Source organism: Camponotus vicinus, unplaced genomic scaffold (genome assembly GCF_025532165.1).
Source record: "Camponotus vicinus isolate PSW18456_S1 unplaced genomic scaffold, iyCamVici1.0 SCAF_14, whole genome shotgun sequence".
In the NCBI taxonomy this organism is placed as follows: domain Eukaryota; kingdom Metazoa; phylum Arthropoda; class Insecta; order Hymenoptera; family Formicidae; genus Camponotus; species Camponotus vicinus.
The window spans coordinates 11,524,464-11,596,552 of NW_028141950.1; the positions used below are offsets into that span (position 1 = coordinate 11,524,464).

The window sequence follows — 72,089 nt, forward strand, 5'->3', positions numbered from 1 at the left end:
AAATTTAACGATCGCCTTCGATATTATAGAATCGCGAATTAATTATTATGAATTTAATAATTTGTTTTTTCAGTTATATTGGTACATTTACGAATTTCGTGCCGCAAAATATTCATAAATAAATTAATAAATTACGGTTGCGAAAACACCGTGTTTTTCCCTCGTTCTTTTCGCGTTCTTAGACGAAATTGCCATTTTAATAAAGGATCTTATCGCTGTCCCTTTCGTGAAATAATATTCCTGAATATTGCGCTAATTAAATAGAAGAAATATGGAATAAGAGTGTGAAGATTCGATGTGTTAAGTCAACGATTAAATATTAACTTCATAAAATTAAATGATCACCTTCGATATTATAGAATCGCGAGTTAATTATTATGAATTTAATAATTTGTTTCTTCGGTTATATTTGTGTATTTACGAATTTCGTATCGGAAAATATTCATAAATAAATTAATAAATTACGGTTGCGAAAACACCGTGTTTTTCCCGCGTTCTTTTCGCGTTCTTAGACGAAATTGTTTTAATAAAAGAGTTATCGTTGTTTTTTCCGTTAAATAAACGTTAATAAAAGTTGCGTGACTCGTACCGCCGAGGAGTCGAAACGATTTTCATCATGGAGAATTATTTCTCACCGGTTCTTGTGAGATCCATTCGCGACGTCTAGTTCGGTGCCCTGTTGAAAATTGGGAATTTTTATTGTAAGATTGGAACTAATCCCAGGTTTTCCTGGCAATTTCCGAAAGCAATGATTTTGGTAGTAATTCAACGACGATACGCTTCTTTAACGTCGAATTAATTTAAATAATATATATTTAGATGAGAGAAATGTATCTTTTCTTTTCTTCGTTAAAAATGTTCTATCATTATTAGGATTGGTATTATTATTGTTTTTATATATATATATATATATATATATATATATATATATATATAATGCCAGAAAGATTTAATAGTAGATTAAATATGGATATAGCGTTGTGTATAAATTTTAATTTTTCAAGTAATTTCATATTGTAATTAATTTGTATAAATTTTTTGATAAAAATGATTACGAACGAATATATTTTTAATTAATATAATTTGTCTTGTTTGAAAAATTATTTCTAGGTGTTGGGGACATTAACATTAATTTTTAGTTTCTTTTAAGAAACCGTTTGCAGGTACTTAAAAATTTCGAGACGAATCGAATGGGTACCCCTATATCAGTAAGATATTGATTAAAAGAAAAGAAATTATTAATTTAAACGTTATAAGAATAAGAATCTAGAGAATTAATCCAGAATTAATTGTTTAAAATTATTTGATTTATTTTATTTTGCACACTGTTCGAATTGAAATTTTTTATATCTTGCTGATATCGGGTTCGATTCGTCTCGTGCGCGCGAACGGTACCCCAAATTATATGTGTTCGCACATTTAACACAAACTCCAATAATGCATGTATTTTATTATTTATAAATATAATCGTTCGTAATCACATTTCAATAAAAAAGGTCGTTATATCCATTTAATTTTCAATAAAGAAATATATTTCTTAATAATGGAAGAACATGTTTTCTGATGTGCATATCAATTTCGTGAATTGAAGATAATGACGAGGGATAATTGTCGTTGATTTATTACTGAAATCATTGCTATCGGGAATAGTCTAGGATTCGTTCCCTCCTACAGTGAAGTTCCCGATTTTCAATGGATCACATAACTTTTCTTCGCAGATTGATCTTGCGAAATCTGATGTAGAAACAAGATATTAATCGTTCTCCATTTTTAAGATTGCTTCTCTTTTCATCGGATATTACCGGTATGTCACTCGCGTATCTGCAATTGAATATTTTGAATATTATCGATTTATTTATTCGTCGCGTTTTTCGCGAATTTTAAACCGCGATTTATCTTATAAAAATTCGCAAGTAAATCGGTCGGTGAATTGTATATTCGCAAACATTACAGACCTCAAATGATTGTCGAAATATTTTTGATTTTCTACACTTACGTGATAATAATTATATTGCGCTCGTGTCTTGAGAGCTTCGATTATTATATTATAAAAATTATACGTATTGCGATCAAATATTCCGCATATTATCGACTTATCCTAGTAGCACACTTTATTGGAGCAATATTGGCTAACAATATATATCCAATATTCCCAATATTGGTCCAATATTGCATAGTAGACGCGATTTCATTATAAGCCAATATTGAATTGTAATATTGGACCAATATATTATTTTCATCTTTAACTAAGATTAACTAATTATACATACTCAAATATTTTTACATTGGATATAGATCAATTTCTAATATATGACGGAATTCGCCATCAAAAAAAAAAAATTAACCATCTGTGGTTAATTTATGGAGCTCTGTAGGTCCTCGCAAAAGCTAGAGGAGATGCGGCTATAATAGTCCGCACTCTTTGATTGATAAGTCGTGACTCGTGGGACCTGTGCCGTGGCCTTATATACTGCTTTAGATAGAGTCCCACTCTCGGGTTAGGTGTTTTCCTTTTCGCCACCTAGTGGCGACGCGCGAAGCTCACATATAATGTGTGAACGTGCAATATTGGCAGTACATTTACGTTTAATTGATAACCAATATTGGTGTCATCATGAATGTAAGATATTGGCACTATATTTACATTTATTTTATAACCAATATTAGTATTATCATGGGTGTAACAATATCGGCAGCACACTTATGTTTAATTGATAACCAATATTAGTGTCATCATGGATGTAAGATATTGGCACTATATTTATATTTATTTTATAACCAATATTAGTATTGTCATGGGTGTAACAATATTGGCAGCACATTTATGTTTAATTGATAACCAATATTGGTGTCATCATGGATGTAAGATATTGGCACTATATTTATATTTATTTTATAACCAATATTAGTATTGTCATGGGTGTAACAATATTGGCAGCACATTTACGTTTAATTGATAACCAATATTGGTGTCATCATGGGCAATATTGGCAGTACACTTGCATTTCGTTAGTAACCAATATTAGCTTCGCATTGGTTAATATTGGCCAAGATATTCCCAATAAAACCAATATTTAGCCAATGGATTGCCAATGTGCTGCGCTACTAGCGTATTTATTCGTCGCGTTTTCTCGGGAATTCGAGTCGTGATTTATCTTATAAAGATTCGCAATTGACTCGGACAGTGTGTACTGTATTCATAAATATTACAGACATCAAATTGTCTGTCAAAATATCTTCGCATTTATGTGATAATTATATCGCGCGCGATTATAATGTCTATTGAGGCGCTTCGATTATTATATTATAAAAGGTATACATATCACAATCGGATATTCCGAATATTATCGATTTATTTATTCGTCGTGTTTTCTCGGGAATTTTAAATCGCGATTTATCTTATAATTTAATCGTTGACTTATACATTGAAGCTTTGTTTATCTTTCCACGTCTTTGAATATTGTTTTTAATAGTTTGTGCAAAATGCTGGTAGTGCAAATATTTTCTTCTATAATTTAAAAGACGATCGATAACTTTATTAATAACTGGTTTAAACGTGATTCTTTACATTATTTAAATCTTATTAAATTCTATAATTACATCGATTATTAGAGGGACTGAAAATCATTCGTTCCGTTATTTTCTATTAAACGTGGCCACAACGCGATTTTTAATTATATTTTAAAGCTTATAGAGCTCACTTCATCTGATTCAGCTAATCATGCGCGAAATAGGATATATATTTTGTTCTTAATCGAGAAATTCGTATAAAGTCGCGTATTAATCGCAAATAAATCGGACAGTGAATTTTATGTTCATAAACAATACGGATCACAAATGTTTGCCAAAATATCTTCGTCTGTCATCATTTGTGTGAATAATTATATCGCACGCGTATCTATTGATGGTTTCGATTATTATATTATAAAAATTATGCGTATCTCGCAATCGAATATTCTGATTATTGTCGATTTATTTATTCGTCGTGTTTTCTCGCGAATTTTAAATCGCGATTTATTTAGTAATTTAATTTTTGATTTCGAAGTTTATTCTATTTTTTCATTTTGATTATTTCCTTTGATAATCTATACAAAATGCGCCAGTAATGCAAATACTTTCTTTTACAATCGAAGAAACGATCAATAATTTTATTAATGACTCTTTTGATCACGATTATTTACGTTGCATAAAACTTATTAAATTCTATTATTGCATATCTATTATTAATAATAAATGTCGCGTAATTAATCTTTGCTGATCAGTCTCGTCTGGACTATGTAAAAATTTTTAGTAATTTTTATATCATACGTATATTTTGGACATTTTCGTGTAATAAATTATTCCATGTAATAAATTATTTTGTATTAAATTTCAAATTTTATTTTATATTAAATTTGTATTATATTTTGTCATATATTTTGTAATATATATATTTGTAATGTAATTATTTTTATGTTAATTAATAATTTAATATGTTTATGTTAGTATGTTTATGTTAATATTTTTTATGTTAGTTAATAATTTAATTTGTAATTTATTTTGTAATGTGTTTTTTATGTAATTGCAAATTAATTGTAATTTACGTTGCATATATTATAATTATGTAATATATATTTCATATGTGTATTATATTTTCTGTTTGGAAACTCTGTATTAAAAGAAAATAAAAATAAAATAAAAAAGAAATAAAAAAAAATTTTTCCTCCTCGATGTTTCTCTAATCTTAACGAAGGCATTTGCCAGGTGGGGAGGTTTGAGTACTCTCGTGAACCTGAGACCTATGCCGGCGGTAATGTACGCCGATATTCATATAGATTATTCTTATATTTAAGATCATTTTAAGTATGATCTTAGATTGCTTTTTAAGATTCCGTTTAGTTAGTAAAATAGTTATATTCCAACTTACTTAAAACGATCTTAAATATAAGAGTGAATTATGAATATCGGCCGTAGTTAACGGTAAGGTCAGACATGCCGGACAAGTCGAAGGGGAAGAGTCAGACTAATAGAAATACCAAAATTATATAAATATATATTATATTATCTTAATATTTTTGAATAAAATGAAAGAAAAAGAGACAATAATCGAGAAAATAGAAAAAGGCAACTACAGTGATTTGAATATCTATACCTGAGAACAAAGAAAGTATTCCAATGGACTCCATAGGAAGGAAAAAGCACGACAAGTGATGGTAATCTTTATGATGTTAACACAAAGGAATACAATAAACCATAATAATCCAAGAACTCGAAGAAGAGAATATATTGGATAGAAATGTATAGTGATTGGAAATGATTAGAAACTAAAAGACAGTATGCATACAATCTATTTATTAATAGTAATACTATTTTGTAATTATATTAAATTTTATAATTTAGTACATTGTATTATATAAAGTATTAGCATAAAAATATTATGCTGGTATGAAAATTATAATAAAAATATATAAAAATAATGTTAGCTATATTAAAATGGAACATATGAATTCTTTATATTTTATATAAAGGAAGAGACTTAAAATATTTTGCAACATCTATATTTTTCGAGTCTTAATTATAAAAACTTCAGAAGAATCAGTGATTAATTTGACAAATTCTATACATGTATTAATAATTAAATTTTTAAATAATTAAAAAAATGATTGATAAATATCAAAGATCAGTTTACCGCTAATTAAGAAGATTTATAGAAATACGGTTAAAAATGTTTTTATCCCACAGCAGGCATTTTGTGTTTTGTAAATAAAAAGATATAAATATGACAATGAATATAGAAAAATATTTATTTCATCTTTAAATATTACAGTATCTTTCGCGATTGAATAATTTATTTACTATCAATTTACATACATAAGTATCTTGTTATACAGTACTGGTGCGCTACCGACATTTCGTGCACATAGCACGGAACAAAACCAGAAATTGTGCTCATTATATATTACCCTCTGAGAACATTCATGAACATTGGCTTTGTAGTTCATGTCCACGTTTTCAATGTCCATAGAGGGAATATCGCTTTCAGGGATCACCTAAAAGCAGGCCATGACATCTCTGTCTTCTCTCTGACGATATTTGTTATATAAAGGTTAGACTTAATATCATGAGGAGTAAACCGGAAATAAAGAAAAAAATTAAACACACTATTGGTATGATTGTAACGCATTCACCGAAACCATATATTTGCCTTTGACTGAGAAATGTAATCCTCATACTGGTGTGATAATTGGGTGGAATTACAAATGTAAAGCTATGTTCGTACAAAAAAAATTAAAATCTGTAGCTCCACATCTCAGCGAATGCTGTGAAACTCGGCACACGTGCTTCTGCAAATGTTATACTTACAAATCAGATTTATTACAATTTCAGATTTATCTATCAACCGCACTATATAATTCTTGCGGAAAATAATATAGTATGTTATGCCCCAGACAGCACGAAGACATCTTATAGTAGCTCTTTATGAATTACATAAATTTTTATGAGTTCCTCAATTTTTTTCAAAAAGTGATGCTAAAGTGCTCGGATTGTGATCTTATGCGCCACCTAAATGGACACTTTATGAGCTGGTCATAATGAGTTCTTTAAGAATAGTATTATGAACTTTTATTCTGAGGACGAGATCGTAGAAAAGTTAGTTGTGCACATTATTGCAAATTGTAAAAATTTCGGTAATTAAGAAAATTTGTGCAATTTATAATAGGTTTTTAATGATTTTCTAAATATTTCTATAATTATTTTAAATTATTTTAAATTATTTTAAATTATTTTATATTCAGTTTGTCAGAAATTAAACTGATAAATAGTTATATCAGGAAGAGGATGCGATTCACACACAATTATGCTGCGTAATATGTATGTGGCTCTCTCTGCTTGTATGCGTGTGAGCAGTGTGTCCTCTTTCTGGCATTACTGCTCATAAAAGGAAAAAATATACTTTAAACCTTATGTATTAATTACTAGTTCTTTATATACATTTCATGATAAATATTGAATACGAGTTAAATTAAGAGTGACTCGCCGCGTAGCGGCAAACAAAGAAATAGGTGCCACATTTCTGATATCAAAATGATATTTTTCTGACCACTATATGAATGTTATAACAGGTTCATATATGGGAATTCATAATCAGCTGCTTATGATTTAGTGTTCAAGAGCTTAAAAAAGTAATATTTTTAGATCACATCTTGAATTCATTTAATGCAAATCATAAAGAGGTAAAAAAAATGAGCTCTTTATGAACATATTATGAAAAGTCTGCTGTCTGGGGCACCACAATGTATGTATAAGATATTAGTAGCATTCTCTCTTATAAATCATATAAATTATATATATTTTATATCATTTTTCATCTCTTTATGCATGCGCATAAATATATAAAATATATTTTTTTTATTTTAGATACTAGATCAAGTTGTCCACCAAAATGGATAAATAATGTAGAGATAGGACGATTCTTTTCTCATTTCGAAGGCACTCATTATGCACCAACCGAAAACTTGTCAAAAAATTATCCAACTGATATAGCTATTATGCACGAAGTACTTTCTGATCGGTAGTGTGTACAATAAAATTTAGGATTTGTAATATACGTATTTTAAAATTATACATAAATAATTTTTTAACTTTTTTTCTATGAGGATATTGTGATATTGTACATATTGTAGATATTGTAGATATTATAAGATTAAAAGTGCAATGTGTTAATATTGTATTATGAAAAAATGAAATATATTAGAATATAGAAGAATATATGAAGAATTCTTTTTTCATATATGTGCCAATAAATTTTTGTGAATGCAGCTTAATCTTAACTAGACAAACTTTTTCATTGATAAACTAACTTGAATTTCCACAACAGTACTCACAACAGCGATTTTCAATTTCGACTCGATGATTTAGCGCTCGTCATGTGCAATGTGTTACATAATTCTATAATTAAAGATAATTAAAAGTTGACAAATACAGCCAATAAGGCGTGGAATCTGATGAGCGGTACTCCTATTTCATTTAATATGTAGTATTATTTAAAATATTAAAATATTTGTGATTTCCACGCAATAATTCTATCCATCTTTATTTTTACTTAAGATTTATAACTTGTGGATTTATGATTATTAGTATACTGTAGTATAAAGATTAGAATTATTCGAGAAAATGTGCTCGCCAGATTACTGCATCGTTGTATCTGTGCATCGATTATGAAATGGTTTATATAATCTCATATGTTATTTAATATTATTTATAATGCATATCATACATATCTATAAAACGTTTATCAGTATTTGGTGATCTTTCGAAATGATAGACCGTAATTGTGTAAATATTATACATTATCAGCTTTATTAAATATAGTGGAGATAGAGCAATAAGTATAGTTCATTTTTACAACTGCATACTTTTGTAATCATCAATATAATTTAAATATATAGTAAATCATTAAATATAAAGATAAAATATAAATATATACTTATTCCGAATGATGTAAAAATTCATACATGATAACTGTTATAAATTCAAAAATAATTATATTATTATATTTATATATTCACAATTAATTATAGAGGATATTACTCGCGTTTTCTCTTTCACTCATAAATTTTACAATCAGTTTGTAATTATCGGTTATATATAATGTCGAAAATTAATTATATTTCCATGTTGAAAAAAATATTGTTTATATGGTATATATATATATATATATATATATATATATATGCACAAAGCATGTTTTGGGACATCTCACTTGTACTTATTTAATTAGTGCTATAAAAACTCATAAGTAACATCCAATTGGAAATTTTGTTTATAGAGCAATAAATAAAAAAATATTAGCAATTATGTAGTCATTGCATACTTTGAGATTTTTTGAGTGAAGGCATTGATTGGGAATTGTCCTCAAATTATACAAACGACATACCTGACGGAAATGTCCTCATATTAAACATTTCACCTATAAAAATATATAAAAATCTATAAAAAGACATAAAGCTGGTTTATAAATTATTTAAGCACATATTTAGAAGACATTTTTTAATATTATGATGATACATAAAGAATTCCACAATTAGGATTTAACTACAATTGTCTTTTCCAAAAAAATGCTACATATATATGTAATATTTATTCTAAATGTATACTTCGAGACTGTACGTTTACGAGCAATGAATGCTTCACAGCTCTTATAAAAATTAATAATGAATAAGGATTAATAAATTAATAAATTTTTAGTAAAAAATAAATTTTTAAACATTTGTATAAAATAATATATTTAAGTATTAAAAATTGTGTTAAAGATTCATGAATCTTAATTTTTAATTCACAATATTTAATGTTTCTTAAGAAACGTGAAATCAAGAAATACGTATAACAAAAGAAGTAAATACTTAAACTGCTTGAAATATGTTTGAAAAACGTTGAGATAAAATGTTTATTTTTGAACATAAAATATGCCTTAAAAGTGTATTGAGATGAAATGTTTAATTCGAGGACATTTCCGTGTATCTATTGTATGATTTAAAGACAGTTATCAACAAATGTCTCAAAGTATACAAACACTTCAAAATTGACAATATTTTTTTTATTTATTACTCTATAAACAAAATATTCAATATGTTTTTTGTAAGATGCAAATATATATATAAAAGAGAGAATATTTTAAAACATGTTCATTTGTTTACGACATAAAGTGTTCCACCGAGAATATACAAGTAGGACTCGTTTCTGAAACTAAACTAAAAAATCTTATGCCATTTTGCAAACAACCATGTAAAATTTCGAGATGGTTATTAAAAAAGATTACCCAAGTACAAGCGCGCGGCGACGAAAGTCGTAATATTGTAACCTGATACTAGGCGTGCGGCGAAGTTGTGAGAGATCTCACCAAACTATCACGCTAAAGCGCCGCGAGCCGCGATCGTGTTTTATAGATCTTTAATCAATATCTCCAAATTTTATATTATTTGCAAAATGATATAGACTTTTTAGTTCAGTTTAATAAGGTCTACTTGTGTATATTTTCAGCGTACAACTTATGTCACCCTGTATATAGGATGTTCAAATAACTGAATCACCTCTTCTATGTAAATAAATGAAACCCAAATAAAAATACTGTGTTTTGCGATTTCCGTAATAATTGATAAGAAAGTAATTTTAAAAAACCGATCTATTTGCGCGAGAATAAACGCGTAGCGATATGAGAATGTCGGTTGTTACATGATCTTTAAGACGTGTCCAGCCGCTGAAACGTTGGAACTAAGATATTGCTAGAGAACTGTCTTCAAATTATACAATCGGTTATATGGAAATGTTCTCAAATTAAACATTTCATCTTATACTTCTATGGCATATTTTATGTCTCTAAATAAACATCTTATCTCGATGTTTTTCGGACATATTTCCTACGATTTTAGTATTAAGTTCTTTTGTTGAACGTATTTTTTGAGTACATTTAAAAGAAAAATTAAATATGAATTCTTAATTGAGGTCCATAGAACTTTAAGACAATTTTTTATAATTAAGTATATTATATTACAAATACTTAAGAAATTTATTTATCAATAATTTATAAAAGATTTTCTTTATTATTTTTTATAAAGAATTATCTTTAAAGAATTCATTATATGTCAGCGTATAATTTTAAAAATGTATGTTCTGAATATAAATATTATATACATACTCAAATTCTTTTAGAACAGACTATTGTAGTTATAATTCTCTCAATTGCGATCTTTTTCATGTATTATTTATGTAATATTTATAAAGCAATATATTTAATTATGAAAAAAAATTGTCTTAAAGTTTTATGGAACTCAATTAAGAATTCACAATATTTAATTTTTCTTTTAAATGTACTCAAAGAATACGTTCAACAAAAGAACTAAATACTAAAATCGTATGAAATATGTCTGAAAAACATCGAGATAAAATGTTTAATTTAGAGACATGAAATTGAGAAATTGAACGAACTTACCGTGAAGTTCGATTGCAATTATGCTGTCTCGTCCGGATGGATATAATGTAGTGTGCTCCGCCGCACTATCCTCAACAGGCTAATTTAAAGACTGAAAATTTAAATAGCGCGCGCCTCCGTCTGTGATGCCGCGACGCGTGCCGCTAAGCCTCATATTTTTAAAGCCGCAAATCTGACCTACCGGGAATGGGTGGGAGGGATCCTCCATCCGGACGAGACAGCATAATTGCAATCGAACTTCACGGTAAGTTCGTTCAATTTCTCAATTATGCCTCGTCTCGTCCGGATGGATATAAGACATTCAAACCTCAGATTTGTGAAATGCCGAGACTGTATTGAATTACATGTTCTAATAATATAAATGTAAAAACGTTACAATTAGTAATAATGTCTATGTATACATGTTTCAAAACAAAGAAAAAAATGTTGAGTACACCAGTCACATGTATAGAGGTAGACCCAACAACATATATACTAAGCATGAATTGTTCATGTATAAGGTGCGCGAAGAATAGTAGATTGGAAAGATGAATCCTTGATAATCGGACGATTATAAAAGCTAGCAAATATATTAGAGGATTTACTCCAACCTGCTGTCCGACGAATCTTCTCTACATTAATACCCTTACTAGCTGCGAAAGAAGTAGACGCATGCCGAGTAGAATGCGCGGAGAAAATGGCAACATCAATTCCCGCTGTCTCCAACTCCGCTTTGACCCAACGACCCAGTGTTTGAGAAGAGACTGGATTAAAGGGAGAACGAAATGAAATGAAAAGTGCGTCACAATCGTTCGGACGAAGGTCCTTTGTGCGCATAAGAAAATGCTTCGTCAATGAGAAAATACAGAGCTGCGGGTTCTCCAAAAAGGGGTGGAAAGTGAGGAGCGGCTGAGATCTACCTATTCCGGATGTCTTCAGTCTAGCCGGAATCCTGATGACTAACGATTCTGCGATTAGTACGTTAGAGAGGCGAATAGCCGCTAGTGTCTGCATCCTCTGAGCTGTCGTGAGTGCAAGAAGAGTCACCAATTTTTTAGCGACGAGCTCGAGCGGAAGATCCTCATGAGGATAGCGGGTAACTAAATGCGCGATGACCGGAGATGCATCCCAGATAAAGTCGTAACGAGAACGTTGGGGCTTGAGAATCGCTACTCCACGGCAAAATCTTTTCACCAGAGGGTGGGAGCCCACTTCGTCTGATGAAATAAGCGAGATTGCTGATCGATAAGAATTGAGCGTGGAGTAGGATCCCACAGCTGTCAGAGATCCCGCTAAGAACTCGAGCACGCGAGAAACTGGAGGAGAGAAATAGTTGCTGTGATTTCTCTCGCAGAAGCTCCACCATAATCGAAGAGGTTTGGCGTATTGGGCAATGGTAGTCTTCGACAGTGAGGCAATAGTCGCATTTAAGGCTGAGGGTGGCGTTCCTCGTCTTAAGAAGGCCTGGCGGATAACCTCGCAGCTGCCAGGGAAATTTTGTTCCATGCCGGATGGGAGTCCCTGAAGGGAGATGACAACATGTTAATATTTGGTTTAAATATAATCGGGCTACCCACAATCATGCGATTAAATAACGGAAACCATGGTTGGGCAGGCCACCAAGGAACGACCACCACCCCCTCTGCTTTGTCTGTAACGATTTTACGCAGAACCCTCAGGATTAAGATAAATGGGGGAAAGGCATAAAATCTTAGATTATTCCAATCCAAGGAGAACGCGTCAACCGCATACGCTAGTGGATCTGGGAACCAGGATACAAAGCGCTGACATTTCGAGTTAATGGACGAAGCAAACAGGTCAATATCAAAGTGTCCAAAATGAGATTCAATCCTGCGAAAATAATCCTCCTCTAGGGTCCATTCGGTTTCTTCGGAGACAGTTCGAGATTCTGCGTCCGCCTCGACGTTCTGAGCGGATGGAATGTAGGCTGCATAGATGAAAATATTTCGATCCGCGCACCAATCCCAAACTCTACGTGCCAAATCCGATAGATGAGGGAATCTAATGGAACCCATGCGATTAACATAAGCTAAGGCAGTGGAGTTGTCGACCCTCAGAAGGATTTCACAATCTCTCAGATCCGATCCGAAACACCTCAAGGCATGGAACACAGCAAGGAGCTCCAGGTAATTAATGTGATTCTGCTTGTCCTCCGACGACCAAAATCCATGTGTTCGATTGTTGCCGCAGACCGCACCCCAACCTGTCAGAGAAGCGTCAGTAAAAATTTCAAGCTTAAAACAACCGGATCTAATACAATTCAGCTGAGAAGTGTCCGAAAAAACCGATTTCCACCATAAAAGGTCTTCCCTAATAGAATCTGGAAGCGACATGTGAGCTTTAAAGTTCTCTTCTGCTGCCCTGAGAGCCCAATACTTCTCTCTCTCCAACGATTTAGTGTGCAAAAGACCATATTGCACAGCTGGGCAAACAGCTATTAAGGAGCCGATATAACTTGCGAAAAAACGAATGGTGCACCTTCGCAGTGGCAAGATAGAGTTTGTTCGCTCGAACAGAGTCCTTCTCTTCTCGGCTGGAATCGACACTGCAAATTCTTCCGAATTGAAAATGAGACCCAAATATCGACATGATGTTGATGGCACGAGGTTACTCTTGTTCCTGTTGACAAGAAACCCTAAGGAGTGGAGGAGATTGACCGTCGCATTGACGTTCTGCTGACAACTATGATACGAAGGCGCGATAAGCAGAAAATCGTCCAGATAAGCCACCGAGAGGAAACCTCTTTCTCTAAGGGAAGAGAGAACAGGCTTGAGAATTTTCGTAAAAATATAAGGTGCCGAGGCGAGGCCAAACGGCAGGGCCGCAAATTGGTAAATCTGGTCCTGAAACCGAAAACGGAGATACTTCCTGTGTTCCTGATGTATTGGAACGAGAAGATAAGCGTCCTCCAAATCAATCGACGCAAGAAAGTCCCCCGGAGAAAGCAGACGAACTACTGTTTTCCAATCCTCCATCTTGAAATGAGGGGCGTAGATATAGTTGTTAAAATGCTTCAAATTTAGAATGAATCTCCAACCTCCGGAAGACTTTTGGATCACGAAATACGAGGAAAGAAATTGATCCGTACAGGCCACTGCCCGCTCAATTGCGCCTATATTCAGAAGCCTGGCTACCTCTTGATCACAAATCTGTTCTTCCTTGGGTGATAAATGGAGAGACGGCTCTATCTCCTGAGGGGGCGGTTGGTGTACAAAGGGAAGCCTGTAACCAACGATGGTCTGCAGAATCATTGGATCCGAGGTGATGCGTTTCCACTCCGGAAAGAACAATGAGAGTCTGCCAGCGATCCTTACCTCGTCACCAATTATCTCCTCTTCGAGTGGGATCTGGATCGGTATGACGTTCGGCGGCTGCTGTACGATGCCCCTGCCCGCCTCGATGTTGCTGGCCTGAATGTCCGAGCAGGGTCCCGGCCGTTTCCCGACCTGGACGGAGCCGGTTGTACCGCCTGTTTTATCGGCTGCTGGATTTTCTTTGGAATTGTCGGTGCAGTCTTGACTATGTCACGGGAAGACTTCACCATGGCTGAAGCTTTCTTGATCTCCTCTCCAAAGGATGTGCCGAAAAGGAACTCATCTGCCGGAATAGCATCCGCCGTGTTCTTAGCTGTTAAGTTAAGGGCCGGTGTGATCTGAGCCCTTCGAGATAGTGAGAGGCGATAAAAAAGATCCGTCAATATTTTAGCGCCATCACTCGTTTTTGCGACGGCTAAGCGAGCCTCTTGGCTCAGCGATGACTGTACGCCCGGCCCAAGAAGATCGGAAACCGCTTCGCCTAAGGCACACAGAGCGACACCTAGTTGGTCTTGATTGCGAGCAAAGTATTCGTCCCTCTTGACGATAGAGTTGCTCTTCAACCCTGCGATGCACTCAGGGTTCAACCGAGGAGCTCGAAGAAAGGCTATTGCATCGGATGGAGCGTATTTCTTCGCTAATGCCTCCCTTTCATCCGTAGGAAGGCCCTTGCTGACCAGATCTTGCCACCTTTTGACGACTAAATTATTCCAGGCAGGGACCTCCCTTTCTTGAAGGTCCGGCCCGAATAACTCTCTCGCAAGGAGACCTTCCACGACGTCCGAGGCAAGTTCTAATGGAGGGGGGTCCTCGGTCACCTCAATTTCCCTAGGAGGGGATTGAGCGCCCCTATTATCCTCGGAAATGATATTTATCGTACCTGAAAAAATGAAGGTCGAGCGTAAAACTGCTTTCAGGAAAGTAGTGGTTGTGTCGATCATGCCGCCTGTATTTCTCGAATACAGATCCTGCAATCACATACATACCAGAAATTGGGTCCGTTAGATCGTCTCTACCCGCGGGTGAACTCTCGTAGACGACTTCCGGTGACAGGTCGTGCGACTCTGACCCGGGACGTGACCCTTGTTTGTCCGCATGCATCCGTAACGGGGTGACAGGCGTAGATGAAGAGGGATCTGCATGCGTCCTAACCTCACTATGCGAGAGCATGTCAAAAATCTTTGACACTCTCTCCTCCAGCACTGCGAGACGATCTCGGGAGTGAGATCTCTTCCTCTTCTTCGATTTTTTCATCATGGCACTAATCTAAAAACTAAACTCACCAAAATTAACTTTTTATACGACGAAGAATAAACCTGCAGTCGAGGAATCGCACGAACAGGAAAACAATGAGGCTCAGCGGCACGCGCCGCGGCAGCACAGACGGAGGCGCGCGCTATTTAAATTTTCAGTCTTTAAATTAGCCTGTTGAGGATAGTGCGGCGGAGCACACTACATTATATCCATCCGGACGAGACGAGGCATAATATAGAAGTATAAGATAAAATGTTTAATTTGAGAACATTTCCATATAACCGATTGTATAATTTGAAGACAGTTCTGTACCAATATCTTCTTAGTTTCAACGTTCCAGCGGCTGGACTCGTCTTAAAGATTATGTAACACCCGACTTTCTTATATCGCCAAGCGTTTATACTCGCGCAAATAGATCGATTTTTTAAAATTAGTTTCTTATCAATTATTTCGAAAATCGCAAAACATAGTATTTTTCTACTTGATTCAATCTGTTTACATAAAAGAGGTAATTCAGTTATCTGGACATTCTATTGTACAAGGTGTCTGACATAAGTTGTACACCGAAAATATACAAGTAGACCTTATTAATCTAAAAAGTCCTATACCATTTTGCAAATAACGTAAAATTTCGAGATATTAGTTAAGGATCTCCAAAACACAATAAAGAGAGCGGCTCGCGGCGCTTCAGCATGATACGTTTGGATAAGATACGATACGATAAGATCTCTCACAGCTTCGCCGCGCGCCTAGTATCAGGTTACAATATTACGGCTTTCGTCGCGCGCTTGTACTTTGGCTAATCTTTTTTAATAAATATCTCGAAACTTTACATGATTGTTTGCAAAACGGTATAGTATTTTTTAGCTTAGTTCCTGAAACGAGTTCTACTTGTATATTTTCGGTAGAACAATTTACGTCGTATACAAATGAACATGTTTTCAAATATTCTCTCTCTTATATTTACTCGTATCTTACAAACATTATATTATTATAAAATGTTGTTTATAGAGTAATGAATAAAAAATATTGTCAATTTTGTAGTGTTGTATACTTTGAGACATTGGTTGGAAACAGTCTTTAAATTATAAAATCGATACACGCGGAAATGTCCTCAAATTCAACATTTCATCTTAATACACTTTTAAGCATATTTTATGTCTCAAAATAAATGTTTTACCTCGATGTTTTTTTAGGCATATTTCAAACGGTTTTAGTACTAATTTCATTTATTGAACGTATTTTTTGAGTCTATTTTTTTAGAACAAAAATTAAATATTGTGAATTCTTAATTGAGTTAAATAAAACTTTAAGACATTTTTTTTCATAATTAAATATATTACTTTATAAATATCACATAAATAATATATGAGAAAGATCGCAATTGAGGGAATTATAACTACAATAGTCTGTTTTAAAAGAATTTCAGTATGTATATAATATTTACATCCAGAACATACATTTAAAACTGTACGCTGACATATAATGAATTCTTTAAAGATAATTCTTTATAAAAAATAATAAAGAAAATCTTTTATAATTTTTTGATAAATAAATTTTTTAAGTATTTGTAACATAATATATTTAATTATAAAAAAATTGTCTTCAAGTTTTATGAATCTCAATTAAGAATTCACAATATTTAATTTTTGTTTTAAATGGACTTAAAAAATACGTTCAATAAATGAAATTAGTGGTAAAACCGTTTGAATTATGTCTGAAAAACATCGACATAAAACATTTATTTTAAGACATAAAATATACTTCAAAAGTGTATTAAGATGAAATGTTGAATTTGACGACATTTCCGCGTGTATCGATTTTATAATTTAAAGACAATTTCCAACCAATGTCTCAAAATAGTATACAAACACTACAAAATGTCTACACCAATGTCTCAAAGTATACAAACACTACAAAATTGACAAGGTTTTTTATTTCTTACTCTATAAACAAAATTTCCAATATAATGTTTGTAAGATGCGAGTAAATATAAGAGAGAGAATATTTGAAAACATGTTCATTTGTATATGACATAAAGTGTTCCACCGAAAATATACAACTAGAACTCGTTTCAGGAACTAAGCTCAAAAATCCTATACCGTTTTGCAAACAATCATGTAAAGTTTCGAGATATTTATTAAAAAAGATTAGCCAAAGTACAAGCGCGCGACGAAAGCCGTAATATTGTAACCTGATACTAGGTGCGCGGCGAAGCCGTGAGAGGAGATCTTATCAAACGTATCATTCTGAAGCGCCGCGAGCCGCTCTATTGTGTTTTGGAGATCTTTAACTAATATCTCGAAATTTTACGTTATTTGCAAAATGGTATAGGACTTTTTAGTTCAGTTTAATAAGGTCTACTTGTACATTTTCGGTGTACAACTTATGTCAGACACATTGTACAATAGAATGTCCAGATAACTGAATTACCTCTTCTATGTAAATAGATTGAATCAAGTAGAAAAATACTGTTTTGCAATTTTCGAAATAATTGGTAAGAAACTAATTTTAAAAAATCGATCTATTTGCGCGAGTATAAACGCTTGGCGATATAAGAAAGTCGGATGTTACATAATCTTTAAGACGAGTCCATCCGCTGGAACGTTGAAACTAAGATATTGGTATAGAACTGTCTTCAAATTATACAATCGGTTATATGGAAATGTTCTCAAATTAAACATTTTATCTTATACTTCTATATTTTATGTCTCTAAACTAAACATTTTATGTCGATGTTTTTCAGACATATTTCATACGATTTTAGTATTAAGTTCTTTTGTTGAACATATTTTTTGAGTACATTTAAAAGAAAAATTAAATATTGTGAATTCTTAATTGAGTTCCATAAAACTTTAAGACAATTTTTTTTCATAATTAAATATATTGCTTTATAACTATCACATAAATAATACATGAAAAAGATCGCAATTGAGAGAATTATAACTACAATAGTCTGTTCTAAAAGAATTTGAGTATGTATATAATATTTATATTCAGAACATATACATTTTTAAAATTGTACGCTGACTTATAATGAATTCTTTAAAGATAATTCTTTATAAAAAATAATAAAAAAAATCTTTTATAATTTATTGATAAATAAATTTTTTAAGTATTTGTAATAAAATATACTTAATTATAAAAAATTGTCTTAAAGTTCTATGGACCTCAATTAAAAATTCACAATATTTAATTTTTCTTTTAAATGTACTCAAAAAATATGTTCAACAAAAAAATTTAATACTAAAATCGTAGGAAATATGTCTGAAAAACATCGAGATAAAATGTTTATTTAGAGACATAAAATATGCCATAGAATTATAAGATGAAATGTTTAATTTAAGAACATTTCCATATAACCGATTGTATAATTTGAAGACAGTTCTCTATCAATATCTTAGTTTCAACGTTTCAGCGGCTGGACTCGTCTTAAAGATCATGTAACAACTGACATTCTCATCTCGCCACGCGTTTATTCTCGCACAAATAGATCGAATTTTTAAAATTAGTTTCTTATCAATTATTTCGAAAATCGCAAAACATAGTATTTTTCTACTTGATTCAATCTATTTAATCAATAAAAAATTAGTTAAAAGGCTACAAGGACCAACGCAATGGTGGAAATATGCAAAAAATAATAAAACGGTTATTACAATAAAATAACCATATGAAAATGTTTATTTAATTTGAACATGACAAACGCCGCGTTTCAATCCAATTCGGATCCTTTTCAATGTCGACTAACAAAGAGAATAATAAACATTAAGATAAAATTAAAATTAACGGTCATAGGAGAAATGTAAATAAGTTTCGGAACAACGCAAAGTCAAAAAATCGGAAGCAAATATATGTACAATAACGGAAAATTTAAACCGTCAATCACAAAAAAAGGAAAGAACGCATCGCATTAACGTATCGCCACAGAAAACCCGAAAGCTCGTACCGCATACCACCAGTATACCGTTAAAAACGAGATGATCCTCTCCAAAAAAACCGGAAGGAAAACCCACATACAGGTCCATGACCATTTCCAAAAGAAAAAACAGTCAAAGATGCATAAATCGATGACCAGTTGGAAACTTGATGGTCCAAATATGTGCGAGTAAAAGCTTAAAAATCTGACACTCTAAAAAAGAAAAACAAGACAGAGCAATAATTTAACAAACAATCCGGAAACTACTTAAGAGAAACCTTCATATAAAGCAAGAGTAAAGTTAATATAATAAAATCACATACCGGTCTCTAAATTTGAAAGTGATCTCAAATCAAAAAATCGAACACAAAGGGAGAGCAAGTTAAGCACAACTTAACGTTCCAATCAACAGAGCCGAACTGAGGCACATGGGGATCACATATAGCACAGAACGCGAAACATCAAAAAGAGGGGGGGGAAGGGGGAGAGAGAGAGAAGGGAAAGGAAGGAGAGGAACAAAACGTCACAGAAGGAAAGAAGACAGAACGAAGGAAAAATTTCAAATAATTACTGCGAACATTTTTTTATAATGGGCAAATACATCTTATCCAAGAATTCGGTATCGCTCTGAATGTTAAGGCCATGGTTCTGACCTGAGATATGTAACATCTCAGCAATTAGCCTCTTTTTATATCTAGGTTCCTCCTCCAAAATGGAAACATTCTCCCAATCAAACTCATGTCCGTTCAATCTATGAAGAGACACAACTGAGAGAGAACCAGAAGATTTATTGATATCAGAACGATGTTCTTTAACTCTGGTCAGTAACTTCCTTTTAGTTTGCCCCACATATGAAGCATCACAGTCTAAACAACTAATTTTATAAATGACATTCACGTGGTGGAATTTAGATACCGGATCCTTGTACAGTCTAATAAGGGATTTTAATTTGTTATTGACTGTATATGCCAATCTTCTGTTCGCATAACTCTTGATGTTGGAAACAAAACCTCTTGGAAAACTTGAGGAAAAAGGAATGGTGAAGAAAGGAATAAGAGAGGAGGAGGATTGAGTGAGAGCAGTTTCGTTATTGTTCACGTCAGAGATTAAAAACTTTAATCTTTGAGAAATAGTGTGAAAAATAAATTTAATAGGATAACCATTGCCTAATAAAGTCGAAATAATAAAAGAAAAATTCTCATTATGAAACCGTGGATGTGACAGTTTAAAAATTCTATCAGTCAATCCAATGATAACTCCTTTTTTATGTGACAGAGGATGGTGTGAGAAAAATGATAGAAATCTTCCTGAAAAAGTCGGTTTCCTATACCAATTAAATTCAATATAGTTATTGTTGATTATGATAGTTGTGTCCAGGAAATTTATACTGTTGTTGTTTGAATATTCAATGGTAAACCGTAGTCTATTGTGAAGCGAATTAAAAACCTGGAAAATATGTTGGATGTATTGTTTAGGAGCAGCAAGAACAATATCATCAACGTAGCGAACATAAAAGGGAAGGGAAACAGGAAGAGACGAAATTGCTCTGTCTTCCAAATCAGACATAATAATATTCGCTAAGATCGGGGAGAGAGGAGATCCCATGGGAGTGCCAAAAATCTGTTTATATATGACATTGTCAAATTGGAAGTAGGTGGAGTCCATGATAAGATTTAAAGAAATCAAAAATTCCTTATAAGGAATGTTGATGTTGTTTTTAATTAAATGCCATCTTTTAGCAATTCCTCCAATAACCAAATCTAATGGAACATTAGTAAAAAGACTCCACATCCAATGAGACCAAATCGTACCAATCATCTAAGAACACATTGTTAAGTCTTTTAATCAATTCAAAGCTATTCGCAATATGGCTATTCGGATTAGGTAAATTTCTGTCTAACATGTTGTGAAGGAAAGACGCTAGCGAATAAAGAGGGCTATTAATACAAGAGATGATGATACGTAACGGGCAATCTTTCTTATGGATCTTTGGCAGTCCGTAGGCACGCGGTAAGATCCCATCTGTACTCAATAGCGCTCTATAAGTACCGTTAGAGATGTAATCATTTTTACGCCAACGCTGTAACAACTCCCTCAACTGGGAGATGACTCTATTCGTCGGGTCGCGGTTCACTACCATGCACGTGTTCCGGTCTGATAGGAGGTCATGCATCTTGTCAAAATATTCGGTCTTATCAAGAGAAACAGTTACATTCCCCTTATCAGCTTTTGTGACAATGATGTCAGGATGGTCAGAAAGGAATTTTTTTGTAATTTTAGTTAAGGATAGCAAACGAGAGTCAAGATCTGAAAAATGAGGAGGGGATAATAGACATTTATTAAGAGTCTGGACTGACAAACATCTAATATTGTTAGCCGTTTCCTGATCCAAACTGGAGATATTATGTTCAATATTTTTAATGAAATCGAATACAAAATGTTGCGAATTAGGAAGGGAACGCAAACAAAATTTCTCTCCCAATTGTAAGAGGGATTGAACTTCCTGAGGAATATCGGTCTTGGACAAATTTACAAACCAATTGTTATTAACCGAATTAACAAGGGATAAATTATCTTTCATGTGAAAATTCTTGGGATTAATATGTACATTAAAAGGAGTATGAGAGGGAGGTTGAGGAGTGGGTGAAAAGGAAAATGTGGGAAGGGGGTGCTGTTCATGAGGGCAAGAACCTGTAAAAGATCTTAACTTTCGCTTGTAAGGATTCATGGGAGGATGGGGGGGGACGGAACAAAAATATTTGATAAGAGGTACGTTAGGACGAAGGAAATCCGGCTGTTTTTTAGCGATCCATTTTAGTTTGTTATTGATCCTCTTATCTATTTCCGGATTGTTTGTTAAATTATTGCTCTGTCTTGTTTTTCTTTTTTAGAGTGTCAGATTTTTAAGCTTTTACTCGCACATATTTGGACCATCAAGTTTCCAACTGGTCATCGATTTATGCATCTTTGACTGTTTTTTCTTTTGGAAATGGTCATGGACCTGTATGTGGGTTTTCCTTCCGGTTTTTTTGGAGAGGATCATCTCGTTTTTAACGGTATACTGGTGGTATGCGGTACGAGCTTTCGGGTTTTCTGTGGCGATACGTTAATGCGATGCGTTCTTTCCTTTTTTTGTGATTGACGGTTTAAATTTTCCGTTATTGTACATATATTTGCTTCCGATTTTTTGACTTTGCGTTGTTCCGAAACTTATTTACATTTCTCCTATGACCGTTAATTTTAATTTTATCTTAATGTTTATTATTCTCTTTGTTAGTCGACATTGAAAAGGATCCGAATTGGATTGAAACGCGGCGTTTGTCATGTTCAAATTAAATAAACATTTTCATATGGTTATTTTATTGTAATAACCGTTTTATTATTTTTTGCATATTTCCACCATTGCGTTGGTCCTTGTAGCCTTTTAACTAATTTTTTATTGATTTTATCTAACGGACCTTTATTTCATTATAATAATTTCAATCTATTTACATAGAAGAGGTAATTCAGTTATCTGGACATTCTATTGTACAAGGTGTCTGACATAAGTTGTATACCGAAAATATACAAGCAGACTTTAATAAACTGAACTAAGAAGTCATATACATTTTGCAAATAACGCAAAAATTTCGAGATATAAATTATAAATCTCTAAAACACAATAGAGCGGCTCGCGGCGCTTCAGCATGATACGTTTTGGTGAGATTTCCTCTCACAGCTTCGCCGCGCGCCTAGTATCAGGTTACAATATTACGGCTTTCGTTGTCGCGCACTTGTACTTTGGCTAATCTTTTTTAATGAATGTCTCGAAACTTTACATGATTGTTTGCAAAACGGTATAGGATTTTTTAGCTTTCCTGAAACGAGTTCTACTTGTATATTTTCGGTGGAACAATTTATTTCATATACAAATGAACATGTTTTCAAATATTCTCTCTCTTATATTTACTCGCATCTTACAAATATTATATTGGAAATTTTGTTTATAGAGTAATGAATAGAAAATATTGTCAATTTTGTAGTGTTTGTATACTTTGAGACATTGGTTGGAAACTGTCTTTAAATTATAAAATCGATACACGCGAAATGTCCTTAAATTCAATGTTTCATCTTAATTCACTTTTAAAGCATATTTTGTGTCTCAAAATAAATGTTTTATCTCGATATTTTTTAGGCATATTTCAAATATTATATACATACTCAATATTCTTTTAGACCAGACTTGTAGTTATAATTTTCTCAATTGCGATCTTTTTCATGTATTATTTATGCGATATTTATAAATATATATAATATATATAATATATAATATATTTAACTATGAAAAAAAATTGTCTTAAAGTTTTATGAATCTCAATTAAGAATTCACAATATTTAATTTTTATCTTAAATGGACTCAAAAAATACGTTCAGTAAATAAAATTAGTACTAAAATCGTTTGAAATATGCCTAAAAATCATCGACGTAAAACATTTATTTTGAGACATAAAAAATGGACTCAAAAAATACGTTCAATAAATGAAATTAGTACTAAAACCGTTTGAAATATGCCTAAAAAAACATCGAGGTAAAACATTTATTTTGAGACATAAAATATGCTTTAAAAGTGTATTAAGATGAAATGTTGAATTTGAGGACATTTCCGCGTGTATCGATTTTATAATTTAAAGACTGTTTCCAACCAATGTCTCAAAGTATACAACACTACAAAATTGACAATATTTTTTATTCATTACTCTATAAACAACATTTTATAATAATATAATGTTTGTAAGATACGAGTAAATATAAGAGAGAGAATATTTGAAAACATGTTCATTTGTATACGACGTAAATTGTTCTACCGAAAATATACAAGTAGAACTCGTTTCAGGAACTAAGCTAAAAAATCCTATACCGTTTTGCAAACAATCATGTAAAGTTTCGAGATATTTATTAAAAAAGATTAGCCAAAGTACAAGCGCGCGACGAAAGCCGTAATATTGTAACCTGATACTAGGTGCGCGGCGAAGCTGTGAGAGATCTTATCAAACGTATCATGCTGAAGCGCCGCGAGCCGCTCTCTCTATTGTGTTTTGGAGATCTTTAACTAATATCTCGAAATTTTACATTATTTGCAAAATGGTATAGGACTTTTTAGATTAATAAGGTCTACTTGTATATTTTCGGTGTACAACTTATGTCAGACACCTTGTACATTAGAATATCCAGATAACTGAATTACCTCTTCTATGTAAATAGATTGAATCATGTAGAAAAATATTATGTTTTGCGGTTTTCGAAATAATTTATAAGAAATTTTAAAAATTCGAGCTATTTGCGCGAGTATAAACGCGTGGCGAGATGAGAAAGTCGGTTGTTACATGATCTTTAGGATGAATTAAGCCGCTGGAAATTTTGAAACAAAGAGATTGGTGGAGAACTGTCTGAGAAATTGTACAATTGATTGAAATATATAAATATATCTTCAAATTAAAAATATTACCTCAATACATTTGAGTTCACAATATATAATTTCTCTTTTAGTGGACTCAAAAAATATGTTCAACATAAGAAATTAGTACTAAAACGGTTTGAAATGTATCTAAAACATTGAGATGTTTAGTTTGGGACATAAAATATTCCTCAAAAGTATGTCGCAAAATGAACTTTTTATTCCAATATTTTTCAGGTATGTGTTTTAAACAGTTTTAGTACTGATTTCTTATGTGATTGCTATCGCTGGCTTAAAACGCTATCTTATCTAGTTGCGCGAAACACGCAAATCTGATCTAATTGCGCGAAACATGCATATATTCACTAATTTTTTTAAATTAATATTTCATTAATTATTATACATATTGCAATAGGACATTTTATTCAGTTTACTGCTCATTACTGTGCTTACGAGCGTTGGTATAATCTTTATGAGATACCCTGCATGCTTCGAATAGTTTTAAAAGAATTATATATACATATATATACACGAAGAGTTTTTTTTTGCATTTGAATCAGTAATAATACTGAAATTAGTTTTCATTAATCACTTAATAAAGTTTCTCTTTTATGTTAAATAAAATTTTCATTTAATCACATCTACTATATAAATAAAAAATAATCAATGTATAGTTTGAGGACATATGTTATAAAAAATACCCAATGTATAGTTTGAGGACATATGCTATTGGGTGGCGCCACTATGCAGTCAAAATCATATAAACTTAATACCCCAAAATATGCGAAGGACACAAGAATAAAAATGTCCCCAAAGTATGCGAAAAACCTCTAAATTTTTTGAGACCAGTCCCCAAATTATCGAAATGTCTTCAAAGTATGCGCACGCTCGAAAAAATGTCCCTAATAAATTCTTTGTGCATATATATATATATATATATATATATATATATATATATATAATCGCAATTATTAGGTTTCGCTTCCATTACTCAAAAACACAAATTAGATATATCATTATATTACGTTGTTTACAATTATGAAAACGTATGTGATATTTTTTAATAATCAAAATTTTATGGAAGGTAAGATTAAAAAATTTCTTTTATCTTCATTGATAAATCTAATATTAAGATTAAACCTAAAAATAACAGAATCAATTTAGAAATATTCTAGAATTATTTTTCCTACATTTATTGAATCGTTCGGAAAAGAAGATAAACATTAATTGAATTATATCGGCTAAATAATATCGACTGGACTCAGTAAGGCATCTTCCATGTTCTCTCTTAATGCTATAATATTTTTCAGACAAAATTTGAAATTTGGTCTAGCATCCGCTGTACTCCAGCAACGTAGCATCAACTGGTACAATGGTGACGGACAGTTAAGAGTCATCGGGTGCTTTCCAATTGAGATATCCCTAGACACTTTTATGCACACGGCGACACAAGTCGCGTTCCAATTGCCGTAACTGCCGACACAACTTTACACATCCGTACTCAGCTCGAGGGCTACTAGTCAACTTGTGTAACCTTCTGTTTTCTAGGGACAAATGAAATATGCGGTTGCAGACTGACGGCGGTTATGTTGGCAATTTTCTTTTCTTTTTATCCTTTTTATTTAAAAGACAACCACTGAAGTATATACAAAAAAACAAAAATACAAAAATGAACAATAAAAATATTAAAAATATCATTGAAGTAAGTAATTCGAATTAATGAGTTTTTGTACAATTAATTTTTTTATTATATTTAATAAATAAAATAAAGTTGTTTCTTTTGCATATTTACAGGTTAAGTATATTATTACTGATTAAATTTTCATTCATATTTATATATTAATATAATATTATGCATTTATATATTTTATTTATATATTATTGATATATTATATAATATTATGCATTTATATATTTTATTTATATATTATTTATATATTATATAATATTATGCATATATATATATCTATGTATGTTAATAACTTTGCTTCGAATTATTTACAGACTAATTACACAAATTTTACGTGTGCAACATGTTTTTCACTTTTGCCAAATGGAGAAGAATTGTATAAACATATTTGCTTTAAGGGAAAAACTATTTATTCGAATGAGGGCGTTATTTATTGTTTGAGTGATGATCAAGAAACTTTCATCGAATTTGATCATAGTGATAACATTATCTCAGATGATACCAAAGAACAAGAACCAGAGAGAGAGAAAGATATCCCTCTGAAACATATTACACCTAAAAAACCAAACAAAAATGGTAAATTACTTCTAATTTATTTATTCATTATACTTATGAATGATTCATTTCCCGGTTGCTTCAGAGATTTGCTTTATAAATGTAGAGATTGTTTTATAAATGTAGAAATGTTTTATAAATGTAGAAATGATTGTTTCTAATAGTGTGGCACATTAAAAATGGACAAAAAATAAGTTAGAAAAACTATTACATACTAATTTATTGATAATGAGACAAATCCTGAAGTAGACATAAGAAATAATTTATTTTTCACAGATTTGTAAATATAATCTAATCACTGATATATATATATATATGTATATATAATGTTGTGCTTACAGTTGCTATGTGGACAGACAACAGCACGCTAGCATTACTTACCTGTTATGAAGCAAGAAAGGAAGATCTCGATCATCCTGTTAAAAGAGGGAAAGTATGGGCATCGATAGCTAATGATCTTTCAGAACTCGGTTACAATGTATGTACTATTAAAAATTCATTTTCCTAAAAATCTATGAAAAATTTTTTGTAACTTACTAAATGCATATTACACCATATATGTATATATTATTGCAAAAATATTTTTCCAGTCTTTATGTGAATATGATGTCTTTAGGCATTTAATTTATATGAAAATATAATTGCATATAAATTTTATTTTTATTTCCAAGCATGATTTTGTTATTTTTTTATTTTGTTACATTCATGGTGTAAATATGTTGTTCTAAATTGCACATATTTTTAAATATCTGTTTTATTTACTTCATTACTTTACATCCGAAAGTACATGTATGTATGTATATTATACCGAGGTATGAAATACAAAACAGATATCGAAATGCATGTGCAATTTAGAAAAATGTATCTTTGGTAAGTTACATAATACTCAGGGATGCATACATATCTTTGTTAATTTTGATTATATTTTGAAATTATAGTTTTCTGCAGAACAAATAAGATGGAAATTTAATACGCTTACTCGAAAATATAAAGATTGCGTAGATAATAATAAAAAAACTGGTGCTAGTCTTATGACATTTAAATTTTTTGACCAAATGGAAGATATTCTTGGTGATCGGAAGACTGTACAAGGTCAAAGTACAATATCATCAACTTTCGCTAATTGTAAGAAGAATCCAAAATTAAAATCAACTATGCTGCCGCAAAGCGATACATTCATAGCGCGAAGCGATTCCTCAATTGGTGATGAAATTGGTGATGAATCACCGAGCACATCAAGTAGTGTAAATACCAATAGTGCTAAAAGAAGAATTTATGAAAATCTATCAAAATCACGCGGATTGGATAAAAATAAACAAGCTATCAAAAAGATGGAATTGTCAAATACAAAAACTGAATGTTCTACATCCGTAAGCAACACACAGAGCAAGCGCCCTCAACATGGCTCAGGGAGCAGAGCAGCGGCAAGTAAAATAGAATTAGAAAAACAGTGGTTACACCACTTAAAGAATTTAACAGATAGAGATGAAATAAAAAAAATTAAACAGGAAGCTTATGAGAAAAGAAAAGCAGAAGAAATGCAAATGAAAAAGAAATTGATAGCATTAAAAGAAAGACAGTTACATATAAAACAAAATATTGCTCAACGAAAGCAAGAAGAAGCTGAAGACTGGCATCGAGAGAAACTAAACATAGAAAAACAGAAATGTCGATTACTCAGAGAGCTATTAGAAACTCGTACTTTGTCTCATAGTAAGAGATTTAAGACTGGTACAGATAATTCATATGAAGATTGAAAAATGTGATAGTTGCGTGCATTTCTTTATTTATTCTTTATTGTTTCTAAGTAAATTTTATTAAATTTATATAAAATAAGTTTTCCAACATTCGTTTCTATAGTCAGTTTTAGACTAATATTCAACATATATTATAGTTTCACAATGCAGTCAGATACACTATCTGTTAGATACATACTATTTAAAAAAACTCCAGCTTTAGCAAATTGTTTTAATTTTATTTAAATATGCTGGTTTTAATTCGCCCTTGGATAGTCTTGATTAATTCTATTTGACTGTAAATAGCAATGATATCTTTTTCATTAATATTATTTTTAAAAATGTGTATAATTTAAGAAATAAATATTTTATGTTAAAAAATACTTCGTTGAAAAATGAGTACAGATATATGTGAGCGTTTTTGTTGCTCAGAAGATTTTTATTTTTTGTTTGCTTTAAAAATTTTAATTTTTTGTTTTATAAAATGTACTTAAATTTATATTGTTCCTCATAAGTAATATAATAAAAATATTCCTAAATAATTTAGAATAACTTTATATATTTAGATTAATATAAATTGAAACTTCTTTACTATATCACTTATTACAATAAATATAATAAAAAAAGTTATATTATAAAAATGAAAATTATTAGATATATCTCAGAGGTTTAATTTTATTTATTTAATTTTATATAGAGATATTATATAGAGGTATTTTGTAAAGGTTAAAAATAAATGGTAGAAATAAATAAAAATACGTTTATTAAAATATATGAATATTTATTTTTTCTTGGCTTTATTTTAAAACTAAAAAGTAGAAAAATTATAAAATATGTAAATCTTTAGAACTAATCAGGAAACAGCTCGCGAAACATCTGCATTCTTCGATCTATTTCGTTTCTATGTCCATTAACATGTTGTAAATTGTAAATTTCATTATTGTCAATCGCGTCATTATCTTCAAGAAAGTCATTAATAGCATTATCAAAGAATTCGTTTTCTTCATTTGCCTTTATAACAATGTTATGCATAATGCAAACGGCTGTTATTAATTTTGATATAAATTCAATATCAAGTAATTCTAAAAATTTTAAACGACGGAAACGTCCTTTCAAGTACCCAAACGCTCTCTCTACTACTATTCGTGTTGAAGAATGCAAGAAATTGAATTCCGACTGTTGTGCAGTTAAATGTCCGTTATCTCTAAAAGGTGGTACAAGCCATGGTAGCGATGGATAAGCTGAATCTCCTATTATGCACATTCCATTGGGAAAAATGTTTTCCATGTCATTTTGAGCAATATCATAGAGTAACGATCTTCTTAAAACACGTGCATCGTGCAACGAACCTGGTTCTCCACAGTAAATATTTGTAAACTTCATATCTGCGTCTACAACACCTTGTAATACGATAGAAAAAAACCTTTTCCGATTGCAATAGTCTCTAGGATGATCAACAGGCTGTCGAATTGCGATATGCGTACAGTTGATTGCTCCGATACACTTTTTTATACCTCGTTTTGCTTCAAAGTTTTGGGAAGTCATGAGGATAGTGTTATTTCCCTCTGGCCATTTTATCTCTTCGTCCAGTCTTGATAATAACCATTCCACGATTCGACGTATTACACGAAAAATCGAAGATATAGATACATTAAATCTATCTCCCATAGTTCGTAATGGCTCAGTATTTGCAATATACCACAGAAATATAAGAAAACTCCACTCAGCAGAGATTTTACGCATACCAGAAGAATGAGATGGGATAAAACTACTTTGCCGCAGTATGTCTATAAAAATGAATGACACATGTATTTTTACAGAATGTAAATAATATTCAAATACAATAATAATATTTAATATACCTATTTGAAGATATGCTGTATGTCGCTGTAATCTAAAGTGCTCCTTGAATATAGCATCACTATATAAGTGGACAGTATCGAGGAAGCCTTGAACTTTGCTACGTCTTTTTCCATGCATAAGAAGTTGATATAATGAAAACAATATATCATATTCAGCTTCTTCGTTTGAGGAAGATATTTCAAATTCGTCAGACGAGTTAGTGATTATCTCATTGTCGTTGAAAACATCTGAACTTGAACTCGTTGAAGTTAAACTATCAGAACTGGATGACAGATCTGCAGTCATCGCTATAATTATTTTATCTTTCTTCTCTGATGACATATGTATATATTATTTTTAATATATCTGTGAAACAAATAATTAAATAATAATTTAAATAATATTAAATAATAGATACGTTTTGCTACAAAATTACATAAATTATTAATATATTAATTATATATAACATTAAACGCAACATTAAATAAAATAAAATGTTAAAATACCTATTTTTTTCTATTCGAGTCTCGTATAATGATAGAAACGCAGTTCTTCTAATATGGCTATCACCCTCACCATGGATTAAAAAATATCAAGATGGACATGGTTATGAAGAACCCTTCACTTGAAAGTCGCACATTAACTTTGTTCCAATTGAGTCGTGCACATCGCTACACTTTGTGCCTTCCTGTGTATGTTTGTGTTAAGATGTGTTAAACAATTGGAAAGCACCCATCGGCAACCTGCCTCCAGCACGTACATGATTTATCACTTCTTTATCAGTCTTGGCAATATAAGGTTTCTCACCCAACGATGTAATTTCCCACATTAATACCCCAAATGACCAAACATCGCTTTGAGAAGTAAATATTTCAATCATCAAAGATTCGGGTGCCATCCAGCGAATAGGAAACCAACGTTCTCCTTTCTAAAACATGATTTAAACAAAAATTTAATTTCTGATTCAAGTTGTTCATTTTTAGAATATGTGCAAAATGAAAAAACGTTCATTTATCTCTTGCTTTATATAAATAAAAACTATTTATATTCTATATTACTTAAGGAAAATATGCACGATACTATTATGATAAAAAAATGGAAAGTATTTTCAAAAGAATTCATTTCTTAATCGTTAATTATTTTTAATAACTGTATACCATGCGAATAATCATCCTTGTAGATATCTCTAGCTAGTCCAAAATCTCCAATTTTGATGACACGATTCTCGCGATTTCTCGAAGATACTAAACAATTGCGACACGCTAGATCTCTATGTACGAAACGCAACTCTTCAAGTAGCAACAACCTCGCGCAACATCTTCGCACATGGCGAGCAAATCCTGCAAACGCAAAGCAGGCGAATCTGACGCTTGCAAATTTCGACAATCTGTCAAACATTTTAACAGATCACCAGTTTCCACCAATTCCAACACTAGTAAAGGGGAATCCCCATCTAAACAAACGGCCAACAATCTTAATATATGCTTGTGTCGAAAATGATTCATAAGCTTGGCTTCCTTTAACAAATTCTTTTTCTCATGGGAAGAAGCATCTTTCCGAAGCGTTTTTATTGCAACGGATATCTCTGTGCCTGATCTTTCTAGGTTCTTCACATTTCCTTGAAACACCTGCGAAATATTTCACACAAATTTACATGCGTACTTCATTAGAAAATGTATATAGTTTAATGTCAAGTAATATTATATTTTACTTTATATTAAATAATTCAATAAAAATGTATAATAAAGTGCATGTTTGTTGTCTCATCTAAATTTTATATTACTTATAATCTATTATAAAAATTTATGTAATTTATATCTTTATTAGAAAATACATATCTGTTTTGTTGATCCAGAAATTAATTTGAAACATTGCTTGAAAAAATTAATTTTTACCATTCCGAATGCGCCGCTACCAAGAAGTTTTGTAAATGTAATTTGTTTACGTGCGATTTTAGTTATCGCACATTCATCCGGATTACAATGTAACATAGGATTGTAAATCCTATTGAATTGAGCGTTTCGGTACGGTACTTCATGTAGAATCGCCAATTCTACATCGGTCATTGTTGAAGATAAAAATTGTTCGTTATTACCTCTGCGTTGACGATACACTGTTATAAAATTTCGACTTAATTATGTAATAATATGTATTATAAAATCTATTGTTTTTTAGTTAATTTATTCGTTTAGTTTTATATAAGTAAATTACTATTTTCAGTAAATGTTTAGATATTATATCAGATATATACATATGTATAATCTACAATTCAAGTCGATACCTACATCAAATATACTTACAACGATAAAAGTAGCAGACGCAGATTATAGTAACTATAACGATAAAACTTAACATCAATAATAAGTAATATTTTTTCGCTATTATTCCAAGAGTGCTCGGAATACCAATATTAAGCAAAAATGTAATTTTAATATCTTTGTGTGTGTATGTTTTTACAAATTTATTTTTACTTATAACTTTATTACAAAACTAAATTTTTTTAAATTTTAAGCCTATTTATATCTAAAAAAATTAGCGAATAATAATATAATATCTATGCAGCACAGAATGTTACAACTACTTTGCAACAATATTGCAATATTACAAATTGCAATGCAACATTACGGAAACATTGTAGAAATATAAATTAACAAAGTATGAATTAGACATTAGCAATATGATATTTATATTTTAGAAACATTTTAAAACTATAACACTCTTTAATTTATCTATAAAAATAATGTAATAATATATTTTTTTATATTTGTATATATGCGATGAATTTTACTTTTTTGCAGAAGTCAAATGAAATAATGGCACAGTAATAATATCAGTCGAGTAAATATAATTCTAAGATAAAGATAAACATTGCTATTTTTTTATTAAAATATAGATAACATTTTATATCAATGTTACAATATATTTTATGATATATTTTCACTTTATGTACGAATACGATATTAATTTTCAAAGATAATATAATATATCTTTTTATTATATTAGGAATAGATACTATTATATCTATCATTATATTTTTCTATGCATTTTTATGTACTTTTCACATGCAAATATATATAATTATAACGGAGCTTTAAAATTTTTAAATAAAAATATAATTAGTAATGTTTAATTAATTCTATAACTATAATCTTTATATATATATATATATATATATATATATATATATATACCCCATTATAAGAGTATAAAAAACATTTAAAATAAAAAAAGTGATTCGTTAGTAAGAGTTTAAAGTAATTTTGCATAAAAATATAACATTTTATATGATTATGTTTAAATATAATTTCGCAATATATTATCTTAGATATGATTATCATAGATATTGCAAACTTCTATTTATATCAAGCTTTTTAATTTAATCAAATGTTTCCAAGATATTCATCCATCAAAAACAAAAATATGGTTGCAATAACATTGCACTCTTTCCAATATATTACACTGTAATATTGCTACAAAATTTCATTGCGAAAAGCGGACAGCTTAACTTCATCACAATCTTATAACAATAACTCAGCAGAGTTTCGTAATCGATTTGCAATATTGCAATGTTTCAATGAAATTATTCTTCAATATATCCGCAACTTTATTGTGCTGTATGGGTATTTTCATTTGCTTACCACGTTTGCTACCAAGTGTTGAAAAAATAAATCTTTCATCAGCCGGCCATATAAAATTTTCCTCATATTCGAGGTATCTCAATATCAAGCGAACCTTGTATAAAGTTCCCGATTGTAAATTTTCGACATGGTATGTTACTTCTTGGTTATAATTCATTTCAATATAATTCATTGTTTGCCATTTTTCTGCTGCAATATCTTTGTACTCTAGTGTAGGAGAGATCGGCAGATTAATGTTTGGGATCCATGAAATGTTCATGCTATTTATGTTGACCCCGCTCAAATTAATATTGTTTGGTTCTGAGTATATGTGAACGATCTTGCTTAAACTCTCGTTGTATAAATCGCTGAAATTAATTGGATACACACGCACGTATATCAAATAATCTTGTACTGGTAGCGACAAGTTAATCTTTGTGAAAAATCTGCCGTCTGCCATACGTTTCGGCACATTGATAAATTGTTTGCCCTCTTGTTGCGTGCCGTTTACTAATGTAACTGACTTCCAATGCACTTCGTAGGTCACGGCCACACAGTTCAATTTCTTGGGTGGCATCCAATGAACTACTGCTATAGTAGGCGTCAAAGCTAGAACACTTACGTTTTCTGATGCATTAAGCTTGCCCGAAATCATTTTTATTGGTATCACATTCGAATCCAATGGATTTATTGATAATTGATCAAAGTAAAAATTGCTTAAAGTAAACTTCAACTTGTACTCTGTAAATGGTGTTAAGTTCTGAATCTCGTAATATCGCTCGTACGTCTGCACATTGAATTTCTCAGACTTGTTGAAGTTGTTGTCTGAACAATGGCTTACAGAGATATTATATACAGTAATTGGTAAATTATATTTTTTGCATCCACTCTTTACAACCGGCTCCGGAAGATTCACAACGATGCTGTTTGCCGTTGTATTCACATTCTCTAAATTATAAACTTTTTCGTCAGGTGTCAGACATCTCATTGGAGGATATGGTTGTAAAGATTTATCAAAAGCGTAAATTCTTTTAAACATCCTCTTATCTGATCTTATTATTATCTTTTCAATATATTTGTATGCATTTGAGACGCTCTTGAAACTTGCATATTTCTTTTTCAAAACGTAGACAGTATATTCCCAAAAATGTCTTGCTAAAATGTAAATATTTGTTTTGTCAATCGTCATAGTTTGGAAATAGCCACCTACGTTTTTCTTGTGTAAAATCGTATTGCACTTAGAAATGTTAATGTCTGTCACAAATATGTAATCACCATTTAACCAGTAAATTAACGGCTCCTCATTATTCATGTTGTCAATTATTATATGACTATAATAAAACATACGAGATAGGCAAGGGGTTGAATTTATCTGAACAATTTGCTCATTTTTTCCATCGAAATCATATTGCATCATATCATATTCTCTATTCGTCCAATTGTATGATAGGGAATATAAAATTCTAAAAAATATATAATTATTTTACTCATTATAAAACATTATTTTAACAAAAACAGAAACTTGTATGTAGTAAAAATTCGAAATTCTTATAATTATATAATAATTTATTTTTTTTTACTTATGATCTTAATTATAAAACCACGTAAAATTATAGAAAAATTACAAATTTGCATAAATCTTTAATGGAAAATTATTTTTTCAGGAGAACGGTAGTAAACGTACCCCATAGACGGTGATACATTTAAACGGTCATTATGAATATTTAATTTGAAAATCTCATCAAATTTAATTATGCCATTTTCCCATATTGTTAAGTCGAACTTTACAATACAACAGTAGCCTAACACTTGACAGTAGATGAAATATAGATTTCTTGCTACCCAGTCAATGCAAAGATCATGTAAATAATTATCAAAGCTAGCTATTTTTGTGGTTTTATTTTCATTAATCTTGAATGTCATTAGGTCATTTTGGTTTATCCAATAAATTCTATTGTCTTGTATCGAATAAACGACATTTGATCACAGATATCTATACTATAACTAGATCGCTAACTCCCATTGATTTTGTACATAAAATGTGTCCCCGAAAACCATGTAATATGGCGGTCGCGCATGCGTAATATTGGTGGAAAACTAATATGGTGGACACTTGTAGCCAGCTAATATTTAAGTTTTCACCTTAAAACTTGTACTTTTTACATTATAAACTTTTAATTTTGTGATAAAATAAATATAAATATATATATAAATGTTATATACATATATTTTTAATCTTTATATATTTTTAATCTTCTATATATATTTTTAATCTTGATTTTAATTATATCATATATCTTTTAAATATATTTTGATATATTTTATCTTTAAAGGCTGTAATAAATTTTAATTAAAAATGAAGAACATTATATATTATTTAAAAATAACTTATATTCATCTGTAAGTTTATACACAAATTACATACTTATGTACATTGTACATAACATCAACCAATCACAAACGTGACTGCTGTCCACCAACGTTACGCATGCGTGAGAATTTAGTACATAAATTTCGTGGACATGTATTTGACGCAAGTTAGCGGTCTAGTATATAGTATAGATGTCTGTGCATTTGATACATTTGATACATGTCTGAAAAAAAGGAACTATAAATGTATAGTAAAAAATTATGGTTGAGATTTCTAATTTTATAGTTATTACTACTATAATGTTGATAATAATAAACTTGTGCATAATAATAATAAGTTTAACTTTATAGTTAGTGTTAAAAATAATTTATGATAATTATAACTATTTTTTTTATCACTATACGTACCCTATCATTAAGAAATTAGTAATGTTTAAATCCACGTCCAATATTTCCATACCTATATCCGTTGTGAGTAATAATTTAGGTATTGGATTTTCATGTGTAGTCGACACATTGATTAAATCCGTGTAAGGACCAGCAACAATTTTAGTATGCGCACGTACTCGAAAATAATATGTCGTGTTAGATGTTAGATTGTGCACCGTGTGCTCCAAATTTGTAGTTATGATATTTTCATCGTCGCAGGTTTGAATCTCTTTTAAGTCCTCGATGAAAAAACATTGCACTGTGTACTCTTGTATTATTTCATTGGTAAATTCAGGTTGGTTCCATCTGTAAAAAAATAAAATTTTAGTCATTTTATATTTAACAAAATTATTACGGAACATTTTGATATATTTATGTCGTTGAATTTAAGAAAAAGGGAGAAAAATGAAAGAAATAATACAAACTGAGAATTTAGATTCCTTACCTCAATGTCACAAAAATGTCGTTTACTTTTTCTGTGAATTGACTGTCGAATTGTACAAATGCTCTGAGAGATGTTGGCTTGCTCAATCTGCTTTCTAGAGATTTGAAGATCATACATATTAACATAATTATATATAAGATTAAGGATTATCTCAGTAAATCAGAAAAAAAAACAATTTAATGTGAAAATTAAGAAAAGAGAAAAAATAAATGTAAACTACAAAATATGGAAATTAGCACAGTATTGACCTTTAAAAACATAATATAAGAATTTTTTGCGTCATTTAAGATTTAGAAAAGTAATCGTTAATTCATGGCAAAAACGAATAAATAACTTTTAATAAAGTACTTTTCGAAAAATTCCTACAGCTTAAGAAATTAGAAATATAAGATTTGCGACTGCTTTAAAACAGAGTAGCAAATTAATAAAATTGACTTTACCTTAAATTATGACAATTTTTATGTACAATGTTATGTTTATATTATGCTTTTCTATTTTTTTTTTGGACGGAATAGAATTTATATTCTTCTCACTACTGGAAGATATTTTTAGATTTGATTTCCACTCTCTCTTGAATTTAAATTACATTTACAGTTTTTCGTCATAGATTTTGTTATTAATGTTTTATGCATTTTTTTGCAACTTACCGATAGATTCTGAGATGATAGAAATGTTTGCAAGTGTAACTTCATCGACTTCTCGCTCATTTCTCGCAGTACTATCAGAATGACTCCGGTTAGATTTGAAATTTAATACATGATGATCACTTTTCTCGGACATTGAAATATCCTTCATAAAGTATAACATTCGAAAAGAATTAAGTGAGTATCGTTGAAGCGGTTGTTTCTGGTGCTTTTAATGATAAATTATATAAATTATAAAATTAAACGAAAAATTGCCATTCATTCATTGTTTGCTTAATAATACCGGTTTGATATATACCATTCCTAAATGATATAAATTGAATGTAATGTAGTTTTATTCATATCGTAAAATCTATTTTTTATTTATTTTTTTTAAACCATGTTGTATATCAAACATAACTCATGTCAAAAATAAAATCAATCAATAAGTTAACGAGAGTCAATGAGGATTCATAACAGCTTTTAGCAAGTAGTACAAACGAAAGTGTAGCTCTTTGCAATTATTAAACAATTTTGTCTAACGATTTAATTCTTTCTCACGATAGGTTAGATAACTCTTCTCAATTTTACCGTAACTCAAATTTCTTTTCAAAAATTTGCCGATATCACCAAAGTTTTATTAATGTTTGTACTTCAAAAATAAAGAGGTTAAAAATATTGTTTCTTTACAGTTATTAAATATTAGTCATAGACTTATATAAATTCTTTTATTTATAACCTTGTCAAGTTTTTTCTCGAATGTCGTTATATTTTTAACACAAACAAATCCTGGAAATAATAGTATAAACCGATAGTACAAAACCGATAATGCCTCGATAAAAACATGTGGATATAATTGTATATAAATGGATATATGTACAATGAAAATTAATATAAATTCTAGTAATTGTTATTGAATATATTGTCGATCGAAATATTAGCGTTAATAGATACAACTTGAAGAATGTTTGAGGAATGATTTTTTTATGTATGTATGTTTTTATGAGGAATGATATTTCTAAGTATAATAAATAATTATTATTAATAATGTAATTTTAATTAAAATTACATTATTCTTGCGATTGACTTAAATCTTCGCATCGTGAATGCAATAATTTCGAAAACGTAATAACGTACAACACATGCTTTTTAAAATAATAATTATTTATTATAATTAGAAATAGTTATTATTTATAATAAATAATTAATTTTTTAAGTATGTCATTATACGTTTCATGTTTTCTACCGCATTCGCAATGCGAAGGTTTTAGCCGATCGTTCATCTTATCTCGCGTCAATCACGCGCCACGCGCAAGTCGTTTGTTAGATGTCGCGTGTCGCGTTTCTGGCAACATAACTCTTGTGGTCGCGCAGTCTCCGCGGTCCGTCGCTTCGCGTCGAGTCATGTGCTGTTTGCATTCGCGTTTCTTTGAAAGTAATTTTTGGTATCGATAAATCAATAGTGAGTGAATAAACAGTAAACTCGTTATCGTGTAATCTGTATTGTGTCAATCGAGTGTGAGACTAATAATCGAAAAAATTTCGATGTGTCGCGCATCTCTAGCAATCATAACCGTGCAGCAGATAACAACAATACATAGCATGAAGATTCGTTACGCTGCTACAAGGTGAGTGAGCAAGTGAGTAAGCAGGTGAGTGAGTGAGTGAGTGACCGAGAGAGTGTGAGTGAGAGACTGAATGAGAGAGTGTATGAGTGTTGCGTAAAAGAGAGAAAGAGAGCGAGAAAAAAAGTGCGTGCGTGTGTATGAATGTCTGTCCCTCCTACCCTCCCCCTCTCTCTCTTTCTCTCTCTTTCTCTCTCTCTTTTACGCACACACTCCGCCATACACACATCGCGTGTAGCAATCAGCTGATTGCAACGTCGGACGGCCGGCGATCCGGAACAACTTTTCATTATTAAAATAACGTTATTTTAAGGAACACGTATTTCTGACGTAATTCTAAGACATTTTCTTCTTTACCAAAATTTTATTTAAAGCATAATTTTATGTTATAAGATAAAATAGTTAGCGACTCATGCGGTGATAATCACCCGTCGGGCGGTCAGCTGCGCCCGCGCTCTCGGCACGCCGCGCCGCTCCTGCCTGCCTTCTGTACCCGACGCGTGATTTACTAACTATTTTTGCTCATAATTCAAAAACTACGCTTCAAATCAAATTTTGGTAAAGGAAAAATTGTCTTAGAATGGTGTCAGGAATACGTCATTTTAAAGACATAACATTTTTCAGGATCGCCCTGTATATATACAGGGTGTCCGAAAAGTCCAGGAACGGTCGAATATTTCATAAACTATGCACTTTAGAAAGAAATGTTTCAAAGAAAAGTTGTATGGCTTGAAGGGGTCCATCAGACGGTGGCAATGACTTGATCTTGAAGAGTTATTTGAAGGTCACGTGAAGGTCACCGTCAATTTCTTAAATGGAGTCCCCTATTTTTTATTGCATATTCTTGTAGTTTATCTCGAGGGCTTTCCAAAACACTATAATAAAATATTTTTCCCTCAAGTACTTTTTGAGTTATAAGGCTTGAAATCATTTCTTAATTTTACATAAACCGTAAAATATCTTGTAAAATATTCATTTTTCGATTATCTTACTTTAATACTTTTATGTACAAAGTAATGAGAGGAATCAATTGGTGTAAAGAAAACACATAGTTGTTTCGAAGAAAAAATATGTAATTTGTAATTAACAATTACATATTTTTTCTTAAATTTTTTCTCCTCTCATTATTTTGTACATAAAAGTATTAAAGTGAGATAATCGAAAAATGAATATTTTACAAGATATTTTACGGTTTATGTAAAATTAAGAAATGATTTCAAGCCTCATAACTCGAAAAGTACTTGATGAAAAAATATTTAGTTATAGTGTTTTGGAAAGCTATCGAGATAAGCTATAAGAATGTGCAAAAATATATAGGGTGTTCCATTTAAAAAAATTGAAGTGACCTTCACGTGACCTTCAAATGACTCTTCAAGGTCAAACCAATGGTACCATGTTATGGCCCTCAAAGAAACAAACAACTTTTGTGGGAAAATTTTTTCTCTGTCATGCTTTGCCAACGAGATAATTGGGATTATAGATTAAAATGACTCACCGTGTATATATATATATATATATATATATACAGGGTGAGCCATTTTAATTAACGCACGCAATTATTTCGGAAACAAAGCATTTTAGAGAAAAATGTTTCAGACAAAAGTTTTATGGTTTCGAGGGGGCCATAAGATGGTATCATTGGTTTCACCTTGAAGAGTTATTTGAAGGTCACATGAAGGTCACCTTCAATTTCTTAAATGGAACCTACTATTTGTCATTGCATATTCTTGTAGCTTATCTCGGGAGCTTTCCAAAACACTATAATTAAGTACCTTTCCGTTAAGTACTTTTTGAGTTATGATGCTTGAAATAATTTCTTAATTTTACATAAACCGTAAAATATCTTGTAAAATATTCATTTTTCGATTATCTTACCTTAATACTTTTATGTACAAAATAATGAGAGGAATCAATTGGTGTAAAGAAAGCACATAGTTGTTTTTAAGAAAAAATATGGAATTGTTAATTGCAAATTACATATTTTTTCTTCGAAACAACTATGTGTTTTCTTTACACCAATTGATTCCTCTCATTATTTTGTACATAAAACTATTAAGGTAAGGTAATCGAAAAATGAATATTTTACAAGATATTTTACGGTTTATGTAAAATTAAGAAATTATTTCAAGCCTCATAACTCAAAAAGTACTTAACGAAAATGTACTTAATTATAGTGTTTTGGAAAGCTCTCGAGATGAGCTACAAGAATGTACAAAAATATATAGGATGTTCCATTTAAAAAAATTGAAGTGACCTTCACGTGACCTTCAAATGACTCTTCAAGGTCAAACCAATGATACCATCTTATGGCCCCCTCGAAACCATACAACTTTTGTCTAAAACATTTTTCTCTATCTTGCTTATTTTTCGAGTTATTTGGCTGCCTAAGTTAAAATGGGTCACCCTGTATACAGGGTGGGCCATTTTAATCTATGCACCCAAATTTCTTTGTACCTAAGACAGATACGGAAAAATGATTCAGACAAAAGTTTTATGGTTTCGAGGGGGCCATAAGATGGTATCATCGGTTTGACCTTGAAGAGTTATTTGAAGGTTACATGAAGGTCACCTTTAATTTCTTAAATGGAACCTACTATTTGTCATTGCATATTCTTGTAGCTTATCTCGAGAGCTTTTCAAAACACTATAATTAAGTACTTTTTTGTTAAGTACTTTTTGAGTTATGAGGCTTGAAATAATTTCTTAATTTTACATAAACCGTAAAATATCTTGTAAAATATTCATTTTTCGATTATCTTACCTTAATACTTTTATGTACAAAATAATGAGAGGAATCAATTGGTGTAAAGAAAACACATAGTTGTTTTTAAGAAAAAATATGGAATTGTTAATTGCAAATTACATATTTTTTCTTAAAAACAACTATGTGTTTTCTTTACACCAATTGATTCCTCTCATTATTTTGTACATAAAAGTATTAAGATAAGATAATCGAAAAATGAATATTTTACAAGATATTTTACGGTTTATGTAAAATTAAGAAATTATTTCAAGCCTCATAACTCAAAAAGTACTTAATTATAGTGTTTTGGAAAGCTCTCGAGATAAGCTACAAGAATGTGCAATGAGAAATAGTAGGTTCCATTTAAGAAATTAAAGGTGACCTTCATGTGACCTTCAAATAACTCTTCAAGGTCAAACCAATGATACCATCTTATGGCCCCCTCGAAACCATAAAACTTTTGTCTGAATCATTTTTCCGTATCTGTCTTAGGTACAAAGAAATTTGGGTGCATAGATTAAAATGGCCCACCCTGTATATATATATATATAATTATACATGTAGGGAATATTTCTGCGTAATTATATTTGTGTCTATGCAGGCAAATGTAATAAATGTCTATGTAACTATAATTATGGTTGCGCAGTCAAATATGTAAATTTCTACACACACACTATATATGTGTATGTATGTGTATATATATATATATATATGTATATATATACACACACACATATATATAATTATCATTATACATATAGGGAATATTTCTGCGTAACTATATTTGTGTCTACGCAGGCAAATGTAATAAATGTCTATGTAACTATAATTATGATTGCGCAGTCAAATATGTAAATTTCTACACACACACACATATATATATATATATATATATATATATATATACAGGGTGTCCCAGGTATCTTCCGTCCAAAAAAAAACGCAGATTCTCTGGCCAATTTAAAAACGATTTTTCCTCAGCGAAAATGTCGCGGCACTAATAGTTTTCGAGTTATAAACGATTGAAAATAAAGGGTTTTTCGCAAATTAAGGCTTATGGAAATAAAATATTAATAAAGTCACATTCTTTAGTTAATTTTAGGTAGAGTTTACTTTAATAGAATTTTAATTTAAGGCTTAGTTAGAAAGATACATGATGACAAAAATTGGGAATATGCAAAAAATAATGATCTCCTTCGACATTTTCGCTGAGAAAAAATCGTTTTTAAATTGGCCAGAGAATCTGCCTTTAAAATATCAAGTGGTAGTTTCGGGACACCCTGTATATAATTATAAATTACATAATTATATTCCACAAAATGATAACTGTCTATTCTCTTTATTAATATAATATGTCAAAATATATTATGTCTAATCTAAACAGAAATGAGAAAAATTTCACAATATTTACCTTTTGATTGATGAATCACAGTCCACTTGGTTGTCGTTAAGTGTCACAAATCTGTGTTTTTACTAATAAATACACTCGGCGTCGCGACGCTACTGCGTCGCTTGATAATAACTTTTAATATGTCACTTCTCTTCCTTGGTACGTTATTACACACTACTTTTCTTCCTTGTTCTGCACTATACTTTTATTTTTTACTCTTATTTATTTCTTAAAATCTGTGTTTTTAAACAAGTAACCTGACTGCTTAACGTGTCATTTCTCTTCCTTGTTACACTATTCCGCACTATACTTTAATAAATTTATCTTTCATACGTACGTACACACATACATATACATATCACACGTATGTACGCACATGCACACATATGATTTTGTCTCTTAAAGCATTGTACATATCGAAGCAATAATCGTATACGCAGCGGTATGAACGCCGCTTGAGGGACAAACTCGCTTTGCGTGTGTATGTGCGAGTATATGTACGTGAGTCTAAACCTGAAGAAAAAGAAGGAAAAAAACGAAAAATGTCACAATTCTGATATTTGATCATCATTTCTCAGGATTAACTGCACCGATTTTATTCAAACAGGTCGCAATCGAAAGCTTGTACTCATATTATATTATAAAAATGTCGTTAGATTTTTGATTACGGCTTTAGTTTATTAAATATCTTAACCAAAAGTTTACTTGACGCGAAATTCCGGATAAGGTACTTGGTAGCGCCGCGTCGAGAACAGTGACTCTCAACTCAATGCTTGGATCTGTTTTTTATGTACTTGGCGTCGCGACGCTACCGCGTCGCTTGATACTTGTATCCTTTATTACTTTTAATAGGATTATTAACTTTGTTGTCACGTTTATGCGCATTTGTTGTTTTTAATATACTTTGATATTTATACAAATCGTCTTGAGTATATTTTTTATGATTGGGAAATTTTCTAAAAATCAAATCGTAGATAGCTTCAGTTCCCGTATATTTTATTCCATCGATAATTATATTATCTTCTTTGTCCACATCGAAACGTTTATCACCGAGCATCATTCCTTCGCTGGTAAATTTAACACCGTAAACGTAATCCGTACTCTTATTTTTATCAACACTCATGATAGCTCCTATATATTTTTGCTCTAGTGGACCAAAATGATCTTGGAACGTTTTCTGACCTTCGGACGTTTCTAATTCGTGTCGGACCGATGTTACAAACGAATCGGGCGTGGTCTCGTAAATTTCTTCAATAGACGGGGATGGCATTGTTTGACGCGGTTGTACTTTTATCGGAGTAGAAACAGTAGCCATATTAGAAAATTGTTTCCTTCGTTTTGATCGATTCGGTGTCGAATATATCGGCGAATCGTTTATCGGCATATTTATCCGTGCTCGCTTTATTCCTTGCTTTGACTCTTTTATTTTTTCCTCGTGCTTCTCTCCGAACGTCAAACTCAATGGCTCGATTTTCGACGCATCAGATTCCACAGTATTTTCGACAAGCTGTTTTAAAGGTTCGGTAATTGGCTTAAATTGTCTTTCCAATGCAACGTCTTCCTCCATTTTACCAGTTTTCAAAGCGCGATATTTTTTGCGAATTGATTCGCTCGTTTTTGCAATCTCTCTCGCAATCTTTTCACGATCGCCGTTCATGATGCTCGATCGATGTGTCGATGACGACTGATCGCTTTACGGTATCGCGAAATCATTAAATCCTCTTCTATATCGTCCATTGATCAACGTGCTGTCTTTATCAATGACTACGAAGCCATATTTGCGTTGCCAACATTTCTGACACAATGCGCGGAAATCGTCGTAAGACATGTCGGTATTTACATGATCGTTGTACACATGTTTCAAGTATGTGCCGTCTTGTTTAAATAAAATCAAAAGATTCCCATTGTCGCGTATAAGATGCTTAGGTATCTTGGCGTACGTTTGACAAAGATAGAAACAGTCGACGCTCGAGTGTCGACCCATTGCAAAGTACTCTCTTATCGTATCTTGCTTGTCGCATGCCACGTCATCAAAGATAAAGATGGAATTCGGAACTCGGCATAGGGATGAAAAAGCCGTCGACGACAAAGAGGAGGAAAAAATGAATACTTCCAGTAGCAAAACGCGGTGGTATTTACCACTTTTACCGTTGTTGGGAGTTGTCGGTTCTTTGGCCGGCGGTGCGGCGGGAATCGCAAAGGCGGTAAACGATAGCAAGGCGGCGCAACGTCAGCTGGAAGAGATGCAGCGTCACAATCGCGCTATGGAAGGTCACGGACTTTATCTCGCTCCGTACAAGCGTGGACAGGGATTCTCAACAAAGTCTAAGAGAAAAAAAAAACGTCGGAAAAACATTAAAATTGCCTACGGATGCGACAACTAACGTGCAATTGGAACAATTGGCGAAACGTATGCGCATACCGTTCTTTAGAGGTGTTTTCATGCGCAATAATTTACCGATAAGCGGTGTACGACGAAACGAGAGCGGTATCGTCAATTTGGATGACGTTGATGGTCCCGGTACTCATTGGGTAGCGTACGCAAAGAGGGGAGATCGTATCGTATATTTCGACAGTTTTGGAAATCTTCGACCACCCAAGGAACTTGCGCGATATTTCGGACGAGTGAAAATTGAATACAATTACACATCTTATCAAAGTTACAATCAGAGTATCTGTGGAGTTGTGTTTAAAATTTCTTCAAACAGTCGACGATCAATTTAAAGCCTGACAATCCATCGTCACGACTCAGTATTCGTTCGACATGTCACTGACACTTACGTTGACTGGCAGAAGCAGCGTTCTCGCTGTAAGCTATTTTCCCGCTACAGATTTAACCGATGCCGATTACGAGCTCGGATTAACGGATTTTGAAACTTATCATACGATTCCTAACGTAAATTTTTCAAATAATAAATTTTACTTTGGCAACGACGACAAAGAAATTACGATTTCCGAAGGATCGTACGAATTGCACGCTATAAATGACTATCTCAAACGCGCAATTTTGCAAGACGAACACCTTTCCAGAGATGTTGAAAACGATTATGATGAGGAATATCCAATAGCGCTCCGCGCCGATCATAGCACGCTAAAGAGCGAAATCAAATGCGCCTACAGAATAAACTTTACCAAACCCGACAATGTAGGATCCTTGCTTGGATTCTCGTCGAATCGTATATTGCAACTTCGCAAGTGGTACGAATCGGACGAACCGGTTAATATTATAAACGTAAGTATTATTCGTGTAGAATGTAACGTGACTACTGGTACAGCAATGGCATGCGCGTACACACGATACATGAGTTTTCACCGAGCGTACCGCCAGAATATAAGATATCGGAAACGACGGCGCAGATCATTTATCTGCCGATCATCGTACGGAGCATTACGGATTTAACGATACGCATTGTAGATCAAAGAGGTTGATTGCTCGATTTTCGAGGAGAGGAAATTACTGTAAGATTGCATATACGACGGCGACAAACATAGTATGCTCGTGCTGAACGAAACAGAGCACGCGAGAGACAATACTTTTACGAGGGACAATACTATTGCGGTATCGGGTGATAATAATAAAATAGCCGTTAAAAAGAAGCTGAACGCGTTGAATCGTGAATTTTTAAAATCATTGGGATTCATCGTACGAAAAGAATGATATTTTGAATATCGAAGGCGAGCCAATCTTTGACGATCGCATCGTCAAGATTGAGACTCATACGTACAATCCGTACGCCAATACGACGCTTGGATACAGCAACGAGATACGATTACCTATACCACATCAGGGTTTGTACACGTTACCGTGCGAAAGCTTTCTTTACATCGAGGGAAAGTTGAATGTGCGTAAAGCGAATGACGAAATGAAGGTTGTGAAATAATTGCGTCGCATTCATGTTTGATGAGCTTTGATACGAACTCGACGGAGTAGAGATTGATCGTAACAGAAATGTTGGAATAACTTCGACGCTCAAAAATTATGTCTCTCTGACGCACCAGAAAAGTATAAACTTGAAGAACACTGCGTGGGACTTGACGTACAACGGTGACAAAAATTATTTCAACTATTGCCGCTCAACATGTTGCTGGGATTTTGCGAAGATTATAAACGCGTTGTGATTAACGCTCGTCACGAATTGATTCTGATACGTTCGCGCAACGATAATAATTGTCTATTCGGACATCCATCGTCGGAAGCTGAGATTGAATTACTCAAGATACAGTGGCGTATGCCTCATGTAATATTGAACGAGATTAATAAATTGTCGATGTTACGAATGTTGGAAAGCGGACGATACTTGAACATGAGTTTCCGATCTTGGGATCTATACGAATTTCCTCTGCTACATAGCACGACTAAGCATTCGTGGACCGTGAAAGCCGCCTCCCAACTAGAGAAACCACGATACGTGATCTTTGCACTGCAAACTGGTAAAAAGAATTCAGTGTCACAAGATGTTACATTATTCGATGACTGCAAATTGACCAACGTTAAACTCTATTTAAACTCGGAATTTTATCCCTACGATGATTTAAATTTAGATTTTGAAAAAAATAGATTCGCCGTCCTATTCGACATGTACTCTCGTTTTCGCAAATCTTATTACGGATGCGATAACAGCACCACGCTATTAACCATTCCAAAGTTTCTACATTGCGGTCCTCTCGCGGTCATTGATTGCTCGCGACAAAACGAGTCTGTCAAAACTGCTACTGTGGACGTGAGAATAGAGTTTGAATGCAGGGAAAATATACCGGCGAATACTACCGCCTATTGTCTCATCTTGCACGATCGGGTTGTCGAATATAATCCATTGACCAATGTAGTCCGCAAAATTACATAAGTTAGCAAATATCCCCTCCAATGCGCATGAAGAAAAATATAAAAGATTGAGATGTTTGACGATCGACATCAGTCTGCGATCGGATCTTGTCATCATGGCTGTGCCAACGTTTGTGGATCTACAAGGATTTATCGTTGGAAGAAATTTTGTCGTAAAGGAAACTGCGGTTCTGAGAAAGGGATCCGTACTTTCTCATTACATTTTTACATGTCCCGAACCATGGCACATGCTCACAAAATCTGAGAGATGCCAGGTTTTATGGCTGATGAAAAATCACCATGGATTATCGTGGGATGATGGACACGTTTCATATTGGAAATCGAAACGTTTAATTACGACGGCGGTGATGGGATGCAACGGAGGAGGATGATGATGCGTCACCTCTCGTATACGTTAAAGGGCACGAAAAACGACAATGGCTGGCCGATATACTGGACGATGATACGAGAAACGATGTGATTATCGAAACTTTGGATGCAGACTATGAGGATGTAGCTTCTTTAAATAAGTTAGATGTTAAGAATACTGTGCGTTGTGAAAATCATGTAAAAAATTGCGCTTTACAAAATGTATTTAAGATTTATAATCGGTGGTTGAAACATCATGATAATGATTCATCGAATCCATATTTATAATAAATTGATGATGCAATATATTTTTATCGTCTTTCTTATTCTCTCCTTTCTTTTCTTTTCCTTATATATGTACATGCGCAGTATCGTGTTTCCGTACGTGACACAGCTGCCACAGATATTGTATTTCGATACATGGTGATACACTGCGGTACATTGTAATACATTTAAATATTTGTTTGATAATTGAAAACAGTTTTACGTTTGATAGCCTTCTATTTCCGTTTATTTCTGTTCGATAGCCGTTCGATGGTCGTTTATTTCCGTTCGACGGTCGTTTAATTACCGTTTGATAGCCGTTTGACGGGCGTTCAATACCTGTTCATTTCCGTTTGACGGTCATTCATTTCTGTTCAACAGTCATTCGATTTCCGTTCGATAGTCGTTTAATGTCGTTCGACGGTCGTTCAATAAACGTTCGATGACCGTTTAATTGCCGTTCGATAACTGTTCGATAACCATTCAACAGTCGTTCGATAGCCGTTCGACGGTCGTTCATTTCTGTTCAACAGTCGTTCATGAACGTCATTCAAGAAAATGCTGAGATATGCAACATCTGACTCGGCACAGTAAACGAGACATACAGATATACTAATATCGCAATATTAATTATGCCTCGATCAAACGTGCGAGAGAAGAAAAACGAAAAGCGACAACTAGTCGAGGAATTACATGCTTCTGCAAGAAGGAATTTTCCGAAGACGAAGACGCATCATTGTACGCGGATACGACGATTTGTGGCAGGCGGACGTGGTCGACATGTGCTCGTACTCTCGATTTAACAAGGGTCATAAATACATATTCTCTAGTTATCGATATGTTGAGCAAGTATGCGTGGGCCGTACCACTCAAGAGTAAGAGCGGAAACGAAATGTCCGAAACGATCGCAAAGATTATTGGAGACGATAAAAGATGCCCGAAAAATTTTCAAACCGACAGAGGAAAAGAATTTTACAACGCGAGTGTGCAGAAACTCATGAAGAAATACAACATTAATCATTACTCGACGTATTCCGTTATGAAAGCCTCAGTCGTGGAACGATTCAACCGTACTTTAAAAAACAATATGTGGAAAATGTTTACGTTCAATGGAAATTACAAATGGATCGACGAGCTATCTCGACTCGTTGCAGAGTACAATACGCGAAAACATCGCACCATCGATATGAGACCTGTCGGCGTCACTCCGGCGATCGCCGATAAACTTTTAAATACTAAATTTAGTGTATAGCAATGTAAAGATTGCGGCTCCAGCAAGATTCAAAATAGGCGATTCGGTACGCGTGAGTAAATACAAGACCATCTTTGAAAAAGGTTTCATGCCAAATTGGACGACCGAAGTTTTTAAGATTATCGAGGTGCAAAAAACTAATCCCGCGACATTCATACTCGAAGATTCGCGTGGAAATCCCGTAGCTGGAGGATTCTACGAATACGAACTACAACGCGTCGCTAATCCCGACGTATATCTCGTGGAAAAAATAATTCGCAAAAACGGCGATAACGTTTACATAAAATGGTTGGAAATGGATAAATCATACAACTCTTGGATACATAAGAATAATGTATTGTAAACATTTATTAAAATATATGAAATACACACACACGGACACACACACAAAAATGTATAATAACACACACATTTTAATAAATTTTATATTTTGATTGAAAAAAAAAGGAAAAATGCAATTATTTACGCGCCTTTCCCTTGCGGTCCCATCCTTTGCGCTATCTCTCTCGCGCTAGTTATAAGTCTTTATCATTCTCTCTTTCATACGCGGTACCTTCACACTATTGTTCTCTCTTTCGTACGTGTTGTCTTGCGCTATGGTTCTCTCTCGCACGCGTTGTTCTCGCGATATTATCGTTCTCTCTCTCGCGCGCTAATTGTAAGTCTGGCGATATTATTGTTCTCTCTCGCACGCGTTGTCTTGCGCTATTATCGTTCTCTCTAGCACGCATTGTTCCCGCGCTATCGTTCTCTCTCTTTTGTACGCGTTCTCTTCGCGCTATGGTTCTTTCTCCCTTTCATATGCGGTCGCTATCACTCACTTACCTTTGCGTCGTCCTTCTCCCACCTATACGTCATCCTACAATGCATCGTCCTTGTCCCACGTTGACGCCATCCTTGTCGCACGTTGATGCCATCCTTGTCGCACTGTCCTCTTCACACACTAAGCGCTATCCTTTTCCCACATGCAACGCTATCCTTCTCACCGTTCTCTTTCCGCGGATCCCCCTTCTCCTCGCGGACCCCTCATCCGGTCGCGCCGCGGTTCTTCCTTCCCCGCGCGCCGGATCCCCTCGCGCCTCACTCCCTCTGAGAGGATCTGGGTTAGAACCGGCCTATATCCTCTACTTATGTATATTAAAATGTTGAAAATACTTCAAAAAATCGTTTGCAATAAATAAATATATAATAAATACACAGTTTACGCAACAATACCTCTCATAATATACTATACTTTTGCTGAAATTATTTTCCTTCTACTAAGCCCCCAGACGTGCTCTCAGCTTTATTCACAAGCCAAGAGTCCAAATTAACGTGCTTATACTACGGGTTAACTCTCGTTTGACATGGGAGGTCGATAATTGACATTCGAATATATTCGTAATTGGCTTGTGAGGCTCATATATCACTCCCCACTCCGTCAACACTATTGGCGGGGGGGGTCCGTCCACCGAGGTAAGTGATGGGTAGAGGGAGGACGTCCAGTCGACATCGCTCTGCGTTCCCGGTCCTTCCCCCGTACACCCGAGATGGCATCCGGTGGAGTTTTAGTGGGTATACTCCGTTAAATAGGAGGAGTCCCGCATAACCCGCCCTCCCTCCCCGGGAAGTGCGGGTATGCATAAAGCATTTCTCCACCGATATAAAAAAGAAAGGCTCATAAATCAACTACGATTATACTCGTAGTTGGCAGCGAACGTGTTAAAAATTGTATGAATACTGTACCTCTACATACAGTAAAGTTGTATGAATACTACACCTCGACATACAGTAAATCAGTATAATTTTGGTAAATAAAAACTGTACCATTTTACCAAAATTATACTGTTTTATTGTATGTCGAGGTGCAGTATTCAAACAATTTTTAAGTTATGGACGTTTTTAATGATATTATTGTACATACATATATACGGCGATATGTTTTGGATATTTTTTAAAATTGTGTTTTTTTTCAACGTTTTAAAACATTCTGAATACATTGGCATCGATAACTAGAAAACATTTTTTGCCACAAAAACAAAACTTTTTTTATAAGGAAGCAAAGTTAGAGAATTTAAATGATTTTAGACAATTATATTTAAATTCTTAATAAAATCATATAATTATAAAATTGAATATTGGATAAAACATTTTATTGATAATATGTTGCTCGAATATACGCAAAAATCGACACAGAACAATATATTAATATATATTAAAGTGCATCAGTGGAGCGAAGCGTAGCACAGTAGACAGCGTACTAGTCTACAAAGCCAAAGGCCCTGGGTTCGATTCCGGGTAGAATCGAAAAATTGTATGCGCTCGCTCCTCTCTCAGAAGACAATGGCAAATCACCGAGGAAATCTTGCCAAGAACATCTCCCTAATGTAGCCGTTCGAAATCGGCATTAAACTGTACGTCCCATATACGTGCGATAATCTGGTGCGCAAGACAGATATATGAAAGATAGAGAGATCACCACGTTCGAAATCGAACGAAAGACTGAGGAGGAGGAGGAAAGTGCATCACAATGAATCGATTGATTATAATCAACTGCAATGCACTTTACTATATATTAATAATTGTTTGTTGTAAGTTTTTTGTGTATATTCGACCAACATATTATCAATAAAATGCTATTTTTATTGATAAAATGTCATGAAATATTTAATACAAATATGTCTTTAATTGCCTGCAAATGATTTTCTAAAAAATTGTATGAATCAAAAGCACGTGTTAATGTATTACACATTCTAAGTATAAAAACTTCAAACATGTGTCATGTTTTAGAGGTGATAATGGCTGCATTCAACAGAATAATTACTCAATCGTTGTCTTGTCACTTGATGTTAATTTGTTGAATATGCTGCTGTTTTTCGCATCTAGTGCAATTGCTTTTTTGCTGCGTTACTTTTTCATCCAATATTTTTTTCCTTTTCGTTTTTCGTGTTACTTGTTACATAATTGTCTTTCTTAAAATTCTTCTTTTATATTCTATTTTTGATCGTGACTATAATCTAAATATATTTCTTTATTAAATCTATCGATTTCATTATTTAGTTGGTTCCTCTTCAGAGATAGTAAGACGCAATATTGCTGCCAGCAGCGCGGCAGTGACTGATTGGCCAGTTCTACGCTCCCCTTGCCCCGCGTAGGACAGAATTGTTGACGCGTACTGTACATTAAAAGTACATTATTATTGGCGCAACCATGCAGTCAATATATACAACGCAACCATGCTGGCGCAACCATTCTTCTTTTGCCCACATATTTCTTCATCTTATACATATGTATAATTTTAATTATCTAACATATAATACAAAATATATAATAATAGTATAATAACAATAAGCAATAATAATTACATATTTACCATACGACTCCAATGTACTTTACATTTTTTCAAATATTTTTGCAATCTTCTAAGTATTCTGCAATCCTTTTAATTAAATAATCACAAGAAAGAGGGAGAGAGAGGGAAAGAGAGAGATAAAAATATATAATAATTATAATTATGTAGTAAATATATAAACTTCTGCATAGACATAATTATAGTTACGTAGACAAATATATAAAATATATAATCATAAATATAGTTACGTAGAAAAAAAGTTATCTATATTTATAAATATAATACATACAATTGTATACAATTATACACATAATTATACAGGGTGTTCGGAAATTCAATCGACAAATTTTCAGGGATTGTCGGGTGCACCATAAGAATCATTTTTTGCAAATGAACCTGGGGTCGGAAACGTGTCATTACATCGCTACGGCATATGGAGTGTTCGAAAGAGTGGGGACCTCGAAATATCACAAAAAATAGAAGTTTTACAAAAAATTGTTTCAAACAAAAGTTGTAGGGTGTAAAAAGGTCTATTTACTGGCGCCATGTGTTTGACCTTGAATGGCGTCGCCAAGGTCACGACAAGGCCACTTTTGAAATGGAACCCTCCACTTTTTATTGCATAGTAGAAATCAGAAATAAAATACTTTATTTTCTAGATGATGATTTCAATCGGATACGTGCTTTAACAACAGTGCACAACAGTACGGTTTGGAGTACAAACTCAAGTCTACAAAAAAATGAAGGTTTTTATTTGCTCGAATGTCTGTAATAAAATATGGCCCAAAATATCATACGCATCGGTCAGTTATAAAAGTAGATCCACCATCATTTACCACTTCTACCTTCATTCGCGGATAATAATACGATAGCTACAGTCGTCGACTTATTAAGAAAAACCTTATAACTTCAATAACTTCGAAACGGCTTACTTAAAGTTGGTAAAATTAGTGCTTTGAAAAGGTCTCGAGAAGGGCTACAAGAATATGCAATAAAAAGTGGAGGGTTCCATTTCAAAAATTCAAGGTGGCCTTGTCGTGACCTTGGCGACGCCATCCAAGGTCAAACACATGGCGCCAGTAAATAGACCTTTTGACATCCTACAACTTTTGTTTGAAACAATTTCTTGTAAAACTTCTATTTTTTGTGATATTTCGAGGTCCCGACTCTTTCGATCACTCCGTATGCCGTAGCGATGTAATGACATGTTTCCGACCCCAGGTTCATTTGCAAAAAATGATTCTTATGGTGCCCCCGACAATCTCTGAAAATTTGTCGATTGAATTTCCGAACACCCTGTATAATTATATATAATTGTGTACATTTATCCTTATATAATTATATCATGCATAATATAATGAATATAAAATGTGACACTATGTAGTTTTTATATTTGCTGCATAGTTAATGAATAATATTTTACATTTATTTACCTAAATAACATAAAATTATCTATGTAGAAGTTTGTATACATATTTGTAACATAGTCATAATAAAAAATAATAATATAACTTAATGCGAGAGAGAATCTTCTATGTAGCCACATAATTATAATTATATAGTATTTCTGCAATCATAGAAGTTTATATATTTGTTGCGTAGCGAAGAATGATTGCAAAAATACCATATAATCAGAATTATGTGGCTATGCAAGAAAGTCAGCAAAGTCTGTTCAAACAGATTTTGTCAATTTCTGCTACAAATTTTTGTCGACAGTAAGATTGCAGATTGTATAAAAAAATTTGTTATATCAAATAATGATAACAGAATGTCAGCAGAAATGTTACAAAACCTGCTGACATAATTTGATAGCAGAAACTGAACAGGATTTGTTTAAAATTATCATAGCAGATTGGTGGCAGAAATCGAGCAAGATCTGCGCAACACAGTTTGATATCAGATTGGTTGCAGAAACCGAGCAGGATCTGCGCAATGAAATTTGATATCAAATTCTCGGCAAATATCGAGTAGAGCCTGCTGATATAACTGACGGCAGATTGATGGCAGAAATTGAACAGGATCTGTGCGACGCAGTTTGACAACAGATTGTCGGCAGAAATCGAGCAGGATCTGCGCAATGAAATTTGATGTCAAATTATCGGTAGAAATCGAGTAAAGCCTGCAGATATAACTGACGGCACATTGATAGCAGAAATTTAACAGGATCTGTGAGGCGCAATTTGATAGCAAATTGATAACAAAAATCGAACAGGATCTGCGCACACAATCTCTGATAGCAGATTGACGGCAGAAACTGAACAGAGTTTGCATGATTCGATAGTTCCTTCACTTACAGCTACGTGAGCTGTACTTTCTCGTAATCTAATTTCTGTCAGAAATATATATAAAGTCGGGAATATGAATAAAAGATTAAAAATATAGTAATTATCATTTTAATTTCTATCACTTTAATTTCTGATATCTGATACAAGCAGATGAGATTTAGAATATTAAACTGATTGGAATCAATATGATAAATGGAAAATTATTCATGTACTGCCTATTTGAGGTATAAAACAAGAATTTAATTCTAAATAAATTACATCTCTAGTTTTACAAGTTTCATTTACTTTTATCATTTACTTTATTATTAATTTATTTAAATTAAATTAGTCCTTCGCTATATGAGATATAACTACGATAACATATATTACATTAACATATATTACGATATAACATATGACATATATGTCATTTTAGAAGAAAATTGTAATTAACTTGCCGATAATATTCTTATTTAGCACTTGTAATAATCAATTTTGTTGCATTTATATAATATTAATAAAAATAAGCGCAAATCTTGTGCAGTTTCTGCTGTCAATTTGCCATCAGGTTGCATGCGCAGATTCTGCTCGGTTTCTGCTGGCAATCTAACATCAAATTGCATCGCGCAGATCCTGCTCAGTTTCTGCCGACAGTTTGTTGACAGGTTATGTTTTACAGATTCTGTCGCCAAAACAAAAGCTTAATGCAGACACAGATGACTACGGTTCTGGTATGGAATTCTGATCGAATTTGCTGCCAATCTGTTGCCAACCTGCTAACATTTTGCTTACTGGGAAGTTATTTGCGCTCACATTATGTTATTATTGTATTATTTATTATGATTATGCTGCAAATATAAACTTGTACATAAATAATGTATATATTATTGTATATGTTATTAAATAAATGTAATTATTAGTCATATTTCACATTTATTTATCTAAATGATATACAGGGTGAGCCATTTTAATTAACGCACGCAATTATTTCGGAAACGAAACATTTTAGAGAAAAATGTTTCAGACAAAAGTTTTATGGTTTCGAGGGGGCCATAAGATGGTATCATTGGTTTGACCTTGAAGAGTTATTTAAAGGTCACATGAAGGTCACCTTCAATTTCAATGGAACCTACTATTTGTCATTGCATATTCTTGTAGCTTATCTCGAGAGCTTTCCAAAACACTATAATTAAGTACCTTTTCGTTAAGTACTTTTTGAGTTATGAGGCTTGAAATAATTTCTTAATTTACATAAACCGTAAAATATCTTGTAAAATATTCATTTTTCGATTATCTTATCTTAATACTTTTATGTACAAAATAATGAGAGGAATCAATTGGTGTAAAGAAAACACATAGTTGTTTTTAAGAAAAGATATGGAATTGTTAATTGCAAATTATATATTTTTTCTTCAAAACAACTATGTGTTTTCTTTACACCAGTTGATTCCTCTCATTATTTTGTACGTAAAAGTATTAAGGTAAGATAATCGAAAAATGAATATTTTACAAGATATTTTACGGTTTATGTAAAATTAAGAAATTATTTCAAGCCTCATAACTCAAAAAGTACTTAACGAAAAGGTACTTAATTATAGTGTTTTGGAAAGCTCTCGAGATAAGCTACAAGAATATGCAATGACAAATAGTAGGTTCCATTTAAGAAATTGAAGGTGACCTTCATGTGACCTTCAAATAACTCTTCAAGGTCAAACCAATGATACCATCTTATGGCCCCCTCGAAACCATAAAACTTTTGTCTGAAACATTTTTCTCTAAAATGCTTTGTTTCCGAAATAATTGCGTGCGTTAATTAAAATGGCTCACCCTGTGTGTATACAATTATCTATGTAGAAGTTTATATATTTGTAGCGTAATCAATAATATAACATAATGCGAGAGAGAAAATTTTTTATCACAATATATTATTTGACATATAAGGTTATGTTTATTATTATTCTCACTACCACTTCGAGACTTAACTTCAACTCAAGTTACTATAATTCCCTATACGGATGCTTAGAACGAATCATTTTGCTTCTTAGATTCACTCGCAGCCAATGAGAGGACGTATAGACCAAATAATATTATTTTTCCGCTTTTTATTAATAAAACAAATAACGATAATTATATGCTTGAAATCTTCCTTGATTAATAAGAAATTGATGTGCAAAAGATGATATCGAACTACGTTATAGTTCGATATCATCTTTTGCACATCAATTTCTCTAGAATACCCGTTACAATCAATCCGAGCTTGGTGAAACGTATACTCCCTCCGTCTTTTTGCCAACTGTAGGTTGGGGTAGCAGTCAAGAGTAAAAAAATCATTTAAATTCTTTAATTTTAATATCATTTTAATATCAATGAATCATTTAATATGATCATAATGGCAGCTCTCATTAATCGCAGCTGCCACTTTTTCGTTTCTCAAAATCGTCAAGTGATCACCCTCGATGTAATGTACTTCCACTTTGTTTTGAGTTACCTTAAATATTATATATTTCGTTAAACAAAAAGTTTTGTAAAATTTAATTTATTAAATATACATCTTAACAAAACTTTCTCCGAAATACCTTGTGCAGACCATAATCCTCTTCAATCATAGGTACATGAGATAATGTAGCTTTTAGCAACATTATGGGTGATTTAATACGCGGTAGTGTAGAAGGATCATATTGTCGAGCAGTGATTAAATGTTTATACACTGTTGTACACAACGTTTTCAAATTTATGGGTGAAAGTAATGTATTTATTGCTAAAAAATGTTTAGCAACAATATTAAAGCGCTCCTCCCAAGTTTTATATTTTTTCAATTCTTGTAAAATCTGCCGAATTTATATATATTCCGTTTTAAATGATTTTTAAAATCTTTTATAGTTTTTTAACCCTTTGCGGTTTTATGTCTAAATCTAATCTAAATCTAATTTAACGTTATATTTTGTTTCATATTTACAATAAGAGAAAATAGAATGAATTTTACGTGAAATGCTGAAAGGAAATATTAGAAATAGTCCGCAAAAAGATAGATTTTTAATTTGATTGTTTTCAAATGATAACTGATGGAAAAAATTGTAAGAATCATAAGATGCTTAAAATATAGGACTGATATAGGAATAATATTTGTAACTAGAACTAGAAATTATTTTCGTGTATATAAAAAAGGAAATTTTACCTTTTCACTGGATCCTGCTTTATAAATTTCCATAATAGTAATTAAAACATCATTTTGAAGTTCTACGTCGCTAGAATTTAACATATAATGTTCGTACATTATTCGCACTTGATCCGGAGCACCATCGATAAGTACAAGTCGTCCTTTAAAGTTCATAGTTTCCAATTTTCTTGTTAATTCAATTGCGATAATAGATCCGAAAGAATATCCTACTATTACAAAATATCTTCTATGTTTTAATCTTGAGGATACGTGCTATAAAAATATTAAAATAATTCAGCAAATTTTATGTCTGTTATGATTTTAATAAGAAACAATTCTTCATTTAAAGAAACACAAAAATTACAATTGCGATACCTCAAGAAGATAGTCAATCGTCTCCGATAGTGTGTTCATAGCGTTAATATTGTTTGTGTTATACTGCAACGATGTCATCGAAAATTTAACGCTTGATGCCAAGTGATTAAATACAGTTACACAGCCATCAATTCCCGGTATAAGAAATACTTGGATCGTACTTTCTTCCTTTTTATTAAAGATATCTAAACAAACTTTCGTCATGAAATCTTCGTCTTTCACAATACCGAATAATTTCGCAATATTTGGTTTCCTATCGATTGAATTTTCAATTTGCGTATTATTATCACCAGTGTTTGCATTGGACATCTCATTAAGTTTTGCGAAAGTAAGATTCCGTATTTCTTGCGCAGTAAAAAAGATATCAAATTTTCGTTCCAGGATTTGCTTAATTTCCACAGTCATCATAGAATCCATTCCAAGCTCAGATAGAGATGTATTTTGGTTTATTTTTTTCATGTCCTTTACATCTGTAAATATAAAATATATTAGATTTAGTATATCTTATGCGAGAAATAGTTTAACATACATGTAATAGTCTGCATGCAAATACTTACTTAAAATATTAGCAACAGTTTCCATCATATTGTCAAATCTGGAAGATTCTACTTTCTTCTCGGCTACAATCATACTACTTACGACTGGCCGGCTTTGAAGTAAAAATGTATCAAGTTCATCAAGGCAGCTAGATATTTTTTGTTGCAAAGTACCGCCGATAACAAGTTCCTTATCTTCTTCTTGCATATCAGCGACAAGACCCACGTCACCTATAGCTCCCCACTGAATCGCCAGTCCAGGTAATCCATCCTTCGCCCTTTTCTCACATACTCTTTCCATGACGGAATTAGCCATGCCATAATTAGTTTGTTCAGCGTTTCCTCTACCGCAAGAAACGGAAGAGAACACTACAAACTGCCGTAGTTTAGGACAGATTTTTCTGGACAGCTTGTCCAACATTTGTGTCGCCCAGGCCTTTGATTTGAAGGATTTCGCAAAGGTATTGATGGTTTGATTTTTCAAAATGTTATCCTTCAGCACTACAGCCAAGTTGAATATTGCATCCACTGGTGCTATCTTTTCCGCAGTTCGCAAAAGGTGTTCGCAATCGTCACGGTTAGCAGTATCGATATTTTTGATAATGACCACATTTATACCGTAGGATTTCCACAATTGAAATTTCATGCGCTGATAACCATTTCTTATCCCAGTTCGCGAAACCAGCACAACGTTTTTGGCGCCTCGTAGTATTAGCCACTCAGTTAACTCCAAACCGAATCCACCTAGACCTCCTAATATAATATAGCTTCTATCACTGAGACAGTAGTAACGACGATGTGCGACAACAAGTTCGTTCAAAGATTGATCTTCCTGCTGAATCTTTAAAATTATCTAAAAATATATATCTATATATCAGAGAGACGTCGAGATTCTTATAGTATTTCAAATTGTTGTAATACTGTTTATAAATATTGTGAAATGAGTTATATTATTAGCATACCTTTCCTATATGTTTCCCACTTGACATGTATCTAAAAGCCGCTTCAATTTCTGATTTTGGAAAAACTTTCACCTGAAGTGGTTTAATGAACCCATTTTTCAAACCGTTAGCCATCATTTTGGACAATAGAGATTTATGCTTGTGATAATCCAGAAATATATTGTCTAATAGAATTCCATGAAAACTAATACCTTTTTGAAACATGATCATGTCTAGAGGATTGTTAGAAACAAGATCGAACTTGCCAATCTCCAGGAAACGACCGTTTCGTGCTAGACAACGAACGGATGCGATTAATTTTTCTTCTGCCAACGAATTCAACACGATATCCACGCCGCAACCGTTTGTTTGCAACATTATCATTTGTTCGAAACTGGTATCTCGAGAATTTCCAATATACTTATCCATAATAGTTGGAAACGTTCTCTTAATAAACTCTCGCTTTTCAGTTGTACCTACTGTAGTAAACACCTCGCATCCTTCGTTAAGAGCTAGGTGGATAGCTGCTTGTCCAATGCCTCCAGTACCGGAATGTATAAGTACTTTATCGCCTTTCTTCATCTTCCCATAAATGTATAAAGCAAAGTAACACGTGCTATAAACGCATGGGACTGTAGCAGCATTTTCAAATGTCCATGTATCAGGTATATTCCAACATAAATCTTTGTCTTTCACAACGATGTTTGCTATACATCTAGAAAGAGCAATATTAATCAATGGATGATTGATCAATCGATCAATGATATTTTACATAATGATTGCTTGAATAATAATAATATTTACTTGTTATCACAAAGTCCCATTACGCGACGTCCATTGGTATCGAATCCTACATATTCCAATCCCAAAGATATACTTTGAAATCGTTCTTGCGACATTGCGGTCGATAAATTTAATTTAGCAGTAGCTAACATTACATCTCTAAAATTGATAGACGAATAGACTATACGTATCAAATCTTCAAGATGAGAATCAGATATTTTGTTTTCCGTCCAACAAAATGTACTTAGATCACCACGAACCTATAAAACATAAGAAAACATTTCATTATATGTGACATACTATATGTAAAGCAAAATTTTAAATAGCGATTTGTAAATCACAGGAAACAAAAATATAATTATTATTGCGCATATATACATATGGAGAAAGAGTATTTATATACTATTAAAAAAACTTTGCAAATTTTTGCAAAAATATGTATATACCATTTGACAAACATAACCGAAAGGTACAAGTTGAGTTTCTGGACGCGGTAATTGTAAATGCCTGTAAGATCCCCAGATTTGATTAGAGCGCAAAACATTAATAGTCATATCTTTTTGCAACTGTTGCATATAAAAGGGATTTTGTAAAGAGAATTTAGGAGCCTTCTGATCTTGAATAAGTACACCTCTAACAAATTCACCGCTGGACTCCTTCCTCAAACAGTTGATGAAGCCTAGCAAACCGCATTCAAAGTCTTTCTCTCCAACAATTATGATTCTATTGTCTTTAACAAGTTGATTCTCGTCGTTCAAAAGTAATTTTAATTTTTGGAGCCAATTAAAATTGTTATTATCTATATAGACAACAGTCGTTTCCTTTATCTCAACTTTTTTCTTCAAAAGCACGATTATTTCCGTATCAGTGCGCTTTTCAAGAATAACATTTAATTCATATTGCTGCAAATATTTGTCATAGTTAATTATGTTGTACTTTTCGCGTGTCAACAGATATCCACCTTCTCTTATAAGTGGTAAAAGTCTTTCTAATGAGATTTGTTTCGTCAAAAGATTGAATCCAACAGCTATTAAGACTTTATCATCTATAGATGATGCATTTAAATCTGCGATTGTAACATTCTGTGGCAATTCTGCTGGACTGAAACGATTCGATGATGTTAATAAAGTGACATTTGCCTGTATTAGTGGCACATCATTAAAAGCTTTAATTAACAGCGGAGATGATAATTCTTCCAATGTTACATTATCGATATCTTCAACTAATTCAATGGCTTTCATCTTAATGATCTGATGATCTTCCAATGCAAGCTGCACCGATATTTGAATCGTTTCGCCTAAAGAAATCTTCGCATGATCATGATGAGCTACAAATACATGTTCTTTGATAACGGGATCGTGGATTAATTTCCGGCGAGAAATCATGGTAGCTTTAGCACCTCGAATCTCTATTCCGCCAGATATAATTGCGTCTATTTCTTTATATATTCGTATTGATAATTCTATAATGAGACAATTGAATCAATAATTTCGCTACACAAAGATTCTATTATATTAATAATAATGTAGTAGATAAAAAAGAATAATGTTTTTAATATTTGATTTTAATGTTTTTAATGTATTTATATATTTAATTTTGAATTATTAAATTTTTTTCTAATTGACCATGAACATACGTTTATCATCTTCTGTCACTATGTCCTGCAGCTTTAATGAGTGAAGCGCAGGATCGATCACTAATTTTTGAATACTTGTAGGAACATATAAGTTCTTAGTATCGTATCCAAGAATATGCAGTTGTAGCATAGTATCCATAAACGTCACCCAATTATTTGCCCAAGTAATATGTCCTTTGTTGCATGAAAGAGATGCGCCTTTTAATCCACGGAACCAGCCACTATACTGATAACCACGTAATTTTAGTTCTTTGTAAATGTCTCGAGCAGTCATATGTTCTTCCTCATCATCATTCTCCGACAATAGATTGTTTGGAATCATTTCTTGTTCTGGATTCGATATAGTATGTACTGTACCTATTACTACAACGCTATCTCCTTCAATAATTTCGAATTTTCCACTACCTGTAAGATTTTTTATATTTTTGATATTATAACACGAAACATAATTACGAAATCATATCATTTTAAAGTTATTATTCAAGAATAATGTAATGATTTCATAAAAATACCTTTTTGTATCGTAATGGTCAATTTTACAACATTATTCGATAAATTAGTAGCACGAATAAAGCTTATATCTCGAAATATTATCGGCATAGTTGTGTATGTTTTTCCTTTCATCATGCCGATAGTTTCCCAAACAAGCACAAGATATCCTGTCGCTGGTAGTAAATTTCTTCCATCGATTACATGACCGATCATATAGTCGTAGTTCTCGTCGCTGACATTGATTTCGATGTGTCTTTCACTGGATTGTACATGCCTCTGCGATTGATAAGTTGCCACAAACCAATCTTCAGAATGATCCCACCTATAACCCAGCATCAAAATCTTGCTTGTATATTACAGGGTGTTCTAAAAAGGAGAGAAGGAGGGAGGCAAAAAGCGAGAGAGCGAGGGATAGAGGGAGCAAGGGAGCGAGGGAAGGAGAGAGAGAGAGAGAGAGAGAGAGAGGAAGGAAGGAAGAGGGGGAAAGAGAAAGAGAGAGAGAAAAAGATAGATCTTTCTTGTATTGTACCTGATAGATGGAGAGATCATAGGAGTACCTCGACTAACTGGAAATTTCACTGGTGGATATAAGTTAACGATCTGCGGCTGTAAGCCACAATTGTAGAGTTTTCCAATCCCTCGCATAGTTATATCGGTGACATTTTCAGTACGCTGAGTCAATACGATATTCGTCACTTTTGAATGTAAGGATTCTTCCAAAATATGTTGCAGAACACCATCCGGTGCAATTTCGATAGTTACGGCGTTATTTGGAATTAACTTCATTGCTTGTTTAAAGAGAACAGTATTTAATATACTATGCGTATGATAGTTTGCTGAAGATAATTTTGTTGCTGCATTGGACCATTCAATGCAAGATACAGAAGTACTTATCCATCTTGGACTTCGCTTTTTCGGCCGTGGTATTATTTTGTTCAAATTAAATAAAAGTTGAGTTCCCACGGATGCGAGATAATGACTGTGATATGGTATATCGCAAGAAATTTCTTTCACGTTAATATTATTAATCTGACAAAATAAAATTAATTAATGTAAACACAAATATAAAGCAAATTAAAATAAACTCTTAGAGTTAAATATTTTCAACAAAAGACAAGTCAAAGGTCAATAATTAAAAATTGAATTGTATATTAAATAAATAATACCTGTAATTTTTTAACAAATTCTTTTATGGATCCTATTGGCCCAGTTACAATATTACTGTTTTGACTATTGTAACATACTATTTCAATATTTGCTGGACATATATTTTTTAGGGATTCGAAATCAAGGTTTACAACTGCCATAGAGCTGTGAGTCACATTTTCTTCGATACAGGTCAAACCAATAAAATATGCCGATAAAATAGTTTGTTCAATAGTTAAACATTTATCCGCATACGCACAACCAAGTTCACCAGCCGAATGACTAATCATGTAATCTGCAGTAATTTCTAAGGATGTCAGAAGATCTACCAAGCCAATCTACACAGTTATACATTTATTATTATATATATACATATTTAAAAAAATATTACATTACGTACATTATTAATATAGAGTGAGTCATTAGAAACTGCCTTCTAAAATATCTTAATAAATATTGATTTTATACAAAAATGTTTCAGACACAAGTTAATTTTGAAAGAGTACATTTTGATTGTCTTAGTATTTTTTTTAGTATTTTTTTTAAAAACGTCAAAAAGTTTTGAAGGTCATCTTCATTATTTTTTATAATGAAACTGCTCTTGATTTCTTTATTATTAAATTTCTCACAATATTCGGCGTAAAAAATTATAAAAATAGGATAGTTAAAAATTGAATAGTTTAGGAGATATTTCACAGTTTATTATAAAATTATATCAAATTAAAATATAAATTATTTCATAAGTTTCAATTTTTAGCTGCCTTACTCTTTTAATCATTTTGTTGAAAATTGCGAGGAACTGATTTATATATACCAAAAATATAACTATTCCAAAATTATTTAATTTTTGTCTAAAATATTTTTGTAAAATCAATATTTATTAAAATATCTTTAAAGGCAGTTTTTAGTAATTCATAGTAGTTTATATATACAATTTTCATAAAAATTTATACATTTATAATATTTTATAATATTTTACCTGAATGGCAACGATGCCAACAAATGTGTGTAAACTGCTTTGGCACTCTTTTCCGTCTTGGTTTAACAAAATATCCATAATATTTATATTATACGATTTTAAAGTAGCGTCACATATTTTTATAGCATTTGCAAAAGCGTGAAATTTTAATAAATCTTGACCTGATAAAGTTATAATTTAGATATTATATCATTCCATCATTTCAGTGTACTATTATATTTTAAATATAGAATATTGGATATATATACCCATCCTTGGCCATTGCGCGCCTAAAGCAGAGAATATAAACCAAACAGGTCTTTTTACATTCCCATTATTTTGGATTTCCTTTATTGAATTTTGTTGCAAATTGTTCAGTATAATATATCCTCTCCATGAATGGTCCTCTATATTATACGCATATATATCGTGTAGTAAACGAATATATTCGACATCTGTCGAATGGTTAGCGACCTACGAAACAAACAATTTTCTTAAAATCTTCTATAATAAATATACACTACTCAACAAAATTAAAGGATTATTTAAAATCAGTGCATAAAGAAAGGATCAAATTCAAACTCACATATCTTTATGAAAAATATTCGTAGAGCGATATTAGAAAAGCTGACAGCCTCAATTTCTCATTGATACAATGCGCGTTTCTCATTAAAGATTTCAGGCAATGCTTTTTTAAACTTTGTAAAATTTAAAAATTTTCAACTGTGAGGTGAGACGACTTCAAACCAGAATTGAAGAACATCGTAAACACATCATTAGAAATACGTCGAATCGTTCAGTAATTACGGACCATAGATTGCAATTGCATCATGAATTCAAGTAGGATGATGTGATTTTATTGGATAAAGAACCGATTTTTCATAAACGTCTTATTTCCGAAATGCTTTTTATTAAAAGACAAAATAATAGTTTGAATTTGCAGACTGACACCGAATACTTATATCATAATTACGTTCGGCTGTAAGCAAACTCCTAAACATTTGATGTTTGTTTTCGAGTGAGTTTAGATACATCAGTATACTTTTCATAATATTGTGAGTCACATTTCAATTCGGTTACACACCACATCGAGATACCGTCTGCGTAATTTAATTTAACAATTCTCGGACTTTACTTTATATCCGCTGTTATTTAGTTCAACGCACGTTTCATTTAAATTATTTCATTTCATTGTTCATCGACTTTTGTAAGTTTTATTTATTCATTTATTATGTGTCGTCATTTGCGGGTTGTTTCGCTCTCTAATTATCGACTTTTTAGTTTCATTTTTTTACTTATATTGAAATATGGACCTCCACTTACATCTCTCTGGTCTACCAATCATGGAGAGATTCGATCTGCAATGGGATGACCATATTATGACATACGTGCGATTTGATAGCTTTATTTGTCTCGACAACCTTATCTATTAATAATCCGTTGCGTTTTATTATATTGGTTTAATTTATTATGTTATTTGCGCTGAAGATGACCAAAAAAAGAGGCCGAAACGTCCGCGATTCCAATATTCAACTACTTTACTTAATAAATTTGTTACATATTATTGATTACCTTTGCATCCTTTTGTGTGCACTATCTGCACTGACTCTTTTTCTTATGTTTTTGTAAAGATTTACCGGTAAAAATGCATAATAACGGACCCAGCCCCAATATCGCTAATTCAAATACTTATTAACATGAGGGAATGTTGTCCAGTAGTGATTCGTAATAGAGGTGATAATACGAGGGTGGTTTGAAGTTCGCGTCAAAAATGCTTTTTTATTTTTCAACGTAGCCTCCTTTTAGGCTTATACACTTCGTCCAACGCTGCTCCAGTTTGTTGATTCCTTCCGAATAATAAGATTGGTCCAACTCTGGAAAATAGGCATTCGTTTCTGTCACCTCCTCGTTTGAATAAAATCTCCTTCTCGTCATCCATTTCTTCATATTGGGGAACAAGTAGTAGTCTGAGGGAGCCAAATCTGGAGAATAGGGGGATGCGGAACGAGTTGGAACCTTAACTACATCAATTTTGCGACTACAATTCCAGAGTGAGCTGATGCGTTGTCGTGATGGAGAAGGACCTTTTGTGGGCATTTTTCTTGCAGCTCGGTTTTCAAACTGTCCAATAACGATGAATAATATGCACCTGTAATAATTTTACCCTTTTCCATATAGTCGATGAGGATTATTCCTTGCGAATCCCAAAAGACAGTCGCCATAACCTTCCCGGCCGAAGGAACGGTCTTCGCCTTCTTTAGTGCAAACTCCCCGCTGGTAACCCATTGTTTGGACTGTTCCTTGGTCTCAGGCGTATAGTGATGTATTTATGTTTCGTCCACAGTGACGAAACGACGCCTAAAGTCATGTGGATTCGGCTGAAACAGCTGCAAATCGTCCTTGGAACACCTCACACGATTTCGTTTTTGGTCAACTATAAGCAATCGCGGTACCCATCTTGCGGATAGCTTTTTCATGCCCAAATGTTGATGCAAAATATTATGTACCCGTTCACTCGAGATGCCCACAGCACTAGCAATCTCACGCACCTTCACTCTTCTATCATCCATCACCATATCATGGATTTTATCAATGATTTCTAGAGTAGTGGCCTCAACAGGGCGTCCAGAACGTTCAGCGTCACTTGTGCTCATATAGCCACTCCGAAAATTTTGAAACCACTTACTGTTCTAACCGAAGGTGCAAATTCACCATAATGTTTATCAAGCTTTTCTTTAGTTTCCTGAGGCAATTTGCCTTTCATAAAATAACGTTTGATCAACACACGAAATTCTCTCATTCATTTTTTAGAAATCACTCGACTTCCTCGATTTAAACGAAACGCCAAACACAGAGAAATAGACCAACCTGGCTTAAACTTGGTCCTGTGAAGAACCTGTGTTCTTCCAAGAGATGCTAGTAACTGAAAATAACCTCGACACACACCAGCGGTGCCATTTCTCTGACTTTGTACGGACTTTTCAAACCACCCTCGTATACAATTTTAAGACGTACATATGAGGTGTAACTCCGACCATATAACCTCTCCGTAATATGCCTTGAATAATATCAGTACTAAAATACAGATTTTTAAAGAAGGAACGAATATGGAGTATTTACTTCGTCATAATTTAGTGAAAAAAAATCAAAGCATTATGATTAAAAACGCATTTTAAAGAGAAAATGTTAAATTTTATGCAAATTGCAATTAAAACTGTTTTGGAGGAAAATTTTTTTCCTCGCACTACATACGGAAAAATGTATCTAATAGATATCTAATAAATGTCTAAATGTCTATATGAGGTCCATATCCTCTATAGGTAACTAGTAGATGTATATATATCATCCACATATCTATATTCACTAAGTAGCTACCAGAGATATCCACTAAATATACACATATTATACACATATCTAAATTCACACACAAAAAATACGGGCCACTAAATTTTAGCACAATTTTTTAACATCTTTCAATAACAATAAATCAGAGAAATCTTAATTAAGATGAAACAAAACTCAAATTAAAACTTGAACATTTCTTTTAAAAAGCAAAAACAAATTTGAGTTACAAAAAATATTTTACAAAATAACAGACGTCGAAAATAGACTTTGAAAAATGAGAAACTAATTTTTTTTAACTGTTGCATTGCTCAGGAGAATCGATTTCCTGATATAAAAATGTATGAGTTTTAAAAAAAAGCTCATTCATTTCCTAATAAATTCATATTTTAATCAATTTTCTACTCTTTTTTGATAAAGTTATATCGTTTTGAGGAAAAATTTAAATCTAAATCCTCTAGAGGCTTGCCACGGCTCTATTTAGGGTCCATCTGCCACTGTTATTTGCACAGTGGGGATATTATTATTTACTAGAGGGATCTTGAGGGATGTGATCACTCTACGGCGTTGTGCTCATCGATGCCATTTCTTACGGAAGGCCAGTCGGAAGCCAGCATGCAGTGCACGCGAATACCTTCATCGGCACTTATTTGGTCAGCGAGCGAGCTTTCAAGGATCCTCCATGGCAATTGGCATTGCATCCATCGAGCATACCAACATCGCTCTGGAGTCGCATATCACTGTATTAAAGAGCAGCATTAGGTGTAAGATCTGGATATCTCAGTGGTCTAGAGCAGTTGCCCGGAAAGCGAAAGACTTGGGTTCGATTCCCGATCCAACCACTTGCATTTCACATATTTTTCTAGTCCACGAATATTGTTTTCTAGCAATTATTATTCGTTCGGGTTGAAAAATGTGTGAATGCTCTCTCCACAGGATATGCGTTGCCACGGATGGATTCTGTCGCTCGTTGACCAAATAGGTGTATAGACACGTCTAACCTCCTCCCACATACATCCCTATCTTTTCTGAAATTTGTCCCTTTGGTCAACCACTGAGCTACCCGGACCTCACACGTAATGTTGTAGATCACTGAGCTATCTAGATCTCACACCTAATGTAGCTCTTTAACACAGTGATATGCGACTCCAGAACGATGTTGGCATCTTACTCGATGGAGGCAATGCCGATTGCCATGGAGGACCGTCTATCTCTATGTGAAGCATCTTGGATCGAGTTACACTTTAATTTCTTTTTTTGAAAAAGTTTTCCATAATTTGTTTCTGAATTGCAGATTTTACAAGGAAAGTTTTATTTTGTAATATTTTCTTCAAAACGGTATAGCTTTATCAAAAAAGGTCGTAGAAAATTTATTGAAATATGGATTTGTTAAGAAATAAATAAGCTTCCCATACGGAAAATAATTGGTATTAGATATCCACTAGATATCCTTCATGGGCACTAAGGATATCCATGAATATACGAAAAACAGTCATTAGAGATGCTATAGATATTCAAATGTCTGCAATTCGAAGTTTCATAGATATCTACAGGTAATATGTAAATCAATATCCTGTAGATTTTTGTACAACATTCAGTGGATGTTTATATAGATACATTTATTATTAATATAGATACATTTACTATTATGTATTGATATTTATTTTTTGCATAGATATTTATTTTATCTTCTATGATACATATATGGCGGAATTCGCCATAAAAGAAATTAATCGTCTGCGGTTAATTTTTGGAGCTCTGGGGCTCCTCTCACAAAAGAAGAGATACGGCTATAACAGTCTTCGAGCTAATGCGCTCTTTGACCGATAAGCCATGACTCGCGGGACCAGTGCCGCGGCCTTATATACTGTCTTAGATGGATCCCACTTTCGGGTTAGGCGTTTTCCTTTTCGCCATCTAGCGGCAAGGCGTGAAACTCGTGGAAATATATGAATATCCATTGGATATCTTTGGTAGCTACTTGGTGAATATACACTCACACTCAAAAAAACGGACTACTAAATTTTAGCAAAATATTTTAACATCTTTTAATGGCAACAAATTAGCAAAAAATCACCGTATTGATATGAAATAAAGCTCAAATTAAACAGTCCTCTTAAAAATTAAAAAACCAAATTTGAGTTACAAAAAATGTTTTACAAAATGACAAATGCTGAAGATAGACTTTGAGAAATAGAAAACAATTTTTTTTTTTAAACTGCTGCATTGCTCAGGAAAATCGGCTTCCTGGTGCAAAAATGTTTTTAAGCTTATTTATTTCTTAACAAATCCATATTTTAATAAATTTTCTACCTTTTTTGATAAAGTTACACCGTTTTGAAGAAAATGTTACAAAATGAAACTTTCCTTGTAAAATCTGCAGTTCAGAAACTAATTATCATGGAAAATTTTTTCAAAAAAGAAATTAAAGTGTAACTCGATCCAAGATGCTTCATAGAAATAGACGAT

The 72,089-nt window shown here is 32.6% G+C and overlaps 4 protein-coding genes, 2 long non-coding RNA genes and 2 pseudogenes across 7 annotated transcripts in view; 3 read left to right on the forward strand and 5 right to left on the reverse strand.

Annotated features, from left to right (window-relative positions):
* The first annotated feature begins 6,100 nt into the window (after window positions 1-6,100).
* On the forward strand, window positions 6,101-7,556 carry LOC145964711 (uncharacterized; annotated as a pseudogene).
* Window positions 7,557-14,294: 6,738 nt separating this feature from the next.
* LOC145964866 (uncharacterized) lies at window positions 14,295-15,540 on the reverse strand. The gene is made up of 2 exons (XM_083088028.1): window positions 15,270-15,540; window positions 14,295-15,163 (listed from the first exon to the last, which is right to left on the reverse strand). Exons 1-2 carry the CDS (start codon window positions 15,538-15,540, stop codon window positions 14,295-14,297), a joined length of 1,140 nt encoding a protein of 379 aa, XP_082944154.1.
* Window positions 15,541-19,118: 3,578 nt separating this feature from the next.
* Window positions 19,119-20,662, forward strand: LOC145965398 (uncharacterized). The gene is made up of 2 exons (XR_014436690.1): window positions 19,119-20,072; window positions 20,152-20,662. It is a non-coding gene; the product is annotated as an uncharacterized LOC145965398 (long non-coding RNA).
* On the reverse strand, window positions 19,201-21,110 carry LOC145965399 (uncharacterized). The gene is made up of 2 exons (XR_014436691.1): window positions 19,777-21,110; window positions 19,201-19,666 (listed from the first exon to the last, which is right to left on the reverse strand). It is a non-coding gene; the product is annotated as an uncharacterized LOC145965399 (long non-coding RNA).
* Window positions 21,111-26,128: 5,018 nt separating this feature from the next.
* LOC145965208 (proto-oncogene tyrosine-protein kinase ROS-like) lies at window positions 26,129-37,319 on the reverse strand (annotated as a pseudogene). Its single transcript, XR_014436648.1, has 7 exons — window positions 37,106-37,319; window positions 34,349-35,790; window positions 33,011-33,145; window positions 32,606-32,823; window positions 31,868-32,338; window positions 31,441-31,631; window positions 26,129-26,290 (listed from the first exon to the last, which is right to left on the reverse strand). The product of XR_014436648.1 is annotated as a proto-oncogene tyrosine-protein kinase ROS-like (transcript).
* On the forward strand, window positions 26,449-28,889 carry LOC145965594 (uncharacterized). Its single transcript, XM_083089263.1, has 4 exons — window positions 26,449-26,475; window positions 26,892-27,153; window positions 27,474-27,610; window positions 28,071-28,889. Exons 1-4 carry the CDS (start codon window positions 26,449-26,451, stop codon window positions 28,887-28,889), a joined length of 1,245 nt encoding a protein of 414 aa, XP_082945389.1.
* Window positions 37,320-58,590: 21,271 nt separating the features above from the next.
* LOC145965053 (fatty acid synthase-like) overlaps window positions 58,591-72,089 on the reverse strand; it is a 17,632-nt gene continuing 4,133 nt past the window's right edge. Inside the window, exons 7-20 of the mRNA XM_083088328.1 lie at window positions 66,548-66,752; window positions 66,300-66,460; window positions 65,341-65,658; window positions 64,704-65,203; window positions 64,195-64,496; window positions 63,683-64,087; window positions 62,493-63,508; window positions 62,068-62,306; window positions 61,285-61,978; window positions 60,344-61,175; window positions 59,787-60,256; window positions 59,430-59,684; window positions 58,831-59,082; window positions 58,591-58,742 (exon numbers count right to left, since the gene is read on the reverse strand). Coding sequence (XP_082944454.1) covers window positions 58,626-58,742; window positions 58,831-59,082; window positions 59,430-59,684; window positions 59,787-60,256; window positions 60,344-61,175; window positions 61,285-61,978; window positions 62,068-62,306; window positions 62,493-63,508; window positions 63,683-64,087; window positions 64,195-64,496; window positions 64,704-65,203; window positions 65,341-65,658; window positions 66,300-66,460; window positions 66,548-66,752 — 5,766 coding nt within the window. The 3' untranslated portion in view covers window positions 58,591-58,625. The remainder of the gene's footprint in view (window positions 58,743-58,830; window positions 59,083-59,429; window positions 59,685-59,786; window positions 60,257-60,343; window positions 61,176-61,284; window positions 61,979-62,067; window positions 62,307-62,492; window positions 63,509-63,682; window positions 64,088-64,194; window positions 64,497-64,703; window positions 65,204-65,340; window positions 65,659-66,299; window positions 66,461-66,547; window positions 66,753-72,089) is intronic.
* Window positions 67,175-71,461, reverse strand: LOC145965054 (protein GVQW3-like). The gene has a single exon (XM_083088329.1). It carries the CDS (start codon window positions 68,930-68,932, stop codon window positions 68,606-68,608), a length of 327 nt encoding a protein of 108 aa, XP_082944455.1. The 5' UTR covers window positions 68,933-71,461; the 3' UTR covers window positions 67,175-68,605.

Excerpts from the sequence above, each read along its gene's own strand:
- LOC145964866 (XM_083088028.1), bottom strand. The coding sequence starts at position 15,540 with ATGATGAAAAAATCGAAGAAGAGGAAGAGATCTCACTCCCGAGATCGT. Across the intron at positions 15,164-15,269 it reads TCTAACGGACCCAATTTCTG|GTACGATAAATATCATTTCC; the intron begins GTATGTATGTGA and ends TCATTTTTTCAG.
- LOC145965054 (XM_083088329.1), bottom strand. The coding sequence starts at position 68,932 with ATGAGCACAAGTGACGCTGAACGTTCTGGACGCCCTGTTGAGGCCACT.
- LOC145965594 (XM_083089263.1), top strand. The coding sequence starts at position 26,449 with ATGCGGTTGCAGACTGACGGCGGTTAT. Across the intron at positions 26,476-26,891 it reads TGCAGACTGACGGCGGTTAT|ACTAATTACACAAATTTTAC; the intron begins GTTGGCAATTTT and ends AATTATTTACAG. Across the intron at positions 27,611-28,070 it reads TTTCAGAACTCGGTTACAAT|TTTTCTGCAGAACAAATAAG; the intron begins GTATGTACTATT and ends TTGAAATTATAG.